Here is a 72,089-nt window from a genome sequence, read left to right on the forward strand (position 1 = left end):
AAACGTGAAACGAAATAAAACACGAGATCCTGAAACAACGCTTGCTATTTTTCAATGGGTATCCTTATGTTTACTTAACCGAGCCGATAGCGTGAGATTGATATTTGACGATATGTTTTCCCTATTTTTGTTATAGAAGATATTGCAAGGAATTCTCAGGTGAATGCACAGCAGTTTCGGGGACACCTGTGAAGATCATAATCATTATTATCATACTTATGCAAGTTTTACTATCAAGTTCAGTATTTTTAATCGACTAAATCTAATATTAAGGTGTTTGAAATCTTAAATATGATGGTTATAGCCTAGTGGTACCTGTAGCTGATTTGAGAGAGGTGCCGTCATTTTCAAAATCCATTTTGTCTTATTGAAAGCATGATGCGAATGAATCATCGGGATATTTTTATGGTCTTTTAAAATGATATTAAGTCTGTATTATATTGAGCTTTTTAAGAGATCGTGACACAAAAATAACGGTATGCAGATTTAGACACAGTAACCTTTATTCCATTTTCTGATTGATCCATACCCCGAAAATCAATATTCATGTTTCAAAATATGAGATTGGAAGAATGATTACTGATGTTTATGATTTATTTTTATATTTGCCCTAATTGCTTGATTTTAACTTCATTTTTTTTCTTTTTTTTTCAATTAATAACGTCTATATTTCGTTGATGCATTGTCTGTCACTGGTTTCGACTTATCAGAGAGACTCCACGGACAATATGTTAATAGCGTATAATATTATAAACAAAAACTGTCTGAAAATTTAGACTTCTATGTAAGATTATTTAATTTAATAAATTTACCTGAAAGAAAGAAATTCTAAGAAACAACATATGATTTCTTTTGATGAATTAAAGTTCATCTGCCAATGAAATAAAAGCAGAAAGCCTAATATTCGGGAATGTTTCACGTCTATATTTTCCTTATTATATTTAATTTTTTTAGATTGTCAAGCACGTTGACTGTTTTTATAAAATGAAAAAGTAAGTTTCATCAATGTGGGACATTATTAAATGAGTATTGTTGCAAACAATGTCAGACCTATAAATCTCATTTAACATGATTTGTAGATATTCCTTATTAAATTCTCGACATTATTGAGTGTATTAAGAATAGCTTTTTCGGCTACTTATTAAATCGATAGGCATACACATGATTTTAATGAATGAGAAAATGCGTAGTTTGAATAACCCCCATTGCTTGGAAGGTTTCCCATCTTGTGCTGATAGTATAGCTGATGTATTTCTAATAAAACAAGACAACGCGTACAATCAATACTAAACCATTTTAAATACAGAAAATTAATAATTATCCTTGTTAATTGAACAACGATAAACTGTATTTAGAAAAACTAGAATTACTAAATTGGCAATGTCTCTCTTCTCTTTATTCCAGACAAGAACATAAATCATAGCAATTAGATAATAATGTTCTGCCGAAGTTGAGATATTTAGTCTAACCTGATAAGTGTTTATGTTACTACACCCTGTACTTAGCAAAAACACAGGGTTTTTTTATTGCGATTAAGGTCAATTATCTGGATTTTAAGGTCGAATTGGCATAAAGTTTAAAGGTGTATGGCTACCGATAGATTCTTCTATGATATATAAAGTTTTTAACATTGTCTAAACAAATCTTTCACATAAAGTACATTTGAATTATTGCCAAAAGATACTTTTGCTTAAAGTATATAAACAATTAAACTGCTATAGTTCTGTCATTGACCTGTCCAATTTTGATTTTGGAACAATACATTCAAAGTTTAAGGGATTTCAAGTTCAAAGAACAGACAAATGGGCTCCAATTATTTGAAGCCTGGTCAGACTTGACTAATGTGCATTATCTTTTTATTACAAAAGAGATTAATGAGACTTCAATCCTGTAAAAGATTATGATAAAATTATAACAAATAATGTATTCTATGTTAATAAAAAAGAATTAAATTGAACTGACAAGAGTTATTCCGGACACCACTAATTGACATGTTTCTTGATTTTTTGATCCAGAGATTTGGTTTATTGCCATCATAAATTTTTACTTTTATAAAAAATAACAATGATATGTTATTATAGATGTAGAAATGTTGATAATGTACTCATACATATGTACATACATCAACTAGTGACGACATCTATTCATCCGCTTAGACTATGATAAATTGAATTGGTGTATAATGCGATGTTTGTAGTACAATAAATAAATACGTCGATAGTATTAAGTATCAGACATGAAAACAAACAGCGAAAGAATTATATATGGATGATATTGGCATGCGTAAGATACATGATAAAAATATATTACAGTTTGCTTTAAATCAGTATTTTTTTTATAATTGAATCAATGTAAACGCAATAATAGCGAGTCAATAATTGTGCATAAAAAGTATTTTTATTTTGATATGAAGATCGCACATTTTGTCAAGAAATTTGTATGTAGATATATACTGACGGTAATAAACTCATTGTTAGACTGAATAAATCCATAATTTTACATACTCGTTACGTAAATCAGATGTTGCCTTCTTTTGGTCTGTATAAGATGGGCCAATGAAAATAAGGAAAAACGGACAAAAGATAAGAACTCTTATCGGAAAATCTACATAGTCCTGTACTTTTACGAAAATACATCGTCCGCATTTTTTACGTGTTTACAATGGCTTAATGAATGATTTATAACATTATATGGAGGAAGCGTGCAAATTTAATTAAGATTTAGAAAATGGCTGCTTAATGAACGGTCAAGTTACCGGATCTATCTTTAACACGATTGTTGTTGTTAAGCTTTAGTAACATTTATAACAAGTTTTTATCTCGCAAAAAATCGAAGTTCCGAATTCCGAATCAACTTGCTATTTCGTATAAATATCAGCTACACTTTCCTTGAGAAGTAAAAACAGAAATTCCATCTCTATAAACACAATATTTCTTTGTGGTGTTTAAGATTTAATTCAGCATATTGGAAAGGGTAGTTCTGTTAAGTATTATCTTAAAGCAGAATATTTTTATCCAAGACATCTGTGTAAAAAGTAATTTTATTCGTTTCCCTTTTAAGTAATATGACGAGGCACCATGCGATGACATTTATGTTCTGGACAACAATAAACACTATTTCTTGTCCTTTTTACGAAAATATATCATCAATTATTCATATGATACGTTATATGCCCTGTATAAAATTCATCATTTATCGCCAATATTGTCAACTGTATTGGAAAGCTGTTACTTGTCAGCAAAAGTCTCATGATAAGGGAAACATACAGCATTGTGACATACAAGGCAAAGAACCTTGAACTCTTTGCATTTGCCATTATTTGATTATTTGATGTTAGCAATGACAATATTTTAAATGCAACATTAATGTAACAAGTTTACTCATATCACGTTTTCTTTGCAAGTAGACACTTTTTACCAACACTACTTGCTAATCAATTTTCTGGAGAAATCGTATTTGGTAACTTAAGTTACTATTATAGCAAATTAAAAATTTTGAAACTGTTTTATATATATTTGATTGTTTTGAATTGATGATTTTCATTTACAAAAAGGTAAGCATAAAATTTATTATATAATTATTTTTCCACAAAAAAATCAACTAAAACTAAATTTCAAATTGATACTTTTTGAAAGGAAATTCATGTCTCCGAAACAAACAAATTATTACTTCGTTAGAAAGGGCTAACAGATGAAAAAATTTAGGTAAATGGCAAATGAGTAATTTCTTGGATACTATAAAATTACACCGTGTTAAAAAAGCTTTTGGGTAATAAAATTGAAGCATTTCTTAGGCATTAAGTGAACACTACTTTTACTTCAAAGAAATAAATTTACCATTTCAATAAAGTATTAGAATGGGCTATTCATTTCAACTTTGTTAAATCAAAAGACTATTAAAGATGGAGTTTTTTTCTCATTTTAAACACTAGACTCATTTTTATTTTATTGCGATTACATTCATAAAGACCACACATAATTTCTGATTATAACAAAATAATTACTTTCTTATCAATATACTTGTATGAAGTTACATATTTTATATTTTATATTACCTTTATTTTAATTTACTAGGAAGAAATAAAACTAACACATGAAAGAAAAGATAAGAATATCAATATAATGTGATAGGAAAGAAAACATTTCAGCAAAGTCAAGATCTTATTGATCTAGCAACCAAACCATTTTTTCTTTGTTTATTGTTATTCATATTCAGCATGTTGGAAATCTCACCAGAAGATAGCAGGGGAAATTAAGGGAAAATCTGACTGCCGATTCCTATAAAAAAAACATTTTAAATTTTATAAATGTACACCAAAAATTACACGCGTGTTTCGGTACAAAAGAAAAAGCTTATTATTGGGTAAGAAGAAAAATATTCCGTCTAAGATACTTGTTAACTTCCTTCTTTACTGTAGGAAAAATACATTCGTAGTTGTTACGTTTTTAGCAGCTGAAAGACGTATTGTTTATCGAAAACATACGTTATCTCGTCACCCCCTCCCACCACACAAGCCAACACAAAGCAGAAAACATGAATGAATAAAAGGAAGTATCCCCCCCCCCAAAAAAAACAAAAAACATACCAGCCTGACGATGTCTTATTGTGTCTGTTAACAAAACATCTGAAATATGTTCACCAGAAAAGAAAATGATGCAATAGTATAAAATAGAATACTTACTGACACGTGTGCAAATAGTGTATTTGGTGGCTTGAAAGGAATGCATTTGTACATGGCATTTACATCAAACAACACGTAAAGCGTCTACTGTACAACCACAATTATAACAACCTATATATAAAAACAAATATTATGTTCTATTTTCTAAATCAGTGTTATAAAAGGAAGACAGTCGTGCTGTTTTTTGTTCCTGTTTTAACAATTTTTACTTTGTTGATTGCCTTTAAAACTGATAATTAAAACTTGAAATATTGCCTTAGATTGACAAAATTCAAACCAAATAGTTACACAAATTTAATAATTAGTTTTGGTACAGGAACGTGATAATGCTGATCATAAAATAAGCTGAAAAAGTGTAATTATTTGTCACCTACAACCAAATACATCAGTGAAGAAAATATAAGCTACGTTGTAGATTTTAGAAAAACTGATTCATAATTCTATCATTTTATAACAAACACATTTTTCTGCTTGTAAGATAAAAGTTATTACACAAAATGTAATGATTGAATATGATGTAAGGTATATTTTGCAACAAGCAGCTGAATGAAATGTTTGTAAAAATATTAAAAATCGGAAGAAAATCACTTTGTTATTACTTTTCTCAATTCTACCTCAAAGATTTGTACCGTATCTTGCTTTTTCTAGATTAAAAAGTATATTTCAATATTGGCCATGATGTAGGCATAAGCCAAAACATCGAGAAATCTAAACAGTTATATTCATGTGTTCTTGTTGTTTTTATTATTATTATATTTAGAATATAGACTTTTCAAGTCCGACGGCTTTTTCAAATGTAAATGCACGCACAATTTTCCCGTCTGATTCAATTTTAGGAAGTATTTACACATAATTTTACTTGTCATTAATTAAGGAAATCTAACAGACACGATAAGAATGATCTACTGTTTGAAAAGACCGTTACAGGCATGACTTAGAAAATAGAGATAATTGTATATTTATTATCTGAATAATAAATGAATTAAATTTTTTCAAACATGTAAACAATAAGTGTTCATCCGGAGAAATTGGACACTATCTTTTTATACAACTCTGTATTGATGAAATCAATATCCTTTTTAGTTGAGATTGAAATTGTGAGAAAGGAATGGTACAATTCTGAGGGAATAGACTTCGCAGCAGTTAGGTATTTTACATATTGACAGTATCTTTCTCATTGGAAAGCGCATTTAAACTGTACAAAGACAAAAGGAAATAGTACCATTAAACACTATTGTGTATAGTGCAAATCCATGTGGTTTGTACGTTCTTAAAACATATATGTATTTCTTAACACTTTGCTCTATTTATTCTATTCTTCAAGATAATGATTTAAAGATATACAGACCATTTAGCAAGAGAGCTTACAGGTGTGATGCACGTAACACAGTCATAAATGCCGCTCATAGTGCAAGCTGCGAAAAATTACTATCATAATCCATTTGAGTAGTTAAACATGCTTAATGTTATGTTATCTATTGTATAGTTGTAGCTGATTTGTGAGAGTTGCATGCCATTTATATAAATTAATCTGTCTCATAGAAAGCATGTTAACAAGAATGTATTTTCATGAGAATGCTATAGATCGTTTTATATCGATGTCTGCTAGCAAACGTAAAAATACGAGTACACTATTTTAGAGACCGCGTCGCGGACTTAATAAGAACAGAAAACATGTTTTACAACGGTGACTTATTAATGAGAATACAACTGTAATCCCATAGTCAATTTCTGTTCAAATAATAAGTGAAAAGAAATGAGTTATGATTGGAATATATTCTTATGTTTGTGCTTCACTTAATTGTTTGCCCATTTTATTCCTTAAAACATTTTACTTTTGTTTCTTTTCTTACTTACTTCTTAACTTCTTTTCGTACGTTCGTTTTACCTTAAAAGTCAGTGCATTAGAAGTATCCGTAGTGCAACATTCATTTTTTTTTAATTTTGCGATAAACTTATTTTTTTAATTATAAATTACGCAGAAATAAAGTATATTCCTTTCATGATAAATATGTTTGAATATTTAAATTTTTAATTTTCATACACTGTCAGTTTACTCGAAAGAAAATGCATAGAAACCAACGGACATTTGCTTTATATGCAGTGTTTACTTTGTAAATGCCATCGGGTCAGAAAAATTTTTCTTCGATTTCGTTTTCAGTCTAACTGTTCCTTACAATGATGAATACCAAGGGATTGTCAGGCAAGTAAATGTTTCCAGAAAATCTAAACGTAATTGTTATTAACGAGAGATATTGTCTACATAAATATTCCAGCTTAGACGATTCACATTTTTGTCTATATATCTCCGTAATATATCATGTTTAAATTCATCAATGTGTTGATGTCCCGCTTTTAATGCATTACATGATGAAAGTGTATTTATAAATCTGTTTGGAATCTTTTATTCACATGATAGACATGCAACTATATCAATGTATCGTAATGAGATAATGACGAAGTTTGGATTCCCTTCGAACTGTATTTTTCGCAGGATATGCGCTTATGATGTCATAGAAAATTTTTAATCATCCTAATGAAAATTTTACTGTCAAGCATTTTCTTCTTGAATGTCATGATTTTTCACAGGCCCGTAATAGATTTTATTCTGTAAATTCACTCAAAGAACTTTTTAATACAATTCCATCAAAAAACATAATTGATTATTTGAAAGAGATAAACTTGTATTCTAGGATCTAATTGGTTCATTTCTATTGTCAATTACAAAGTTTTACATAACATTTTAAGCCTATTATAGCATTCGGCACGATATGGCCAGTTATGTGTTGACGTGCCGTAAAAATCCAAACAAACAAACAAACAAAATCATCCTAAAGACATATAATAAAGCAGTATATGTGTTCTTTAATATCAATGAAGATCATCGTTAAGCCTGCTGTCCCCCCCCCGAGTCATATTGATATTAAATAACTACAGAAATAGATCTGTCTGTCTATTAAAATCATTAAGTTAACTTTATAAAAAAAATATTCTTATCTTTCATTATTAATACTTTGATGTAGAGAAGGACAGAATCTGCCTTTTGAAACTTGTTTCAAAACAATGCAAGTTAATTAGTTACAAAGAAGCTTTATAACATTGTTACTCAAACGTGGTCATAAAATATTATTTCATTGATGGTGTTCTTTGGAAATGTTCATGGATAGATAATGATTACTTTAAAATCAAAAATACTTTTAAGTGATTGTGAAATAATAATACAAATAATATTTTTTGAGCGAAAGTCATAATTAAATTCAAGCAAAATTTAAAGGAAACGTATACATTTTTTACTTAAATGAACAATAGCGATTATTCAAGTCATTGGATCATGTACACAATGCAAACAAAATTGCATTTGTTATGAATCGATTATAAGTAAACATAGCGAAATCAAGTAAGTGTTTCAATTATCATATCTGAATCAATAGCAATTCCCAGCAAACTACTCCACATATGAACAAACTATAACTGAACAGAATATATTATTTTTTTAGATGATTATTATAATGATAATAGGCTTACGAGGTTTCAACGATATCGTTTGATTGATGATTGTTTTCAAACTTAAATAACTCATTATCTTACTTTTTCAACATAAGTATTGAATTAAATTTCACATAAACAGTTATAAGATTGCTAACATCAACTGAACGATTTACTAATATATCTCCTTCTTGGTAACAATAAGTAAATGACACTTTCCTTATATATTAGAAAAATTATAGAAAATGTCTCAAGCCAGACAAAATAAGTAATAAAATAGCAAAGTATCATCATTATAGCTTGTAAAAAGGCCCCCCAAAAAAACAGCCCAAGATTAGCAAAGATTAAGAAGTTTTTCGGATATTTTTAGACATCATGTATATTACAATTAAACGATGTAAAACATTGGCCTTAGTCTGAATTTTAGATAAAAATATACTATAAATATGTTTATATAATCTCTGATTTCCCGAACTTGTTGATGTATTATGTGGTATTGTTCTATTTTATCTAACAACATTGATTGTTATTAATCGTTGAATATTTTTGTTAGTTTTTTGTGTGATTTATTATTATAAAAATTTATTCATTGATGACAAAATTAATTGCGGTATCATGGCCATAATTTGCTCGAAACAACAATGAAAATGTCAGAAAGCACATGTTTTAAAAAATCGTGTCATTGGGTCAAACCACCAGACATGTGTGTGTTTGTACCCATTATACAGATGTTTAGATAATAAACCTACAATTTGAAAGTCAGTAACATTCATACGTTAACATAATATGAGTGTTAAAACAAATGAAGTGTATGTAAATGACGTACAATTGCTGTGGTTTTTGAATTTATACCATGCTTGACTTGAATTACAGAACCAAAAGTTATATTCAACGACAAGCAGCAACAAACACTATCCTCTCCCACCCCTTGAAAAATATTCCTGGTAAGTTCATAAAAAGTACTTGTACTAATTTAAAAGAAATATAAATGAAGAAAGGACGGCATTCTAATTGTTTTGGTAAATTGTTTTTTGAACATACGCCGGCTGAAGGTATAAATGTACCATCTTTTTCCAGATTTAAAACTAATTATCCACTTAAGATTGATGTTTAAGTACTTACATTGATTGATTTTTTTTTAATTCAATGATGAAGTATGCTACGAGTCTCCTTTAAAGCATAAAAAGGTCATTAAGCAACAGTGCTAAGCCTTGTAAAATATCCGATAACCAAGAAATGCAACAATTTATCAAGATTGACTACACCAACAACATTGGTATTAAAGCTATATATCAATTTGATCTAATATGTTTTATCAATGAACGCGCAAGTGATTAAAATTATGCTCGTTAAAGTCTTGAAATGCGAATTTAAATCATTTGAATTAATTTAATTATTTGAATAATATGCTCTTGCTTCGTCTATAAGAAACGTCTTTTTATGTTATAAATCTTTTCCCGGAAGTAAAAATGTCATGTGAATATCACTAAACAGGAAGAATATTTTTGTCAATGTAATAATCGAGAAAGGTTTCATCAAAAAGGAAATGGCGATTTAAGCTTATCAACTTAAATTAGTTTAAAAACCATCTTTGGACAATTATTTAAATGATATATAAATGGTTTATGCCATTTAAGCAAATGATGTGAAGCAAAAAACGCTTGGAAAAGTTATCGAGGATTTTGTACAATTGCCTTTTAAGTTTCAAGATAAAAATGATATGCCTTCATAAGCGTTCCTATTTTATTGAATTAAGCAATACTTCTTTAATCAATTTTTGAAATATTTATGTATAATCTGCCCATTGAAGACAAATCCACTTCAACGAAACTACTTGTTTTTAACCTTATGTCGTGGTTCTTGTATACATTGCTCTAAACATAATTACTTTTATGTCCCCATATGTACTATTTATTGCTACAATAACCAAAAACAGAATGACAGCATTTCCCCTAACAAATGTCCAAATGTCCTTTGCAGTAATAGATTGTATTATCCAGTGATTGAAGTATCATTTATGTCAAACTTGAAGACTTTTCAGAAACTATTTTGCCGTATATATATCGACAGACATACTTCATAAAGCTTATGTCAGTGAGATAATTGAAACGGAACATTCAGTAATTATGATATTATCACTATGTTTCATAAGCTAGTTGATAGGTTCATAACATGAAATAATCCAAAGTTCCTATCGGGATTCGAACCGACAGCGGTGATATACAATTGGTTTGAAATCCATAAGGGTTTGTTGTAATAAATTATTAAAAAATCATTAACTGTATAGATATACAGATGACCCCTTTTCATAAAAGAAATATTGAACGAATCGTTTGAACAAAAACACGACAAAACATGTATATCCATTGTCGCTAGGTACCTTGCATTTAGGGACTAAAATATGTTATTAAGAAGCATAAATATATAGAAGTAACATGCGCATCTATGTTTCAAAACAAGAAATATTGAGTCAATATGTAATGTAATAAGGTCAATAAATGTAACAAAAGAGAAAACATTATACAATTTTCTATACTTGCATCAATATATTCCTGTTATACCTTTGAATGACCTGTAATATGTTTTTTTTTTCAGTCTATGAAAGACGAAAAGTCACAGTGTGCCAAGTCTGAGAATACGGTGGATGTTTAAGGACTTTTCCTGTTTCTCTCGAAAAAAATCAATTACAGTAGCTCCTTTGTGTGCAGAACCGTGGTCATGCAAAAAATATAGTTCTTTCATACGAGTTTTTATTAATTGATTTTAATTTGTTTTAATACAACATCCCTATAATACTTTGATGTGACAGAATAGGCAACTAGAAATGGGAATTTGGAGAACATTATTGACAAAATATATTCTCATTCTAACTTTGAGATGTATATCGTACTGATAAAATAATGTTTGTGTCTATCTTGTTAGTGAAAACTCCTTTTATAGCGACCTTGCTGAAATAAACTTACCATACGTTTACTTAATTAGTGACAAGTCTACCTAAAGAAACACACAATTAACACAATTATCTCCGATAGTTATGGAGTTGTCGTCAAATTACATCGGCTTCTTTAGTTATAAAAGCGCAATGTTATTTACAAATTCCGAGAAAAGCTTTCAATATAATCCAAATTTTTGGTCGTGTAACATCTAAAGACGTCATGTTTTATCACCGGAAACTGAAGAAAAAAATGTTGTTGCTTTTTCCCTGTGTGCTTCTTAAAAACAATACATTCCATCACAGTTGAACACTTATTCTTAACACTTTCCCCTTACCGCTGTAGGTTCGAATCAATATAGGGATTATGGTGAAGAAGTTATCCAGCTAGCTTACTCAGATGTGGAAGTTATCCAGCTGGCTTACGGAACGTCGGTTGTTCTTTTTAGGTGCTTGCTCTGGCCTGACATAATGCACGGAGGGTACTTAATGTCTTCCGCCACCAATAAATGTTGGAAAATCGACACATGACATTTCTATGCTGGTGCGTCGTTCAACCCAAGCAAAAGATTGAAATAGTATTTACAACCTAGATGTGATTAATGGAATCTGTTAAAATTGGTAGAATATACGAACGTCGTCTTCTTTTTTTTTTTGTTTGCTTAAAGTGACTGTTAGTGACAAAGATTCATGGATGACTGCACTGAATTATCTGATGTGCGAGTTGAACTCATTTGTAATCAAATTTACATTTAACCGTATAGGAGACCTGTATTGTTTCCATTTCATTATTGCTCAGACAGTCATAATGTTAATTTTAAAATAAGATAATCTTTGTATTAAGGAGTCATTTAATAATAAAATGTCAACTTTTTCAGCAGGTGTTAAGTGCTGTGTGGCAGCTGTAAAAAGTTGCCCCGTACTTCACTTCAGTGTTGTTATATTTATTTTTCTGGTCCTTCGGGATCATTGATGCCAGTACTATTAAGTGTTGAGAATTGAGTACCGCTCAAGCCGGTGCTAGGGGACGTGAGGGATGTTGCACTTATTCATTGTCCCTCATATACAGACTCAATCAAACCGAGTCTGCAATTCTTATGTAATTTTGTTGTGATTAATTTTTCCGAGGGATCACTTTGTTTCCAGATTTGTATGGTATGCATATTTAAGGAAACATGTCGTGTTGATGGGAAAATGAACTTTCTTTTTCATTTGTCACATGGTGGTTGTAAGAAATTTAAAAGAGGTGTTGATTCAGGAAAAGATTCGCCTTATGCACGACGTCCGAAAACTTCAACTTTGCCAAAATGGTTCAAAAAGTAAACGATTTGATTGCTACTGATGCAATATTAACAACTAGGTATATAGTAAATGCGTTGGTATCTCTATAGGAGCCGCTGATACAGTTCTCAGACTTGATTTCAAAATGAGAAAGATAAGTGCAAGGTGGATTTCCAATCTCCTTACAAAAGAGAAAAAACTTGCTCAAACAATTGTAGAAGCAGTTCCCTGAATACAAAAATCGATCGTTTGCAAATATCATCACTGGCGATGAGACGTGGGGGACTTTTATGAGCCCAAGCAAAAGATACATAACAAATTATAGGCAACCAAAGGAAGTCAAATACCTTGCATAGCAAAACGCACCATGAGCGTCAAAGAGGTCATGTATGTAATTTTATTTACCAAAGAGGGTACGTTTGTAAATGTCAAGTTTTAAAAAGGCAATTTTCTCCATTAATTAAAGAAATATGTAAAACCCGTTGTCCAGTAAATGGTCTCCGTGGTGTCAGGTTGTTGCATGACAATGCTTCGTCACAAAAAGGTACCATTGTACGAGAATATCTGAAACGAGCTTACTCACCCTCCTTATTCGCCAGATCTTGCCCCTTCTGACTAATTCCTGTTTCCGAGGCTCAAAAATACCTTACTGGAAGAAAATATCAAACGCGAAAAAATATCGGTTCGGTTATGTAATATTATTCCAGTGTCTGAACAGTTAACCTCGAAAATTTTATCAAAACGCATTTAAAATTGGATTAATTGGATTGGATTGTATATCACATGGTGGTGAGTTTTTTGAGGGATTAAGATACTTATTTTGGCACTGTTTGTTGAGCACTTCGGTAAATTGAACCATTTGCATTCATATTTGAACATCCCTCATTAATCAAAGAGGTATCTTTTAAAGGGCACTACGTCATGGTAAAACCTAAGTAAATTTGTAATGATATCTCTAGGTCAGTTAAAATTCTAAGTTATTAGTAAATACATGTACAAATATGTTTACAATCATTTATCATTTAAAGTCATTTTATATATATAAAGTATGTTGTTCTCTGTGTTTGTGTTAAAGAAGTTACAAAATATGAAAAGATAAGTTAAAATAGAATATAAAAAAAGAAAATGTGATTTTCAAGGTTTTGATTAATCATGAAAAGTTTTTTTAAATACTAATTAAAATTACTAAATAAAATACCGATTTGGTACCTTTTTAATATTAAAAATGCGTCATAATTTGGTATTTGCTTTAATATCATCACAGTAGAAAACAAATAAAAAAATTATGTAAAAATCGCTGCAACCGATTGCAATGGCAATGATCTTTTATTTATGTAGCTAAAACATGAAATAAAGCAGTCATTTGCTTATTTTGCAGACGATAACTTTAATAACCATCAGTCATCATGCAATGTTCTCATAGACATACATAAGATTAGTCCTTGGATCATTAAATCAAACTCATATGATGGTAACGGTAAGAGCTATATGGCATAAATTGAGAGAAATAAGAATCCCTAAAGAAAAAATAGAGGGAAATAAGAATCCCTAAAGAAAGCCAAACGCGACAAAATTGAAAATGTTTCAGGCTCGGTTTGATTGAGCCTGTTCATGGGCGATACTGTCAAGTGCAAACTACCGTCCAAGCCACCTAGCACCGGCTTAAGCAGAAAGCCTGTTCATGGACGGACTGTAAAGTGCAAACTATAAATTCATCTGGTAACAAATCTATTTTGTTATTTAAATACATACATAATTGATGTTCTATTGATCATATTTCTGTGCTGTCAAAACAGTCATTAGTGTCTGGCTGATATTTTGATATTTCGATAACAGCATGTCTGTCACTTTGAATTCTAAACTGCAAATATTGTTTTTTCCCAATTTTCCCCATTTAATCTTTTCTGATTTTTCCTCATGTAATTGAAGTACCATTAGAATGTTAGCTAAAATACTGTTGTGTTTTAGTTTGAAACGTCCATTATCAAATTAGACAATTTCATATGGAATAATATACTATATGTTAATAAATAAGTGATTTGATATTGGCCCTGTTATTTGTCCGAGGGCAGTCGTATTGGCCCAAGGCCGAAGGCCGAGGGCCAATACGACTGACCCGAGGACAAATAACAGGGCCAATATCAAATCATTTATTTATTGACAATTTTATTAAATAACTACATGTACTTATAATATTTCACATTTAATCCTCGGATATTTCTTCTTATTTTAAGTCTAACACATTTTAATTATAACAAAGAACAACTGTAAAAATAACTAAATTATATCAGTTTGTATGGAAAAACCTACATTTTGTAACTTATATTGTACATGTACAACAAAATGTCAGACTGTGAATGTTTAGAAACTGAGAATATTTTGTTTCATTTACGTCTACACATAGACCGAGTAAAAACAAAATGGCTGCCATTCCAGAAATCTATATCATATTTTGGCCCTGCTTTATTAGCCAATCAAATTACTTCAATTGCGGGCTTTATATCTATATCACTTTTCGGCCCGGGGCCGAAAAAGTGATATAATTATTGGCCCTGTTTTAAGGCAGGCCATCGTGTTATTGAACGTGTCAGGTGCTTTTTATAGGACTAAAAACGTAAAGTTATTTAATAATGGTGGTTAATTTTTATTATTCAACAGATCAACTGACTGCTTATGTCATCCTTTTAAGCCCGCTTACAGGAAAGACTTTATCCTTTATATTAAGTACACACATACATTTTTTCAGTTCATAAAAAAGACAAGTATATGTGTGGTTCCAGTATTCCCCATATAAATAATGTTTAATCACCCTTAGGATATTGTTGCCTGCTTTTTTAAATTTGTCTTTTGACAGCATATCTGTGACCTTCACAGCCCCTATTTAGTTCCTTCCTTGTTTTTTCGTTTAGGAAACACGCAATCTTTTACTTGGGGACCAGATGCCGCTTTTCAATGGCACTAACGTGTCACATTGAAGGTTTCGTGATCACATCTGTGGATGTTTCAAAATTCTAAATTTTACCTTTAAGCCGGTGCTAATGTGCGTAAACGATAACTTGCACTTACCATTATCGTTCATGAACAGACTCAATCAAACCGAGCCTGCAACATTTTCAATTTTGTAGTGTTGTTCGTTCTTTATGGATTCTTTATTTCTCTATATTTTGAACTGAAAAACAGTCGGTATGTTTTATAAAGATAGAATTATGTTAACAGTGATATTTCACAAATTAAGTCACAGAAACAAAATACGCTTTGTTCATGAGAAAGGACAAAAATGTGGAACAGAATAGTATTATAACAGATTATAGCATGCAAGATTCTTATCATCAAACAAAAGTAACTCTGATATCAAACTAATTAGTCATGAATATAGCAAAATGAGAACAAAGACGTTAATGGCTTCCAAACAAAATCACTTTAACGGTACTTACAAAGGTAAACGATGTACAATAACTTGGCTAAACAATCAACAATCAACAATCGACATTCAATGTCTAGCTAGACAATCAACATTCAGCTCAACATTCGATCTATAATAATAATCACACAATTCTCAAAGTGAATGTTGAGCTAGACAATCAACAATCAGCTAGACATTCGAAAATTTCTTATGTCGAGCTAGACAATCGACATTCAGCTCAACATTCGACGTGATATAATTATCAAAGTATCCTCAAAGTGAATGGTGAGCTAGACAATCGACAATCAGCTAGACATTCAGAAATTTCTTATGTCGAGCTAGACAATCGACATTCAGCTCAACATTCGATCAATAATAATGATCGAGGTTTTCTTAAAGTGAATGTTGAGCTAGACAATCAACAATCAGCTAGACATTCGATAATTTCTTATGTCGAGCTAGACAATCGACATTCAGCTCAACATTCGACTTGTAATAATAATCAAAGTATTCATAAAATGAATGTTTAGCTAGACAATCAACAATCAGCTAGACATTTGAAAATTTCTTATGTCGAGCTAGACAATCAACATTCAGCTCAACATTCGACCTGTAATAATTATCAAAGTATCCTTAAAGTGAATGTTGAGCTAAACAATCAACAATCAGCTAGACATTCGATAATTTCTTATGTCGAGCTAGACAATCGACATTCAGCTCAACATTCGATCTATAATAAAAATCAAAGAATTTTCAAAGTGAATGTTGAGCTAGACAATCAACAATCAGCTAGACATTCGATAATTTCTTATGTCGAGCTAGACAATCAACATTCAGCTCAACATTCGATCTATAATAATAATCAAACAATTCTCAAAGTGAATGTTGAGCTAGACAATCAACAATCAGCTAGACATTCGAAAATTTCTTATGTCGAGCTAGAAAATCAACATTCAGCTCAACATTCGACCTGTAATAATTATCAAAGTATCCTCAAAGTGAATGTTGAGCTAGACAATCAACAATCAGCTAGACATTCGAAAATTTCTTATGTCGAGCTAGACAATCAACATTCAGCTCAACATTCGATCTATAGTAAAAATCAAAGAATTTTTCAAAGTGAATGTCGAGCTAGACAATCGACATTCAGCTCAACATTCGATCAATAATAATGATCGAGGTTTTCTTAAAGTGAATGTTGAGCTAGACAATCAACAATCAGCTAGACATTCGATAATTTCTTATGTCGAGCTAGACAATCGACATTCAGCTCAACATTCGACTTGTAATAATAATCAAGTATTCTTAAAATGAATGTTTAGCTAGACAATCAACAATCAGCTAGACATTTGAAAATTTCTTATGTCGAGCTAGACAATCAATATTCAGCTCAACATTCGACATGTAATAATTATAAAGTATCCTTAAAGTGAATGTTGAGCTAGACAATCAACAATCAGCTAGACATTCGATAATTTCTTATGTCGAGCTAGACAATCGACATTCAGCTCAACATTCGATCTATAATAATAATCAAACAATTCTCAAAGTGAATGTTGAGCTAGACAATCAACAATCAGCTAGACATTCGAAAATTTCTTATGTCGAGCTAGACAATCAACATTCAGCTCAACATTCGACCTGTAATAATTATCAAAGTATCCTTAAAGTGAATGTTGAGCTAGACAATCAACAATCAGCTAGACATTCGATAATTTCTTATGTCGAGCTAGACAACCGACATTCAGCTCAACATTCGACTTGTAATAATAATCAAAGTATTCTTAAAATGAATGTTTAGCTAGACAATCAGCAATCAGCTAGACATTCGAAAATTTCTTATGTCGAGCTAGACAATCAACATTCAGCTCAACATTTCGACCTGTAATAATTATCAAAAGTATCCTTAAAGTGAATGTTGAGCTAGACAATCAACAATCAGCTAGACATTCGATAATTTCTTATGTCGAGCTAGACAATCGACATTCAGCTAAACATTCGATCTATAATAATGATCGAGGTTTTCTTAAAATGGATGTTGAGCTAGACAATCAACAATCAGCTAGACATTCGATAATTTCTTATGTCGAGCTAGACAATCAACATTCAGCTCAACATTCGATCTATAATAATAATCAAACAATTCTCAAAGTGAAATGTTGAGCTAGACAATCAACAATCAGCTAGACATTCGAAAATTTCTTATGTCGAGCTAGACAATCAACATTCAGCTCAACATTCGGCCTGTTATAATTATCAAAGTATCCTTAAAGTGAATGTTGAGCTAGACAATCAACAATCAGCTAGACATTCGATAATTTCTTATGTCGAGCTAGACAATCGACATTCAGCTCAACATTCGACTTGTAATAATAATCAAAGTATTCTTAAAATAAATGTTAAGCTAGACAATCAGCAATCAGCTAGACATTCGAAAATTTCTTATGTCGAGCTAGACAATCGACATTCAGCTCAACATCCGACCTGTAATAATTATCAAAGTATCCTTAAAGTGAATGTTGAGCTAGACAATCAACAATCAGCTAGACATTCGATAATTTCTTATGCTGAGCTAGACAATCGACATTCAGCTCAACATTCGATCTATAATAAAAATCAAAGAATTTTCAAAGTGAATGTTGAGCTAGACAATCGACAATCAGCTAGACATTCAGAAATTTCTTATGTCGAGCTAGACAATCGACATTCAGCTCAACATTCGATCAATAATAATGATCGAGGTTTTCTTAAAGTGAATGTTGACCTAGACAATCAACAATCAGCTAGACATTCGATAATGTCTTATGTCGAGCTAGACAATCAACATTCAGCTCAACATTCGATCTATAATAATAATAAAACTATTCTCAAAGTGAATGTTGAGCTAGACAATCAACAATCAGCTAGACATTCGAAAATTTCTTATGTCGAGCTAGACAATCAACATTCAGCTCAACATCAATTCTACAATGTAATAATATCAAAAGTATTTTCCTTAAAGTGAAATGTTGAGCCCAGAAAAAATCAAAAACACTAAACATCCGAAAAAATTTCTTTTTTTTCAGCTAGAAAAAATCGACCCCTTCAGCTTTTAACATTGGGTCTATAAAAAATATCGAGGTTTTTTAAAGTGGGGGAAAAGGTTTTTGGCCTTTAAAAACCCAAAATCCCGCTAGAAATTGATAAAAAATTTTTTAGTCAGCTAGGACCAATTTGACATTTAGCTCAAAAATTTGTTTTTATTTAATTTAAAAATCCCAAAAACCCTTTTTTAATTTAATGTTGAGCTATCAAACGGGCAATCAAACCCAAAACTTTAGAAATTTTTATTCGAAAAATATACAATCGACATTAGGCCCCAACAAATTTGAAACTATAATAATGATCGAGGGTTTCTTAAAGTGAATGTTGAGCTAGACAATCAACAATCAGCTAGACATTCGAAAATTTCTTATGTCGAGCTAGACAATCAACATTCAGCTTAACATTCGACCTGTAATAATTATCAAAGTATCCTTCAAGTGAATGTTGAGCTAGACAATCAACAATCAGCTAGACATTTGATAATTTCTTATGCCGAGCTAGACAATCAACATTCAGCTCAACATTCGATCTATAATAAAAATCAAAGAATTTTCAAAGTGAATGTTGAGCTAGACAATCGACAATCAGCTAGACATTCAAAAATTTCTTATGTCGAGCTAGACAATCGACATTCAGCTCAACATTCGATCAATAATAATGATCGAGGTTTTCTTAAAGTGAATGTTGAGCTAGACAATCAACAATCAGCTAGACATGCGATAATTTCTTATGTCGAGCTAGACAATCGACATTCAGCTCAACATTCGATCTATAATAAAAATCAAAGAATTTTCAAAGTGAATGTTGAGCTAGACAATCAACATTCAGCTCAACATTCGACCTGTAATAATTATCAAAGTATCCTTCAAGTGAATGTTGAGCTAAACAATCAACAATCAGCTAGACATTCGATAATTTCTTATGTCGAGCTAGACAATCGACATTCAGCTCAACATTCGACTTGTAATAATAATCAAAGTATTCTTAAAATGAATGTTTAGCTAGACAATTTGCAATCAGCTAGACATTCGAAAATTTCTTATGTCGAGCTAGACAATCAACATTCAGCTCAACATTCGACTTGTAATAATTATCAAAGTATCCTTAAAGTGAATGTTGAGCTAGACAATCAACAATCAGCTAGACATTCGATAATTTCTTATGTCGAGCTAGACAATCGACATTCAGCTCAACATTCGATCTATAATAATGATCGAGGTTTTTTCTTAAAGTGAATGTTGAGCTAGACAATCAACAATCAGCTAGACATTCGAAAATTTCTTATGTCGAGCTAGACAATCAACATTCAGCTCAACATTCGATCTATAATAATAATCAAACAATTCTCAAAGTGAATGTTGAGCTAGACAATCAACAATCAGCTAGACATTTTGGAAAATTTTTTAAAGTCCCCAGGGGTTAAAGAAAAAATCGACCTTTTTAAAACTCAACATTCGACCTTGTTAATTAAATTATTTAAAATTTTCCCTTTCAAAGTAATTTTTGGCTAAACCATCAATTAAATAGAGAAAAATTTTCCCCAAAATTTCCAAAAAGTCCGGGGCCTAGCAATAAACCAATTTAAGGGGTCAACTTTTCGGGAAAAACTTTTTTTATTAAATAAAAAATTAAAGAAATTTTACAAAAAAAATAAAAATTTTTGGGGAAACTAGACAAAACGACATTCACCTTTAAAATTTTGTAATAATAATGATCAGGTTTTTTAAAAATGAATGTTGAGGGTTTGACAATCAAAAAAATTCAGCTTTGACATTTCCCATTTAAATTTTTTATTTTCGAGCTAGAAAAATCAACATTCAGGCCCCAACATTTTGACCTGTAATAATTATCAAAAGTATCCTTAAAGTGAATGTTGAGCTAGACAATCAACAATCAGCTAGACATTCGATAATTTCTTATGTCGAGCTAGACAATCGACATTCAGCTCAACATTCGATCTATAATAATGATCGAGGTTTTCTTAAAGTGAATGTTGAGCTAGACAATCAACAATCAGCTAGACATTCGATAATTTCTTATGTCGAGCTAGACAATCAACATTCAGCTCAACATTCGATCTATAATAATAATCAAACAATTCTCAAAGTGAATGTTGAGCTAGACAATCAACAATCAGCTAGACATTCGATAATTTCTTATGTCGAGCTAGACAATCAACATTCAGCTCAACAGTCGGCCTGTAATAATTATCAAAGTATCCTTAAAGTGAATGTTGAGCTAGACAATCAACAATCAGCTAGACATTCGATAATTTCTTATGTCGAGCTAGACAATCGACATTCAGCTCAACATTCGACTTGTAATAATAATCAAAGTATTCTTAAAATGAATGTTAAGCTAGACAATCAGCAATCAGCTAGACATTCGAAAATTACTTATGTCGAGCTAGACAATCGACATTCAGCTCAACATCCGACCTGTAATAATTATCAAAGTATCCTTAAAGTGAATGTTGAGCTAGACAATCAACAATCAGCTAGACATTCGATAATTTCTTATGCTGAGCTAGACAATCGACATTCAGCTCAACATTCGATCTATAATAAAAATCAAAGAATTTTCAAAGTGAATGTTGAGCTAGACAATCGACAATCAGCTAGACATTCAGAAATTTCTTATGTCGAGCTAGACAATCGACATTCAGCTCAACATTCGATCAATAATAATGATCGAGGTTTTCTTAAAGTGAATGTTGACCTAGACAATCAACAATCAGCTAGACATTCGATAATGTCTTATGTCGAGCTAGACAATCATTATTCAGCTCAACATTCGATCTATAATAATAATAAAACTATTCTCAAAGTGAATGTTGAGCTAGACAATCAACAATCAGCTAGACATTCGAAAATTTCTTATGTCGAGCTAGACAATCAACATTCAGCTCAACATTCGACCTGTAATAATTATCAAAGTATCCTTAAAGTGAATGTTGAGCTAGACAATCAACAATCAGCTAGACATCCGATAATTTCTTATGTCGAGCTAGACAATCGACATTCAGCTCAACATTCGATCTATAATAATGATCGAGGTTTTCTTAAAGTGAATGTTGTGCTAGAAACTCAACAATCAGCTAGACATTCGATAATTTCTTATGTCGAGCTAGACAATCGACATTCAGCTCAACATTCGTTCTATAATAAAAATCAAAGACTTTTCAAAGTGAATGTTGAGCTAGACAATCGACAATCAGCTAGACATTCAGAAATTTCTTATGTCGAGCTATACAATCGACATTCAGCTCAACATTCGATCTATAATAATAATCAAACAATTCTCAAAGTGAATGTTGAGCTAGACAATCAACAATCAGCTAGACATTCGAAAATTTCTTATGTCGAGCTAGACAATCAACATTCAGCTCAACATTCGACCTGTAATAATTATCAAAGTATCCTCAAAGTGAATGTTGAGCTAGACAATCAACAATCAGCTAGACATTCGATAATTTCTTATGTCGAGCTAGACAATCGACATTCAGCTCAACATTCGATCTATAATAAAAAATCAAAGAATTTTCAAAGTGAATGTTGAGCTAGACAATCGACAATCAGCTAGACATTCAAAAATTTCTTATGTCGAGCTAGACAATCGACATTCAGCTCAACATTCGATCAATAATAATGATCGAGGTTTTCTTAAAGTGAATGTTGAGCTAGACAATCAACAATCAGCTAGACATTCGATAATTTCTTTTTTTGAGCTAGACAATCGACATTCAGCTCAACATATTCGACTTGTAATAATAATCAAAGTATTCTTAAAATGAATGTTTAGCTAGACAATCAACAATCATCTAGACATTTGAAAATTTCTTATGTCGAGCTAGACAATCAACATTCAGCTCAACATTCGACCTGTAATAATTATCAAAGTATCCTTAAAGTGAATTTTGAGCTAGACAATCAACAATCAGCTAGACATTCGATAATTTCTTATGTCGAGCTAGACAATCGACAATCAGCTCAACATTCGATCTATAATAAAAATCAAAGAATTTTCAAAGTGAATGTTGAGCTAGACAATCAACAATCAGCTAGACATTCGATAATTTCTTATGTCGAGCTAGACAATCAACATTCAGCTCAACATTCGATCTATAATAATAATCAAACAATTCTCAAAGTGAATGTTGAGCTAGACAATCAACAATCAGCTAGACATTCGAAAATTTCTTATGTCGAGCTAGACAATCAACATTCAGCTCAACATTCGACCTGTAATAATTATCAAAGTATGCTTAAAGTGAATGTTGAGCTAGACAATCAACAATCAGCTAGACATTCGATCTATAGTAATAATCAAACAATTCTCAAAGAAAATGTTGAGCTAGACAATCGACAATCAGCTAGACATTCAGAAATTTCTTATGTCGAGCTAGACAATCGACATTCAGCTCAAAATTCGATCTGTAATAATGATTGAGGTTTTATAAAAGTGAATGTTTAGCTAGACAATCAACAATCAGCTAGACATTCGAAAATTTCTTATGTCGAGCTAGACAATCGACATTCAGCTCAACATTCGATCTATAATAATGATCGAGGTTTTCTTAAAGTGAATGTTGAGCTAGACAATCAACAATCAGCTAGACATTCGATAATTTCTTATGTCGAGCTAGACAATCGACATTCAGCTGAACATTCGACCTGTTATAATTATCAAAGTATCCTTAAAGCGAATGTTGAGCTAGACAATCAACAATCAGCAAGACATTCGAAAATTTCTTTTGTCGAGCTAGAAAATCGTCCCTTTCAACCCCACATTGATTTTTAAAAAAAAAAGAACTTTTTTTAAAGCGAACGTTGAACCCCGGGCACCCAACCTGAGATTTTTAGATTTAGAAATTCCCCTTTTCGAGCTACTTCATTAACTAAAAAAAGAATTTTTAATGAACTTGGGTTTTCCCAAAAATTAGTGGTGAAAATTTTTGTTTGTTTATAATTTTAAGTCGCTTTTTTATGGTATTATTCAGATAAAACTTTATAGAAAAACCGCTTTGTCAAAACAGCAAAAAAATTTTTCCAACGTTTAAATGTTTTTAAAATCAAATTTTTGCTAATATTCAAAGGGAAAAAAATTTCCCCCCAAAAAGGGTAGATCAGAAAAAATAAATTTGATATTAAAAACAAACATCTGTAAATTTCTGGGCAAAAATCCTTTCAGTTTTATAATTTTGATTGAAAAAGTAGAACTCTTTTATTATCTTGCGTGCGTATTGAGGCAAATATAAACTTTATATTCAAATCAGTTATAGTAACATTACAAGGAATTGATTCAGTATACTCTTTTGTGCATTTAAGTATCAAAATAGTAATAAGAAATACATAGGTAAATCATAATTTTTATTTCTCATGCTGATTCAATGTTACAATCTAAGATATCGCTTATTCATATCAAATAAAACGTAAGAAGATATCCAAATAAACAAATGGCAATGACGGCTCTTAATTTCTAACCTGAAAAACTTTGTAAAAATACAGAGAGTAAGTAACACATACTGCAACTTGTCAAAAGTCACAAGTAAATATCTAATCTAATTCAGAAATTTTAATTAAACACCAAAGGACCAAAATGTATTTTCTGTGTCATCGTTTACTAATGATATATTGCCTAGCTTGCATCCAGTTTTGACACAACGGGCATGCTTGTAATCCTAACATACTTTTGTAGAGATGGTGCTTCATGCCAAATACCGATGTTAAAACAAAGGGTTTTGGCATAAAGCACCATCTAACATTGCCGTATTTCAAAAATAAGATTTTAAGTGTTAACGGTGATAGTTCGTATTGACTTGCTCTCTAGATATAACGTTTGTAGATTTCCACAAAGTAATTCTACATGTCAAATATCTATGTTCTGGCCAAAGATATTTTAAAGAAGACATTAATGTATTTTCCAACATATTAAAAGATAACCTCGGAGCGGCCCAGTTTTGTTAACAGGGCCAGTATGTGTTTGTTTATGTAAAGGACTATAACGTAATACTATATGCAAATAATGTTAGTTTATGATCTAAAATGTTTTTAAGTGTTCATTTAGCTTCGGTTACATATGTTTGCAACAAACTGGAATTATATTTCATTTTTGTAGTTGTCCGCTAGTTACTTAATCTTAAGTTCAAAAAATGTCGCTACTTACAAAATATTTGTACCTTATACAGTTTTGGGGAGATATTTATCAACATATTTTAAATGTTTTTTGAGCCCCTGTGATTGACCTATGTATCAGAATGGAACAATTTAGTAAAAATATGTAACGTTGGACCTACAGTTCATACTTAAGAAGCTTAATTACGTCGGAAAGCAAAACATATTTCCATCATCGTAAAAGGTGTTCAAGTTAGCTAAAATACAGAAAATGACCATTTATAATTTTGATACAATGTGCAAGAATGTATTTTCTGACAGTTTATAATTATTTTTCTTGTTCTTGTTAGCATTACTTTGTTCTTCTAATACACATATTTTCAAGTAAGATTCGAAATATTGCTGCTCTAAACATTATACAAGATTTTTTATTAAAATGCAAGATACTATGAAATATCTCACATACATATAACAGAAGACATATTAACAAAAATAAACCAAAAACAATTGTAATTTCAATGCATTAAAATATTTTTTCATGAATTTATTAATTTCAAGATTTATATTGAAAACCAAAACAAATCTCTTATACTTTTTCTAAATAGCTTAAAATATGTGGGCATTTTTGAAACAAAAATTCAGAATTGCTTTAAACTTGCTTTAAAATTGCTAACTAATCGAAAATATTTTTTTATAAAGACAGTTATAACGTGAGGAGTTCATATTCATGTAAGCAGGCGCTTAAATTGTTCCACATAAAATATTTCGAAAGTTCCTAGCTATATCACAGACGCAGTGTCATCTGTCATGCAGTGAGAAGTATCTACATTTAATGTTATAAGTGTCAAAACCATCAATCGGTATATGTTTAAAAAATTTAACTTCATAAAGCCCTGGTAATACATGATAAAGAATATGATTTAGGTTGTCAAACCAATAATAAAAATCAAAATTAACATGCCAATTCATACTGTTGAAAAGTTTTGTCATTTTAATCTTATTTTCAACCCTAATGCTGGAGAAAGCCATATCATTTATCAGATTGTAATGACTTAAACAATTTTAGGGAAGTGCAACCAAATTATAATTCGTGTCGAATAACATAATGATTTGTCTACCTGAAAATGAAACAATTGCTTTTTGATTTTTTGAATTCATAGCGATTGTGGCCCTTTTTAGCACAACTATTTTAACAACGTTTTCTAATTATCAATTACGTAAACCCCTATCAGAATACATGTATATAAAAAGTATTTCTAGCTATGGCAACCATCTTGAACATCTAGCCATAATTTAAAATATTATATAAAAAGGACCATTAAGGGATCATCATTCGCTAGTGTGAATACTATTGGCCTGGATGTTCATGAAATTCTCTTTTGCTCCAAATTAAAACAATGACCACCAAACGCCTGTGTAGGGTAACAATACAAACAAATGAATGATAGAAAAATCGTATTATGTAATTGCTATCTGTCAGTCTGCATTAGTGATTGTTAATGCTTGGATAAAATAATCAATGAATACATTTCCTGCACGCTCCAAAAATAGTATTTAACTTTTAAGAAATACCCCTTATTTTCTTAAATTTAAGGAGCGTCCAGCTATTCGTCTTGAACATAACAATAGAACAAAGATAATTAGACATTTTCATACACTTAAAAGCGGTGCCACTGAGGTAAAAAAAAACAGTACAAAAATATACTCAGAAGAGAAGTGATATACCATGGTGTTGCCAATTTGAGTTAAAAGCTTTGTTCCCGCTTTTCAAATTTGAGTAACTTTGCGTTATACAAAGGACTATCCTTTAAACATGGATGGACCAAATTATCTGAAATATGGCACTCGAGTTACTGACCTACATTCGATTGTACAAAAATCTTTAAAAAAAAATGTTCCCTTCATACCAAAAAAACAAAACAAAACAAAAACAACAAATCCTAAATGGCGTTCTTTAAACATGTTTTATACATGAAATGGTTTTGTAACATGTTTAATGCCTAAATTTGTTTTCAGTCTGAACATGCACCATTATAGCAAAACACTAAATAACTAGGAAACCACTTTTCCAAGTCTTTAACTATTGGTCCTAACTTTGCCCTTAAACCATCATACCAGAAAAAGGAATCTTTGTAACAGACGATAGAACAATAATGTTCTTCCTTATGCATGGTTATTCCAGCAAGTTTGTAAATGCAACCCATAAGTTCTATGGTTGTACACTGCATCAGAGTTTTCACACTCAATTTACCGTTCAGGAAGAGTTCATATATTCTGACCGGCAGTACTGGAAAAGTTTTCATTATCTCTCGCTTATGTGTTCGTAAACCGGTACAGGAGGCTTCGCTTCTGGAAAAAAAAGAGTCGTAAAACAAATATTTTCGGAAACTGTTTAGTAAAGTTACTTGTAATATCTTTTGTGGGAATATATATTTTTTTTGAGAAGTTCGAAAACTTACATGTACAGTAAATTCGGACAGATAAATGTGTGCTACTAAGAACTAATTCAACTTGTTAAAGACACCCTGTACTCATTTATGCATATCTATATCTATTTATTGTATAGCATTCTAGTCAAACTCAATTTATTGGTAAATCTAAATAGAATCCAAGTGTCTTCAACCTAAAGAAAGAAATGTTTTGGTTCAAATCTTGCTCGCAACGTATATATTAGAATAAGTACGACGAAAATGAACTTTATAATTTCTTTTAATATCACAAGTGCTCACTTTTTTAATATTCAACAACTTTAATGATATTGTATATATATTATATATATTTCTTACGTGTGTTCATAGTTTTCAACGTCAACTTGCACACATGGAGAGTTATTATTCATCCACCAGTCGATAATGTTTTGTATGTTTTCAATTCCTGTTGGGTATCTGTAAAAACAAAATGAAACTATTCAACACAAGAATCAATCCATCGTTATAAAGACAACGAGGATGGTCACTTGAACATAAATGCCAAAAACATGAATAAATAAATTGATAAAGGAAACAAGTAAAAAGAAAATTTTGTTTCACATCAAATGATATTTGAAGACTGACATATCTTTAAATGGCACTGTTTAAATAAACTTGAATTTTGCTTCCCTATAATAAATAATATAATATATATAATTGATTTATTATAGGGAAGCAAAATTCAAGTTTATTTTAAATTACTAAATGGTATAACAGGAAAAATTAAATGCAGTCATACGTAAATTTTGATTCTTTAGGAGAGGAAGTCGATGTCATCATACATCATGTTAAAAATGTAACAAAATTAGAGAAATTGAACAGAACTATATTTCAAAATTGATAATGTGACGTCATGATATGATGACGTCATAAAGGAGAATGCGCGACGTTACGCGGCAAAATCAGTAAAAAATACTTAATATCTCTTTTAAAGCATGAAATAAAAAGTAAATTTATTTGTTTTACATATAAGATTGAAATATATTTCATTCGTGAACACCAGCTATTATAGTTTCACTCGTGGCTTCGCCACTCGTGAAAATATTGCATCTGGTGTTCACGCAGTGAAATATATTTCACTCTTAATAGCAAAACAAACAAATCTCCTCTATAGCTTCAATAGATCCATTTATGACTTTACTATTTATGAAGGATACTGATTGACTATTTTATTATGGCTATTTTCAGAATTAACGTTACGAAACTACTTTTACATAGATAAAGTTAAATAAATGCCACTTAAATACTAAATCTATTAATTCGCTAATTAATCTATAAAATTAGCTAGCGAATAAATTCAGTTTTTAAGCGACAGGTAAGCGAAACTTCTTTTCATTGCATATCGAAATGAAAACTTCATTTATTCGTTAAAAGTGCACTATTAAGTTAGCATTAACATCAAGTGTAATGTTGTACTATATGTGTATGATTTCATTTTAAAATTTTAAGAGAGCAGAAAGCGGCACATTTACGCCATAACAAGTTTTTCCTTCTTTCTTTATTAAGAGGTGTTTATGAAATATCTATAATATCTGTGTGACTATTAATAGTTATGATTCATTCATCACATAAATTCTAAAAATTGTTGTTAATTGAAAGTTACATTAAACATCTAAATGAAAATATTTAAAATAATAAAGAAAAAGCAAATAAAATATATTTTAAAGGATGCAAAATACAATTAAAAGCGTGAACAAAATCACTTAAGACTACGTTTTTGGAAATTGTAAAATGACACTTGAACGTTAATGAAATAATGTTTTAAGCTTTTAGCTGGCCTAAAAGTATGTGACATCAAAACAAAGCAAACATACCCTAAACAAATACAACCATGTTCCGGACGTCCGTCACTAATGGTATTGGTACAGTTGTTGTTGTCGCAAACCGATTTCACAGTAGTTAACCACTCCTCGTCTAGATGCTTGAACATAAAGTCATACTCGTCTCCAAACAGACTTTTTCTTAATGACATTAGATCTTCTTTGGTTTCGGTGAGATCAGCCCAGATGGCCTTTGCGGCTGCAAATTCAGACTTCGACATTAACATCATTACAGACTTTAATGTGTTTCCGACCTTTGACAGTTCGTTTTCCAAAGCATATCTAAACTGTTGGTTATCTTTATGAAATAAATTTATAATTGTTAACCCATTGTCAATTGTGCATGTATTTGTTATGTAAATGTCTTCTACTTTTCCACCCCAACCCATAACCTTTGGTAGATTCTCCATCGTTCTTTGTATATTATGATACTTTGGTTTCTTTTTAGTTTTATTTTCTTTCCAAATTTCTTCTTTAATTTCGAGGAACGCATCTGTCGTGAGTGTCTTTTCCTTCTTAGTTCGTTTCTTGGCTGTCGTTTTTACCTTTAACGAGTTTTGTGAATCTATCGTTTCATTTTGAATTTTGGTTCTTGTGTTTTTTCCTTTATTAGCTTCTGGACAATTCTGTTCTGTCAATGTCTTACTTTTTCTTTTATCTGCTCCTTGAAATTCGTATTGTATTAGTCTGCTCACTACAGCATCTTTTAACTTATTGACAAACTTTGCAGGTCTTAATCTCTTCAGTTTTAAGTCACATTTTAGGTATTTGAACCAAATTTCAGCTGCTGTATTTGTATCTCTTGTTAGATATTTGTTGTCTTGCCCAATCAAAAACCTTAGCATTATCCCAGACCATAGAGGGAATATAGGAAAGAATCTTTCTAGGCACTCGATAAATGCTGGAAAAAACAAGGCATTTGGTCTTTCTCCTTCAATTTGATTTATTTCTTTCCTTGCCCTATTTTTAACTTTAGTAAATTCAGCAGTGAATGGCGAGGCTTCTTTAATTGTCATTTCTTGTAATTCGTTTTCATTTGGTAGTTGCGTCTCATCCTCATTTTCTTCGCTTTCTTCATTAAGATCATGATCAGGGTCAATGTTCTTCAAGTGTCTTTTAAGTTCCCTTAACGATTCTGTTGTTTGCAATGACTCTTTTTCAGAGAGAAAAGTAATACATATGAATCTATATATTTCTTTTGCACATTCCATGGAAGTTGTGTTTTGAAGAATAGCAAATAACCGTACCATTAGATGTTTTGTGGTTTTCTCAACTTTGTACTGTTTTAAGCATCGAATAAAGTCCTTGATCATGTGGGCTGAACATAAATGTATAACTGTAAAAGGAATAGAATGGATAGATTCATTTGTCGGGTCGAGGTTGAGGTGGTCAAAACATTGTAAAATATATCTTTTTAAGGTTGTTGTATTAAAAGATTTCAAAACTGCTTGTATTAACGCGTAACTGTAGTCAGTTTCTATCTTTCTAATATTCAATTTTCGTCTGCCACTCAGTGTTGCTCTTATGAATGTTCCAAAAAATAACTCAATTCGTGGAATTGTGTGTTGCGTTGTTAACATATCAGCTATTGACACAGGCGGTAAACTTTTATTAGGTTTTATGACTATACTGTAAAGATATGGCTTCTTTTGTCCTTTAATTGTGTGAATTATTGATCCGGTAGCGTCAATGAAGAGGTTCAACTCATCAGTTTTCGAAAGTTGTTTAACTAATTTGATTTGGTCCTCAGAAAACAAAATAAGTGTAAACGGGTCCATACCTATGTCCTGTATATAATGTTGTTTTCCTTGACTTTCTTTAAGAACGTCTAGTTCAGCCAATATATTTTGATGAAGCTGCTCTTCTTCTAATATTTCTGAAACGATCTTTCTTAGAACTGCTTTATTTGGTGTATCTGAGTAGTTGCCTTGTTTAAGCATATTCTTGTCTGCATTTAAAAGGTTTTTGGAGAAGTATGACGCCACCGTAGTTGATGAAAGTTCTTGTGCTGTAAGATGCCTTTCATCGCCAGCTATGTTCCGTCTATTTACCTCGCTTTCGTCATGAATAACAAATCCTTCTGCTTTAATATTTACCAGAACGTCGGTATCACATAAAGGTTCTTGATGAATTGTGAATGTAAAGCTTCTGCAACAAGTGGAACCTTTGCACACTGCTTTCGCAACAATAAATGGTCCTGACGATTTTCTAGTTTTGTTTTGTTTAACACGGTGTGACCGAAATGCCAACACACAACCTGGGTGGGTTTCTAAGATTCCTTTAGCAAATATACGCGTCCAATCTCCCTGCAATCGCCTTACTTTTCGTTTGCATTTACCTTCATATATTATTTCTTTTGGCTTAATCCTTAGCCAGACATCCGTTTTAATTTGAAATGATGTGGTTTCATTGTCTTGAATGTTTTCTTCAAATACAGTCATTTCATCATCATTTATCTTTTCCATATGTTTCTTTTTTTTCTTTTTCATTTTCGCCATTTTGTCAATTGTATCCGATCTTGTAGAATCATCGAGAAACACTTTAGTCTCTTGATCATTCACACTTTTTATTTTTTCTCTGTGCTTCTTTTTCTTTTTCTCCCTTTTCCTTGATTTTGTATCTTCGAATTCGTCTGTTTTTATCATTTGTGATTTATTTTGAAGTATGCTTATTCCGTCATCATTTGTTATCTTTGTATTTTCTTCATGCTGGTGTGTTTCGATTTTCTCCTCATGTGCATCAGCATTCGACAAATTGGATATATGTTGAAAACTGCTTATTTCGGAGTCATTCAAGCTTTCCATATTGTCTCTATACTTTTTTGAGTTTTCTTTTTCTTCATTTACAAACGTGGAAGTAAAATGGGATTTATCTTTATGAGTATTGATCATGTTTTCTTCAAATACAGTCAATTCATCATCATTTATCTTTTCAATATGTTTCTTTTTTTTCTTTTTAATTTTCGCCATTTTGTCAATTGTATCCGATCTTGTAGAATCATCGAGAAACACTTTAGTCTCTTGATCATTCACACTTTTTATTTTTTCTCTGTGCTTCTTTTTCTTTTTCTCCCTTTTCCTTGATTTTGTATCTTCGAATTCGTCTGTTTTTATCATTTTTGATTTATTTTGAAGTATGCTTATTCCGTCATCATTTGTTATCTTTGTATTTTCTTCAAGCTGGTGTGTTTCGATTTTCTCCTCATGTGCATCAGCATTCGACAAATTGGATATATGTTGAAAACTGCTTATTTCGGAGTCATTCAAGCTTTCCATATTGTCTCTATACTTTTTTGAGTTTTCTTTTTCTTCATATAAAAACGTGGAAGTAAAGTTGGATTTATCTCTATGAGTGTTGATCATGTTTTCTTCAAATACAGTAAATTCATCATCATTTATCTTTTCCGTATGTTTCTTCTTTTTCTTTTTCATTTTCGCCATTTTGTCAATTGTATCCGTTCTTGTAGAATCATCGAGAAACACTTTAGTCTCTTCAACATTTACACTTTTTATTTTTTCACTGTGCTTCTTTTTCTTTCTCTCCCCTTTCCTTGATTCTGTATCTTCGAATTCGTCTGTTTTTATCATTTTTGATTTATTTTGAAGTATGCTTATTCCGTCATCATTTGTTATTTTTGTATTTTTTTCAAGCTGGTGTGTTTCGATTTTCTCCTCATGTGCATCAGCATTCGACAAATTGGATATATGTTGAAAACTGCTTATTTCGGAGTCATTCAAGCTTTCCATATTGTCTCTATACTTTTTTGAGTTTTCTTTTTCTTCATATTCAAACGTGGAAGTAAAGTGGGATTTATCTATATGAGTATTGATCATGTTTTCTTCAAATACAGTAAATTCATCATCATTTATCTTTTCCATATGTTTCTTTTTAATTTTCGCCATTTTGTCAATTGTATCCGTTCTTGTAGAATCAGCGAGAAACACTTTAGTCTCTTCAACATTTACACTTTTTATTTTTTCACTGTGCTTCTTTTTCTTTCTCTCCCCTTTCCTTGATTCTGTATCTTCGAATTCGTCTGTTTTTATCATTTGTGATTTATTTTGAAGTATGCTTATTCCGTCATCATTTGTTATCTTTGTATTTTCTTCATGCTGGTGTGTTTCGATTTTCTCCTCATGTGCATCAGCATTCGACAAATTGGATATATGTTGAAAATTGCTTATTTCGGAGTCATTTAAGCTTTCCATATTGTCTCTATACTGTTTTGAGTTTTCTTTTTCTTCATATACAAACGTGGAAGTAAAGTGAGTTTTATCTATATGAGTATTGATTCCATCAACACAAATGTCTTCCGTTTTATCTTTGTATTTTTTCTTCTTTTCCGTTGATCGTTCATTATTATTATTTGAATTCAGTACATTTTGCTTATTTTCTAGTTTTTCACTTTCAGCAATGATTGTGCCTTCTTGAAATTGTTTCAACTTTGTGTTTATATTTTGAGTTTGTTCTTCCTTATAGATTTCATCTGGAATAGTTTGTATTTTCTTTATTTTCGATCCTTTTTGAAGCGTAATCACATTATCATTGTTAATTTCGGTCTTTCTTTTCTTTTCTGGTTTATTTTCTGCTGTACTTGATTCTAATTAAAATATATATAATTCATTATGATTTGATATGCTTATCAAACAATTTTGTTATAAAATTGGCTTTAGTTTCAAATATATTAACGTTATATATTAAGTAAATATAAATGATAATTGCCTAGTTTACTTGAATGTCAAGTTGTTTAATTAAAAAACATCACCCAACGATAAATTTGATAGAGGAATAAAAGAGCTAGAATGCTACATTTCTAAATATCTGAATTACCTTTGGGACCCTTAAAAATAACAAATATTGTCCAGATTATTATTTGTGAGCCTTTTCTTTTACACTAAGCATACTAATTTTATAGAGACCATTGTAAAAAGTTTTTTGCCAAATACATAAACCGGTGTTACTTAGTCTTTTAAATTACCTCCTTATAATATTCAAAAATGCTTGTCTGGAGAATATTAAAATAAATTTAACACTTTTGTTTAATACAGATGATACTGATTGACTGATCTCTTTTACATTTGGTATGTAGATATGTGTTTGATCTTTATTTTCTTTTCGGAGTTAAGGTTAACTGGATTCAAAAGTTACGGCCACTAGTGCTAAAATATATTGTTCCCTTGCTGATTCAACCTTTGTTTATTAACTGATGTTTTGCATAATGGGTAGGGAGATACCAAATACCAATGCTAGTTTTCATAATTTAGGAAAAATGTCACTTTGTGACTTACGTTAATGCCAACGATAATAAAATAGAGGTTTGCTCTTTTTGTTAATACAACATGATATTATATTTATTGACAAATATTGACGCATAATATATGGTATGCGTAGACACTTGGCAATTCAAAGAGACCAATCCAAAATTAATCCTTTTTCATTGTAGTGACACATTGTCAAATAGGCCATCACAATACCTTACCATGAGCACGTTGTAGTTAGGTGAGCTAAAACAGACTGGCTAGATACAAGGCAATATTGGTAAAATATAAAACTGCTTGGCCACACCAAAATTAAAATGTACGCTTGTTTGAATTATTTGAAACACTTAAAAGTCTTAAACAAGTTATGGGGCGGTCACAAAATGTTTTTTTTTTTAAATATGACATTGACTTTGCGGCGGGAAGTAACCTGGTTGTTGCATAATGACCATGGTCTCATAAAAAAGACTTTTGTATTTTGGGAAACGTTCAACAAGTTACAAAGTCATTGTGCTGAACGGAGCTGATTTACTGGTACTGCAGTACGTATTGTAGCCATTTGCCAAGTTCTTCATTACTCAATCTTCATTTGGCTACTTCTGGTATTTGTAGTGCATTATCCTCTCAAAAGTGGCACAGGTACTGCAGAACCTGGCAGTATTATTTCTCTAACCGAGATCATTTACTATTTTACTGGTTTTAACACCATAAAAAACGACTGTCTGATCAATGACTTTAAGCAAATATTTCATGGATATGAATGATTTGCCATGAATGACTTATTTGAAATGTATAATTATGTACATTTTTTGTAATATAACAAAAAAATAACCAAAAAAGTATCCACGGGATTGTTTTTGATGAATTAGCTGGATTGATTTAAGCATTGATATATGTTCCTGGCAATGGGCACCATCTGAGCAATCTTGGTAGAGGTCTACTACATAATTATTCATGCCAAATATCTAACCTCTAGCCTTTGTAAATTCAGAGAAGAAGATTTTTTAAATGTTTAATATATACATATAAGAAAAAACCTATGATCCCCGGGGCGGGCCAATTTTGACCTGTAGATGAAATTATTTACCAAATATCTAAGCTCTAAGCCTTGCTCCTTCAGACAAAAGGATTTTGTTAAAGCTTTTACTATATACGTATAAGGAAAACCAGTGACCCCAGGGCGGGGCCAATTTTGACACCAGGACTATAATTTGAGCAACTATGGTAGAGGACCTATAGATGATATCATATAAATCAATAAGGTGATATCATATTAGTCAATAAGTTGTATAAATGGCACTTTTACAGGCTGGTGAAGTAGGGGCACCTTTGTACTATAGCACATGTCTAGTCAATAAGGGAAATTTCCCGTCGAAACATAAAGTATAGCAAATTTCATACACCAAGTTTATTTAAAGACCATGGTCAGATTCAGTATGAACTCATTGGAGGTGTTGTCCCATTACTGTTACATATGGTTTCTGTTCTTGGTATTGATGTATTGATGTTTCTCATAAATTTTAGTAGAAACCCAGTTATCATTTACCAAAACAGGTGGACAACGCCAGAACAATTTAACCACTCCCGCTAATATCGACGGGAGTTAAAAGAATTAATTGTTAAGTCACTTTGATATCTATTCATATTTTCGACTTTCTTTAGCTATGATTATGTGCATTTTTGGAATTGTAGAGTATGACAGTATAACATGAAACAAAGAATGCGATTAATAATTTATGAAAGTCGTTGCTCATCAAGGACAGAATTTGTACATGTATACTCTTACTTGGATACATATTCATTAAACTTAGCTTAAAACGTTTATTGACAAATATGATCGTAGTTCTACGTATATTATCGCAGATAAACATAATTGCAAGTTCAGATGACGAAGAAAGTGACGTTAATTTTTGTGTGTAGATAAATGGAATTCAACGATAATTGTGATCTTCACAAACGGAGCTCAAATCAATGGACATAGATGAATGGAGTTCAACGTTTGTTTACACAGATGAAATGAGCTCAACGTTTTTAATGCAGTTATACAGAGTTAAACGTTTAAGGAACATATTTTATCTTTAAACGTTAATTGAATTACGGTTGATGAAATTCAACATTAATTGATGGAGAATATAAAAATATAACTCCAAAATTACACAATTCATAAAATGTGCATGAAAATAGCATTATTAAAAACATAATGCTTGTTTTACATTTGGTATAAGGCATGTTCTTCTAGCACCGGTGAAAATCTAGACTGACAAGCAATAAGTTCTTATTATTGACGTTGATGAATGATCTTCAACGTTGTTTTTTTTTTACCAGGAAAAAAACGCAGTTAACATTTTTTTACGTACATAAATGTGTTAAACGTTTATGGACGGTTTTAACTGTATTAGATGTCAGTCAAATTTTGTTTTATATTCAAATAAATAGCAAGGTTTGCTTTATGTTTTAAGCATATAATCTTTTACAATTTTGAATGCCTCTTGACTGTTTATTGAAACGAATTGATTATGTTTTTTATCTAGTTTGGTGATCTGCTATCTCGTATATAATGTATAAGAACTTCATTTACCTTTACCTCTTCTTCTCTTCAAAGTAGAAAGGCAAGCCAACTTGACTTTTTCCTCCATTACTTTATGCTTTGCTATAAAGTAGAATAAATAAGTTTTTATGTGAATAAATAAGTATTTCTTGTCACAAATATACACAGTGAATTGCAATTCCTTAATTAAATTTTCAGGAAAGATTAATTTTATTCAGAAAATCATACAATCTGATTTGCTTAATAAATAAAGAGAATTATTCATGACAACTATCACAGTCAAGTATAATTTGACTGACGAATAACTTTAAACATGCAGAAAATAGTTATTTTTTCTGTTGTAGTTTTTTTCTGTTGTGTAGATAAATCACTTACATAAACAGCATTGTAACAGTGCTGCTTTGTCGTACCGTATTTGTCACTCTTCAGCCGAAAATGGAACATAAAATGTGCCTTATTCTGTTGGATTGATTTTTTTTCACTTACCAAAAATGCGCATAAAAATGAAAATACGAACGTATACGTCACATATAGATTTTTTTTACTTAAGGTAGAACGCGACACTTTGCGAACTTTCGAGTAGCGTCTTGAAAATTGGCATGCAAAAAAATGACCATATTTCTGATCGGATTTCGTTGATTTTATTTCAATAGTTTTAGCCAATTTTTGTACACATGACGTCAAAGTTGACCATCAAAGCCCGTTTTTGACCATGACGTCGTTGCGTAACTTTGGCAACTGTTACGGGTATTTCAACGCCATTGGCGAACAACATATCTTAAATCCTACAGCATTCGACGGAAATTATTTTTTCCTTTAAGCAGATATAAAATTTATTGTTTTACGCCGAAAATTGTTTGAGTAATGGAAAGAAAATTGTCAATTTTGTGTAAAATTTGACGTTCAGTTTAGCCGCAATTTTCAGCTTTAAAGCGGCTTATTAAAAAATTCCTGAAATAAATTTTTGATTTTTTTCTTTGAAAGTCCTTTAAAATGTATACTTAGTCAAAATGACTAAAATAATTAGGGGGTCACCGACTTAATTTTTTCGGTACACGTGACTTTATTTCCCCCACCCCTTTGGATAAAAGTCACGCTATCACGGGGCGTTTGGTTATTTGATGTTATTTAAACGATCGCCCTGTGTCAAAATCCCGCTTTTTACGGCGTTTTACGCTATTATGACCACTGCGGAAAATATATGGAAACAATAAAGGGTACGGAATTCTGTATATTATAGATAGACAGGTAAAAATAAGTGAAATTTGATGTACGGGACCGTATATCTTGCAATACGTATATGACTAATATACCGTGATCCGTACACTCGTAATATGCGGGAACTTTGAATGAAGTTCGTATTTACTAAAATACGTTTTTTTTTTAAATTACACGATCAGATATTACCAAAATATGTTTTTTTATTCTTGTAAATACAGATTTTGTATATAAAACAGTGAATAAAGATGTACTTCAGAATTAACCACTTTCTACAAGAGGAAAGAAATAATAGTCTGATCTGACATTTGTCAGAATAACATTAAATAGTAAAACTTTGAGTAAAATGTAATATTTCTCGGTTTTATTAACATGTCAGTTGCATACTGATTAAATAGTTAGTGAAACATCGACAGATCCTCTACAGTGCCCGTAGCATGTACAGACAAAAAAATGACAATATATATTGAAATATCTTTATTTTGTATAAAGATTTACAACGCAGCACTCCTTTGTGCAGTATCTAGCTCAGGGCCGCCGGTTCGCTAAAATCCGCAGACGTGTATTTACAGCGTTTCATTATAATTCATGTTTAAAGTACTGTTTTTCTAAATTTTCCTGTTCAAAATAAATTCTACCATAAATTTGGCTATAAAGTGAATAATGAATATTTGTAAAGGCCGATTTGATAGTAATGTTTTTAATACAGCGTTTACGGTGAATCCTCAATTAATCGGTATTTTTAACATTGTGATATTCTAAAATGATAAACAAAACGAGAGAATATGTATTACAGATACATGTAGAATCGAACGTGCTACATCTGAAATCCAACACCCACTGAGCTAACGTTTCAAGCATGACTGTTTGCTTCACGCTAATATAATTGACTTTGACTAAGTTTCATTTATGAACCATATATTTAAATTTGTCAATATTTCGCCAATTCTGTCAAATTGTTGCAATATTTTTTTAATTACAAGTGAAATTCAAATTCTGGTTTTTAATAGGTGAAATTAAATACATATCACTCACAGTATATCACTCATAGTGTGGGTAATGATTTGTAGAATTTCTTGTAGACTACGTATTAATTTATGATTGAATTTCCGTAAATTTCTAAATTTACATAAAAATATATAGTTGCTTTTTGTTCCTTAAGGCATATTTCTCGATTCAAGTTTATTAATCTTATTGTATTACAATATCAAAAACGAACACCGCAAATGTTTACTCTCAGCTGTATTCAAACGTATCTGCATACGTCGAATTTCGTTACAAAATTACTCACGGGGTGGGGGGAATAAAATCACGTGTACCGAAAGAAGTATACATTTTAAAGGACGTTTAAAGAAAAAAGTCAAAAATTTATTTCAGGAATTTTTTAATAAGCCGCTTTAAAGCCGAAAATTGCGGCTAAACTGAACGTCAAATTTTACACAAAATTGACAATTTTCTTTCCATTTCTCAAACAGTTTTCGGTGTAAAACAATAAATTTTATATCTGCTTAAAGGAAAAAATAATTTCCGTCGAATGCTGTAGGATTTAATATATTTTTTCCGCCAATGGCGTTGAAATATCCGTTACAGTTGCCAAGGATACGCAACGACGTCATGTTAAAAACGGGCTTTGATGGTCAACTTTGACGTCATGTGTACACAAATTGGCTAAAATTATTGAAGTAAAATCAACGAAATCCAATCAGAAATATGGGCAATTTTTTGCATGCCAATTTTCAAGACGCTACTCGAAAGTTCGCAAAGTGTCGCGTTCTACCTTTAATAAATACGTTTTGCAATATGATATCCGTTTATTAAAAAAAATAACCTAATGACGGAATCGTAAAACCACAACCGCGATGTTCTTCACCATCATCATACGCAGCAATAGCATCATCATTATCATCATCTCAAGTGTATAATAAACAAATATTTTACCGAATTGTTGAAAAGTGTATAATAAACAAATATTTCAGCGAATTGTTTAAAAGAGTATAACAAACAAATATTTCACCGAATTGTTTAAAAGTGTATTGCATGGTTGCATCGTATGTGCAATTAAAGCTCTAGCAAGATGTGATTTTTTCCTGATGAATCACAAAGTATGGATGGTACAATGATGAGGGGAAGTGATGACCTAATGGCTAAGATGTTTGCGTATCAATCCTAGGATTTTGGGTTCGAGTCAAACTTGTCAAACAGTTTGTTTGAAACAACTTCAACGCGTTAAATCGATGTGTTAAATCGTCATTTCGAAAATGACCTTGGTGGTTTTAGGAATAACTTAACGTTTAAGAGGCAAGTTATAAATGTGGAGTGAACAGAACGCCATTCATATCATCTCCTCTCGTGCGCACATACATCTGGTTTGAAGCGTGAAGAAAATGATTTATGAAATGTTCAAAAAATCATTTTTTCGTGATTAAAAAGTTTTGATTTTGCTTATATTTAAGTCACGGCGTAAAATAATTAATTTTATTTAGTGGCATAACGTCATTTGTTATGTCAAAATCACGCTTTGTGCGCGTAAGATAAACTTAAAAGTTTCATGAACATGCCTCTTGTTAAAATACTGTTGATGCTACACGCAACACAAGTTGTCAAGGGCAATAACTCTGGCATGACTGCCCGAATCGACAAGCAAAATCCCAGGTGCACAATAACATAATAAGCGGTGGGTCCCTCACAGCGGTGGTGGGGTATTCGTCGCAGAAGCGGTGGATAAAATATGGCGGTTTGCTGTTGTCTGTAAGTATATGACTGCATTTTGTTGTATGTTTTAATGTTTTACTGGAAATATTTCGTGAGACTTGAGCCCACATATGTACTCTTTCAACTTATTACACGCACATGTTGCAATTCATTGCCGTATATGCAAACACTTCTGTACAGTTTGACGAGAGGACGCCACTTTTGCCTAATTTTGGTAAAGACACGTACAAATGTGTGCAAAACGACCCCATAATACAACGGCATCACATCGTATGAATAATACCTTTACAAAATTACCATATTTTGGAAATTTGGGAAATTATTATTGCCTGTTTATAAAATAAATGACAAAAAATGATTTCAACGTAGACTGCGGAGGAATCGATTGGGCCCGATACCATTTATGTATATTTTAAGCGTTTAACTTGATGTTACGCACTTTTAAATTGAGTACAACCCTTTTCTTACTTTGATATCCGAGAAACGTGTTTATTTTATATTTATTTATTTATTTATATTAATTATTATATATACATTTTTGTCATTTATTTTATAAACAGGCAATAATAATTTCCAAAATTTCCCAAAAATTGTATTTTGTAATAGTATAATTCATACGATGTGATGCCGTTGTATTATGGGGTCGTTTTGCACACATTTGTACGTGTCTTTACCAAAATTAGGCAAAAGTGGCGTCCTCTCGTCTTACTGTGTAAAATGTGTGACATATACGGTCAAGTATTTACTACCAAATTGCAGAAACGTATATGGCATATAAACACAGCTGTGATTAATTCAGCGAATTATGTCCCACAGGCACATACGTTCCGTGACATATACGGTCTGACAGTGCTTCAATCTCTATTATCTAGTTCCATTTGTTCACTACATCAATTTAAGTCATCATAAAGATAATTATAAAACTGACTAGTCCTTTAATTTCTAGCATTTAATTTCGCGATACCGGACCTATTACATTATTTATATAAACAAAAAAATATAAAGTATAAATGATATACTGACTGATGAATTGATTTCATTTTTATTTACTCTTTTACCTGTTTTTAGTCTTTTTCTTGGTGTCCGATTTACTGATAACCGTGAATTTGGTAGGATTATTCCGTCATCTGGATAAATAAATGAGATCCATTTTAGCGCAAAATTAACAGATTATATGAAATAATTACCAGTTATAACAATAATGATAAGCATAGAATTTTAATTTTAATTCTTTTTCGTATTTCTTCAATTTATAATTCTTCTAGATTGGAAACATATTGTTTATTTAAACACTCTTTTGAATTTGAAAATGAGTTGGATCTTATGGTTGAACCGATATTTTACGGTGGCATCAGAAATATTTTATCTATCACGTGCGCATACGATGTGGGACATCAGAAATATTTTATATATCACGTGCGCACGCGATGGGGGATATCAGAAATATTTTATCTATCACGTGCTTATGCGATGGGGACATCAAAAATATTTATCTATCACGTGCGCACGCGATAACTACTACGTGCGCACGCTATAGCTAACACGTGCGCACGCTACTACTAATACGTGCGCACGCGACAGTTACTACGTGTGCACGCGACAGCTTCTACGTGCGCACGCGATGGGGACATCAAAAATATTTATCTATCACGTGCGTACGCGATAGCTACTACGTGCGCACGCTATAGCTACCACGTACGCACGCTACTACTAATACGTGCGCACGCGACAGTTACTACGTGTGCACGCGACAGCTTCTACGTGCGCACGCGATAACTACTACGTGCGCACGTAATACCTTCCATTTCTAAAATGGTCAGGGAAGTGCTTATTCATGACTTGTTTGAAATTAAAAGCTATCGCGTGCTTACGTAATAAATTGTACGTGCGCACGTTGTAGCTGTCGCGTGCGCACGTAGTAGTCATAGCGTGCGCACGTGGTAGCTATCGCGTGCGCACGTGGTATTTAAATATTTTCCGATGTCCCCCATCGCGTGCGCACGTGTCAGATAAAATATTTCTGATTTCCTCCATCGCGTGCGCACGTGATAGATAAAATATTTCTGATGTCCCCCATCACGTGCGCACGTGATAGATAAAATATTTATGATGTCCCCTCTATGCCACCGTAAAATTTAGTGTAGATTGTCTAAATTTGGTTTATCTTCTCATGATCTGGCTATTGACGTGGACGACATAGAAATATACCAAGAAATAAAAGATTGTGTAGAAATTGTAATGCCTGTCTAAAAGAAAATGAATATAATTTTGTTGAAATGCTCTAAATTCCAGGACTTAAGATCAAAAACCATCAAAAAGATTATAAAGACATATTATAATTTATTATACGTGAACAACTTAACAAAAATTTGTAAACCTAATGTTTGCAAAATCAAAATCAATCGAAATATATATATATAAAACATGTTGTTTTAATATATATATATAAAACATGTTGTTTTAATGCAATGAATATTTGTAGTTGTTGTTGTATAACTGATATTTTGTTGATTTGCTATTTTTTTATTTGTTGAACGCGCGCTCGAGATGAGACTTTGAATTGTAGCTCCAAAACAAACTTTCTCGACATTTTCTCGTTTATCACTTCTTAAAAGGAAGTCTTGATAATTCAATATTAAAGATATGAGGTCACTTTCATTCTGAGTACTAGTCATTTGTCTTGAAAACAACCTTCTTACCACAAATCAAATGTCTTAAAGTTAAATATTTTTAACATTACTGTTGTTCTGCAGCCACATTTAATTTCATGAAGATAATGAACTTTAAATCTATTATTCATATTCATTGTTTTACTTATATAATTTTGTGATTATTATATAATTATAACTTCGTTATAACTATTTTTAAACTTAAAGTATTTATTTATATTTAAAAACTATAGTCCATAGGATATTTTCTGTTTTAACTACACATAATCTGTTTAATACCAACATTATTTTTTGTCCAATTACATTGTAGTATTTTTCAAATTTCTGTTAAGTCTTATTTTGGTTAATATGTACTAACTAAATAAAATTTACTTAATAGTCGTCTAACCAGTCTAACAAATGTCAACAATGCATTATATTAGGGAGAAGTTAGAGGTGTGGTTTGCACTCTGAATTGTAAAATAGTTAGGTTAGCAAAACAATGTAAAAAAATTAGGTGAGGTCAGGTGTTCCTAAGTGTGAGAATACAATCAAATTTATTACACAGATAATACATGTGGGGCACGCACAGATAAATGATTACATAGTTACATTTCTATATCCTTTTAACTCTTAGAAAAATGTCTGTTATAAAATGCTGACTGTTTTAAACTTTCTATTTTCTAGAAAAAGTATGAACTGCATTAACAATCCTTAATATTAAGAATACAATGATTACATTTTTTGGCTGGAAACGCGTTGTAAATGGACCCCCTCCACTTGTTAACCTAAACTGACACACAGAGAAAAAAAGTGATGATCGTTTTTTTTTTAATGAGCAAATCAATAGGGATTTTAAGTGTTATTGAATAACTTGAAGCTAATAACGAATTTGTATCAATTAATAATCTCTTATGTATTTTTGATTTACATATTTCATTAACTCCGTTGTTTTTACCTAATTGCATCATTTTCCTCGCTAATTTTTTTTCTACATATTTTATAGAAACACGATAGTCTAATTGTAGATAAAGGTATATATTCTGTGACATTTCAGCAAAACATGTGCCTGATTATATGTTGAAAGGGCCATTTATTTAGCTTATCTTAATGTGACATTAGAAACTTGACAAGGTGTAGACATCTTGTAGAGCGAAAGGGCGGAGCTATCGGTGATTTAGAAAAAATGCCTTGTTTTTTGTTGAAAAAAATAATGCTGGTCATTAAATAGGTTAATTTTTAATAATACGCATTAAAAAAATAATTGGCAGGAGGCAGGCTTGACCAATTATTTTTGTTGATACGTATTATTAAACACTAACCTATACATAATGGATGAAGTTTCAATAAGCAATTGTTTCTATAGTCAATCACCAAAAATATGTTAATTTGTTACTGAATTGAAAATAATCAGGTAACACTGTTGTCAAACGCTAAGATTTGTATATTCTAGATATTAATTTGATATAAATAACATAAACAGGTAACTTACCGTCTCGTACTTATTCTTGAGCATCGCTGGTCGCAAAATAGTCTTCCGGAAAGAACCGAGTACTTGCGTAATGGCGGCAATTTGTAAAGGGGAACAATCGAGTAATTTTTGATAATAGGATAATTTAAGAAGCATGGATCTGAGTGTCTCTCTATTTTAAATGTGGTATAAAATTGAAACAATCAGATTGATGTGCCATATTTTAATCTAGATATCGTCTTTCAATCTGTTTTAGTGATTCTCAAGTTAATCAAGTTTGCTGATATTTTTTTTTATATCAATGTGAAATGTTTTTACATATCGCATGTAAGATTATTGATAATGTACTTGTCAACTTTCATATTGCTATCGCGCTTGCAAAACTTTTATCTTCACGTTAAAAAAAAGAAGCAGACAATTTAATCGCTTTATAGTATATGTAGTATTTTTCTCAGACATAAACTGTATAGTTATTTTTTATTTACCTGCTCCGTTTTTTTTTTTTTCGTTTTTTTTTTGTGTGTGTTTTTTATTTTTTTTAATAATTAAGATCATTGATTTATTTAGGAATAATGCTAATGATATCCGTCTATTGATAGTCATTTATAAAGCATGAACACAAAGACTGTACCTTCACTTTCTCTTATTTTTTCGTTTTTTGATTAAGAATCAGTTATTGGTACGGGACTTAGTAACTTTGTTTATTTTTGTCACCTAGGATGAATATAGCAATGTTCATGTTTAAAATGTATGATTTAAAACATAGTCTTAACTTTCGCTTTAGTTTAAGACTACAATATACACACATAAGTCATAAGTTTACAATTGTAAAAGAATTTCATGTCATTGTATCTTTTATATATCAATGTTATGCATTTGTATATAATTCTCTTCTGTTGTATGTACATTATATATACTTTGTAAATATGTTACGCTCTCCAATTTTGGGGGATAATAAAATATAATAATAATAATATATTAAACTGTTGAAATAATGCTAAACAAATAAAAGTAAGTATGAACCTCTTTATGTTCTTTGTTGTATGTAACGAAAAGATCAATTGTAGATGATAAGACTCTGAAACAAAACCTAGGAAATCGATGTTGCACAATATAATGACGATAAAATGTAACATTTGAAAGACAATGCAGAAGAAAAAATAGACTTCTATGTTCTTAAAAAATCAAACTTGAAGTGTGATAACTTTGCCAATATCTAGTACATGACAGCCCCATTCCCAATTTGCTAAGGATAAACCTGGCATGATATGATTATTAAAACCCAATGAGCCTCTTTGCAAAGGATGCTGAAATATTCTTTACAGAAAACAATTTATGTTATAGAAGGAAATGATGGTATTAAGTGACTCCTAAGTCAATTTCAATATTTCATAGCTTAAATATCCGAAATTAAGATTAAGACCTTTTGTCTATTTAAGGATCTAAAGTATCTATTAAATGGCTGATATGAGGTCATTAATGGTCGTTCATGTGCCATCTAGGTGACATTTGCTTACTTTCATTCATGCTTTCATTCATACATTAATTAATTAATACATTTATTGTTAATCATATTTAAATTTCATTTATTTATTCGTTTTATTTTTTATTTATTTATTTTTTTACTGGGGCATTTTATCAATTTTCTCAGCTCTAAACATAAAAAAATTAACAAAAACAAGGTAAGAGTCCTCATGCAACTTTAATGATACGTTTTGCCTTTTGTAATTGGTCCTTTGTAGTCATTAGTTTGGAGTATCTCCCCTGCATGAGATAACTGCTTGGTGACAGTAAGTATATACAACATGTGATTTGAGAGTACTTCAAATCGAAGGATTGGCTTATAACCCAAGCGACAGGGCGACATCGCAACAACGCGCCGCACGACAACCCGTTGTTTGGCGTGCTTCGCTAGAAACAACACGACAAGGCGACAGCGCTTTGTCGTTTTGTCGCTGGCAACAAGACGAAAAGGCGATAACGATATAATTTGCTCGACAACGCAACGCGCAATGTACCAAATCAGCTACCATACTTTGCAATGATATAAATAATTTAGCAGGGGACATATCTCTGAAAAAGAAATGTGGTGGCACAATAGCTCAGTTGGTTAGACCAGTGACTTTCACTCCTGAGAACGTGGTTTCGATCCTGGGAATTTCAGACACTTTCAGTGTTTATCACCTACCAAGAGGTGTACTGGTAAGAATTCAGGTAATCCTCGTATGTATCAGTGCTATACACTGGGAATGTAAAAGAACCAAGGGGTCTATTCAACCAGGATTCCTTGTATCTCATAGCTTTCTCTGAAGTCTAGTTAAAATAAAAGTAGATCCAATTATATAGGGTTATAAAAGAAGTATATGCTCGCCCATATGGTTTCTTTCCGGTGGCGAGGGTAAACAAACCCAAACACACACTATCTCTGAAAAATAGGAACAATTAGTTGGCTTGCATGGGGTATACACAAATCATTATGCAGCTTTGGCCAAAGCATTGAGGGTGCCATGTGTATAGTTATATGACTCTAAGCTGATCTGCTGCTTTAATATATAAATTGGAGTTTCAAAGATCTAGAAGCAGCCAGAATACAAGACATATGACTTAGATTTAACCAAAATAACATACTTAATCCCCATACAAAACATACAAAATGAATATATATCATAAAATTAGAATAGTAAGATCAAATGTAAGATCAAATGTAAATAAATGAAAGTCCTAGCTACCGAAGCTGTTTCAACATTCTTGTATTCAGTTATAAAAGACTTTAGGAATCTGATATTTAATATAAAGCAATACTTTTATTAGTGTCAAAGAATGAGCAGGTGTCTTTAGCATTCGTACTGGACTTAACAGAGGCTCATGCTAGCCCAACTTCTAAAAAACTCACAACTATTTTAGTTCTTGATGTAAGATACTTTACCTAATACTATTTAAAAAGAATAATAATACATGTAAATCTTTGTACTTGTGAACAATAGATTAAATCAAATCTTACACTTTAACTCATACTACTGATTTATACACAGTATTGTTTTTAACAACAGAAGATAATAAAAGTAATTGCTGATATACCTTATCAAATACTCCAAAAAAATGAAAATGCAATAATGTTATCTTTATCAATCACTACAAACATAATCAAAATTAAATTCATTGACATTAATATTGACTTAAATCTTGACTAATATCTTGATTACACTTGCAATTAGCAATTAGTAATTAGTCGCATCAGCATTTCCTGTAAGGTTATTTACCAGTTACATATATGTTAAATCCATACATATGCATGATTTTTTCATTTTATTTTTATAGATGTCTAGTGTTAATTCAGTATTTTTTATTTAATTTAACACCTGGTATAGCTTTTTAATCAGTGCTGGAGCAATGCATTCAACATTTTCCTAATTAACAGATATTTGACAATAACTGTATATTGAATATAAGCATAACCTATGAAAATATGAACATACCTACTGATTGCTGTTATACACTGAATCTTAAGTTGAATATTGATATAGCCAATGAAATTATATATTTTACATTTAACCCTTATGATTATGTTATTCAAACAGTAAAATGAATTTAAGAGGTATGAGTGGTTAGTATGCTGCAGATAGAACAAACATAGCATCACATACCTCATGCCTAGCTCAGGTATCTAAATTCCATAAAGATTTCTATTGAATCTCGAAAAAAATGACGAGTATTTTTGGGAAGGGCCTATACACTAAATTCATGATATTAATAAATTTAATGCAGGGTGTTACACAGTTTTTATATTCCTATTGACAACATCCTTATTAAAGCTCAACCTTAAGTGAATCCAACAATAAATGTCAATTTTCAAATACAGATAACTTTATGTATTTCTGAATGTATAGCTGATTGTTGATTGTCTAGCTCAACATTCACTTTGAGAATTGTTTGATTATTATTATAGATCGAAAGTTGAGCTGAATGTTGATTGTCTAGCTTGACATAAGAAATTATCGATTGTCTAGCTGATTGTTGATTGTCTAGCTCAACATTCACTTTAAGGATACTTTAAAAATTATTACAGATCGAATGTTGAGCTGAATGTCGATTGTCTAGCTCGACATAAGTAATTATCGAATGTTTAGCTGTTTGTTGATTGTCTAGCTAATCATTCATTTTAAGAATACTTTGATAATTATTACAAGTCGAATGTTGAGATGAATGTCGATTGTCTAGCTCGACATAAGAAATTATCGAATGTCTAGCTGATTGTTGATTGTCTAACTCAACATTCACTTTAAGAAAACCTCGATCATTATTAAAGATTGAATGTTGAGCTGAATGTCGATTGTCTAGCTCGACATAAGAAATTTCTGAATGTCTAGCTGATTGTCGATTGTCTAGCTCAATATTCCCTTTGAAAATTCTTTGACTTTTATTATAGATCGAATGTTGAGCTGAATGTCGATTGTCTAGCTCGGCATAAGAAATTATCGAATGTCTAGCTGATTGTTGATTGTCTAGCTCAACATTCATTTTAAGGATACTTTGATAATTATTACAGGTCGAATGTTGAGCTGAATGTTGATTGTCTAGCTCGACATAAGAAATTTTCAAAGGTCTAGCTGATTGTTGATTGTCTAGCTAAACATTGATTTTAAGAATACTTTGATTATAATTACAAGTCGAATGTTGAGCTGAATGTCGATTGTCTAGCTCGACATAAGAAATTATCGAATGTCTAGCTGATTGTTGATTGTCTAGCTCAACATTCACTTTAAGGATACTTTGATAATTATAACAGGTCGAATGTTGAGCTGAATGTTGATTGTCTAGCTCGACATAAGAAATTTTCGAATGTGTAGCTGATTGTTGATTGTCTAGCTCAACATTTACTTTGAGAAAAATTTGTTGATTATTATGGATCGAATGTCTAGCTGATTGTTGATTGTCTAGCTCAACATTCACTTTAAGGATATTTTGATAATTATTACAGGTCGAATGTTGAGCTGAATGTTGATTGTCTAGCTCGACATAAGAAATTTTCAAAGGTCTAGCTGATTGTTGATTGTCTAGCTAAACATTGATTTTAAGAATACTTTGATTATAATTACAAGTCGAATGTTGAGCTGAATGTCGATTGTCTAGCTCGACATAAGAAATTATCGAATGTCTAGCTGATTGTTGATTGTCTAGCTCAACATTCACTTTAAGGATACTTTGATAATTATAACAGGTCGAATGTTGAGCTGAATGTTGATTGTCTAGCTCGACATAAGAAATTTTCGAATGTCTAGCTGATTGTTGATTGTCTAGCTCAACATTTACTTTGAGAAAAATTTGTTGATTATTATGGATCGAATGTTGAGCTGAATGTTGATTGTCTAGCTCGACATAAGAAATTTTCGAATGTCTAGCTGATTGTTGATTGTCTAGCTAAACATTCATTTTAAGAATACTTTGATAATTATTACAAATCGAATGTTGAGCTGAATGTCGATTGTCTAGCTCGACATAAGAAATTATCGAATGTCTAGCTGATTGTTGATTGTCTAGCTCAACATTCACTTTAAGGATACTTTGATAATTATTACAGGTCGAATGTTGAGCTGAATGTTGATTGTCTAGCTCGACATAAGAAATTTTCAAATGTCTAGCTGATTGTTGATTGTCTAGCTCAACATTCACTTTAAGGATACTTTGATAATTATTACAGGTCGAATGTTGAGCTGAATGTTGATTGTCTAGCTCGACATAAGAAATTTCTGAATGTCTAGCTGATTGTCGATTGTCTAGCTCAACATTCACTTTAAGAAAACCTCGATCATTATTATTGATCGAATGTTGAGCTGAATGTCGATTGTCTAGCTCGACATAAGAAATTTCTGAATGTCTAGCTGATTGTCGATTGTCTAGCTCAACATTCACTTTAAGAAAACCTCGATCATTATTATTGATCGAATGTTGAGCTGAATGTCGATTGTCTAGCTCGACATAAGAAATTTCTGAATGTCTAGCTGATTGTCGATTGTCTAGCTCAACATTCACTTTGAAAATTCTTTGATTTTTATTATAGATCGAATGTTGAGCTGAATGGCGATTGTCTAGCTCGACATAAGAAATTATCGAATGTCTAGCTGATTGTTGATTGTCTAGCTCAACATTCACTTTGAGAATAGTTTGATTATTATTATAGATCGAATGTTGAGCTGAATGTTGATTGTCTAGCTCGACATAAGACATTATCGCATGTCTAGCTGATTGTTGATTGTCTAGCTCAACATTCACTTTAAGAAAACCTCGATCATTATTATTGATCGAATGTTGAGCTGAATGTCGATTGTCTAGCTCGACATAAGAAATTTTTGAATGTCTAGCTGATTGTCGATTGTCTAGCTCAACATTCACTTTGAAAATTCTTTGATTTTTATTATAGATCGAATGTTGAGCTGAATGTCGATTGTCTAGCTCGGCATAAGAAATTATCAAATGTCTAGCTGATTGTTGATTGTCTAGCTCAACATTCACTTTAAGGATACTTTGATAAGTATTGCAGGTCGAATGTTGAGCTGAATGTCGATTGTCTAGCTCGACATAAGAAATTATCAAATGTCTAGCTGATTGTTGATTGTCTAGCTAAACATTCATTTTAAGAATACTTTGATTATTATTACAAGTCGAATGTTGAGCTGAATGTCGATTGTCTAGCTCGACATAAGAAATTATCGAATGTCTAGCTGATTGTTGATTGTCTAGCTCAACATTCACTTTAAGAAAACCTCGATCATTATTATTGATCGAATGTTGAGCTGAATGTCGATTGTCTAGCTCGACATAAGAAATTTCTGAATGTCTAGCTGATTGTCGATTGTCTAGCTCAACATTCACTTTGAAAATTCTTTGATTTTTATTATAGATCGAATGTTGAGCTGAATGTTGATTGTCTAGCTCGACATAAGAAATTATCGAATGTCTAGCTGATTGTTGATTGTCTAGCTCAACATTCACTTTGAAAATTCTTTGATTTTTATTATAGATCGAATGTTAAGCTGAATGTCGATTGTCTAGCTCGACATAAGAAAATATCGAATGTCTAGCTGATTGTTGATTGTCTAGCTCAACATTCACTTTAAGGATACTTTGATAATTATTACAGGTCGAATGTTGAGCTGAATGTTGATTGTCTAGCTCGACATAAGAAATTATCGAATGTCTAGCTGATTGTTGATTGTCTAGCTCAACATTCACTTTGAGAATTGTTTGATTATTATTATAGATCGAATGTTAAGCTGAATGTTGATTGTCTAGCTCGACATAAGAAATTATCGAATGTCTAGCTGATTGTTGATTGTCTAGCTCAACATTCACTTTAAGGATACTTTGATAATTATTACAGGTCGAATGTTGAGCTGAATGTTGATTGTCTAGCTCGACATAGGCATTTTTCGAATGTCTAGCTGCTTGTTGATTGTCTAGCTCAACATTCACTTTGAGAATTCTTTGATTATTATTATAAATCGAATGTTGAGCTGAATGTCGATTGTCTAGCTCGACATAAGAAATTATCGAATGTCTAGCTGATTGTTGATTGTCTAGCTCAACATTCACTTTGAAAATTCTTTGATTTTTATTATAGATCGAATGTTGAGCTGAATGTTGATTGTCTAGCTCGACATAAGAAATTATCGAATGTCTAGCTGATTGTTGATTGTCTAGCTCAACATTCACTTTAAGGATACTTTGATGATTATTACAGGTCGAATGTTGAGTAGAATTTTGATTGTCTAGCTCGACATAAGAAATTTTCGAATGTCTAGCTGATTGTTGATTGTCTAGCTCAACATTCACTTTAAGGATACTTTGATAATTATTTCAGGTCGAATGTTGAGCTGAATGTTGATTGTCTAGCTCGACATAAGAAATTTTCGAATGTCTAGCTGATTGTTGATTGTCTAGCTCAACATTCTCTTTGAGAATTGTTTGATTATTATTATAGATCGAATGTTGAGCTGAATGTTGATTGTCTAGCTCGACATAAGAAATTATCGAATGTCTAGCTGATTGTTGATTGTCTAGCTCAACATTCACTTTGAAAATTCTTTGATTTTTATTATAGATCGAATGTTGAGCTGAATGTCGATTGTCTAGCTCGACATAAGAAATTGTCGAATGTCTAGCTGATTGTTGATTGTCTAGCTCAACATTCACTTTAAGGATACTTTGATAATTATTACAGGTCGAATGTTGAGCTGAATGTTGATTGTCTAGCTCGACATAAGAAATTTTCAAAGGTCTAGCTGATTGTTGATTGTCTAGCTAAACATTCATTTTAAGAATACTTTGATTATTATTACAAGTCAAATGTTGAGCTGAATGTCGATTGTCTAGCTCGACATAAGAAATTATCGAATGTCTAGCTGATTGTTGATTGTCTAGCTCAACATTCACTTTAAGAAAACCTCGATCATTATTATTGATCGAATGTTGAGCTGAATGTCGATTGTCTAGCTCGACATAAGAAATTTCTGAATGTCTAACTGATTGTCGATTGTCTAGCTCAACATTCACTTTGAAAATTCTTTGATTTTTATTATAGATCGAATGTTGAGCTGAATGTCGATTGTCTAGCTCGGCATAAGAAATTATCAAATGTCTAGCTGATTGTTGATTGTCTAGCTCAACATTCACTTTAAGGATACTTTGATAAGTATTGCAGGTCGAATGTTGAGCTGAATGTTGATTGTCTAGCTCGACATAAGAAATTTTTAAATGTCTAGCTGATTGTTGATTGTCTAGCTCAACATTCACTTTGAGGATACTTTGATAATTATTACAGGTCGAATGTTGAGCTGAATGTTGATTGTCTAGCTCGACATAAGAAATTTTCGAATGTCTAGCTGATTGTTGATTGTCTAGCTCAACATTCACTTTGAGAATTGTTTGATTATTATTATAGATCGAATGTTGAGCTGAATGTTGATTGTCTAGCTCGACATAAGAAATTATCGAATGTCTAGCTGATTGTTGATTGTCTAGCTCAACATTCACTTTAAGAAAACCTCGATCATTATTATTGATCGAATGTTGAGCTGAATGTCGATTGTCTAGCTCGACATAAGAAATTTCTGAATGTCTAGCTGATTGTCGATTGTCTAGCTCAACATTCACTTTGAAAATTCTTTGATTTTTATTATAGATCGAATGTTGAGCTGAATGTCGATTGTCTAGCTCGACATAAGAAATTATCGAATGTCTAGCTGATTGTTGATTGTCTAGCTCAACATTCACTTTGAGGATACTTTGATAATTATTACAGGTGGAATGTTGAGCTGAATGTTGATTGTCTAGCTCGACATAAGAAATTTTCGAATGTCTAGCTGATTGTTGATTGTCTAGCTCAACATTCACTTTGAGAATTGTTTGATTATTATTATAGATCGAATGTTGAGCTGAATGTTGATTGTCTAGCTCGACATAAGAAATTATCGAATGTCTAGCTGATTGTTGATTGTCTAGCTCAACATTCACTTTAAGAAAACCTCGATCATTATTATTGATCGAATGTTGAGCTGAATGTCGATTGTCTAGCTCGACATAAGAAATTTCTGAATGTCTAGCTGATTGTCGATTGTCTAGCTCAACATTCACTTTGAAAATTCTTTGATTTTTATTATAGATCGCATGTTGAGCTGAATGTCGATTGTCTAGCTCGACATAAGAAATTATCGAATGTCTAGCTGATTGTTGATTGTCTAGCTCAACATTCACTTTGAGGATACTTTGATAATTATTACAGGTCGAATGTTGAGCTGAATGTTGATTGTCTAGCTCGACATAAGAAATTTTCGAATGTCTAGCTGATTGTTGATTGTCTAGCTCAACATTCACTTTGAGAATTGTTTGATTATTATTATAGATCGAATGTTGAGCTGAATGTTGATTGTCTAGCTAGACATTGAATGTCGATTGTTGATTGTTGATTGTTTAGCCAAGTTATTGTACATATATATTTTCTGAATGTTTATCTATGCGGAGAGAATCGCTACATGTATAGAATAACTTTAGTGATGCCGACAAGTCAGCTTTAGATTATAAACTTTACATCATGCATAAATGGCTACAGTTTCTAAATCGAAAAACCATAAGGCATTATTGAAGCATCTTAATGTCATGAGGAATAACTAAGCTTATTATTCTATCATTTCATCATAAGAATAAAGTGCAAATCAGAAATAAAATTACGTTAACAGTTATGTTGCATATTAAATTAACTTGCCAGGTTCATCCTTTCCCCAAAATGTGTTGAATAATAAACATGATAGTGACATCGTGATTACAGATATGCACATTTTTATTAGTAAGAAATAATTAATTTTCCAATTCTGTAATTTTTTAGCAGATTGTGAATATTTACTTGATAAAATCAAAATTTTGCAACCGCTGGCACTTCGCTGATTGTCAATAAAACAGGGAAAAATGGGAGTCAAAGATAATTGAAGTTGAAATCTTTCTGCCAGTGTCAGTATCTTATCAATGCTAGATAAAAACTGTTGTGTTTTCGTTCTATCTTCATAATAAAATGACTTTGTTTTGACAATGTTAACTTAAAGCATTAAATATATTTCAGACAGGTTTAACAAATTCATGAGATTACTGTTATCCGCCAAAGAGAAATACAACGCTTGTTCATTTGATGATTTTTATCTCTTATGTCATGGTCAACAATATAACTAAATTCCCAATCGTCAAATTCATTCAAAAAACAATAATTCGCATCTCTGCTCCCACCCTGGTTACATCCTTGGTCACGGAGTCAGATTCTTTAGTTAAGAGGGGTTTCAAGGAATTGACTACAACAAAAATGTATTCTTAAAAAGAGTAATTGTATAACTAAGTAGTATCAGTTAAAACTGAAACGAATGAATATGAACATTTAAGTACTAAATTTATGTGTAGGAGCAAACTTGCTGTATATTACTCAATCAGTCAGTTAGTGTCTAATGCTCACGCTTCCTACTAAAAGCACTTTACTGCTTTGTTACATTTTTTTTAACTTAAACAGATTTCTTGTAAAAGGGTGAAAACTTTTTTTTAGTTTAATACGAAATTGTTTTTCCAACTACCGGATCGACAAGATAGAAACAAATATTTGAACGAATCCCTAATGAAAAACTTGTACTTATCTATGCAGTTGTATGTTTGAAACAATCATCTGTTGTGATGACAAATGGACGTTTTTGTTGATAAATCTGGGATAAGCAGCAAACAACTGACGGCTAGACAAATGAAAATGATAGTTATTTTTTGTAGAATTGAATGTAATCTTTGCCACGTATATGTGTATGGTACACAAGATAAACTATCGCAAATATTGTACCTATGCACTGTAAGAGTTTTACTTTTTTCAAACCAATGCTATCAACGCACAGTTTTTTGTTGTTGTCGTGATATGTATGTTGATAATAATGCAAATTAGAAAAGAATATATTAGTTGTTCAGAATGACTGTAACAAATTCAGAAATATAACTGATGCGTTTACTACAGTTTTATAACAAATAGAGAAAAACAGAATTCCCCAAAGAACGGCAAAACGACAAAATTGAAAAATTTACATGCTTGGTTTGATTGAGTCTGTCTACGGACGGTACGGGAATGTGCAAAATTACCGTGCATCAGCGGCTTGAGCATAATTCAACATTAAAACATCCGAAGGTCAGTTCATACGACGGTTACCAAGGAACCACCAATGTGACACGAAAATGACATTTCATGATAACGGCTAATTGTTATGCTTGTATTAACACATTAAAACAAGACGAGAAAACGTAGTGATTTTTGTTCTTGTAAATTACAAAGTCGATCAAGTAGTTTATCCATGTTAAAGTATCGAGAGCACTGTTATCTTATTAAAATATCTAAATGTTACATTATTTTTACGGATTTTATAAATTGGCATGTTGTAGTTTCAACATTGTAAGCACATAGCAGCGTATACTATGTATATTTAATTCTTTTATCAGCAATATCTTTTGTATCTATATTCAATAAAATTATAATAGTTTTCTTTTTTATTGATTATTTATGTGTATTAATGCAATACGCGTGCATATTTTCAACTCTGAACGTACTCATACTATCATTGTAATAGCGTGTCGTTGTAATATGGTAGGATATACATGTATGAAAAATAACACCGAACACTGCTACAATACACCAATACAACCACCACGAATCATCTGCCTACTCCACCAAAAGAGTCTTCAATGTAATATGGTGACCCCTGATTATCACATTTTTAGATATCATAAAAAGTGGCTAATACTGTTTATATTTCTTATAACAGCAAAAGCTCATTATCCGGATAATTCATACGTGGTAGACGCAATACTGGAAAACGATGACCATAACAAACACTGTATGTCTCACATGTGAATAAAATGGCAGACAGTGCGCAAAACAGGCGCCTCAGTTTATTCACGTGTTTGAGCTGTTGCTGAATTATAGATACTATACAAATATATTTGGTTGAATGTAGCTTAATTTTGCTTAACTTTAATATGTTTGCATGAGTTGTAATGTAGATTTAATCATACAATCAATTTAAAAAAAAGACACTGGAATTTTATGAATATCTTATTTAAAGAAAAGTTGTAGGTCATATTCACGATGTAATCTTTTATTCCAAAGATAAAAACAAATGTATTATATATTTTATGTTTTTGCTTTAACTTAATATAGTTAATAGAAGCCGAGGTGTCACAGATTACCCAGTATAAATTTCATGTTATTTGTATTGGCTTTCAAGTGGCGTTTTTCCTATATTGGGAGACCTGTAACATTCAACGTGTGAAAGCAAGGGAAATTACCCGAATGTTTCCTTTTATATCTACTAAAAATAGTTTATGGTTTTTGTGGATTCTTTATTTAAAATTTTTCATTCGGAAAAAGTGTTTGGCATAAAAATTGTTTTCGGCCCAGCTATAATTCGAATTTTAAACTTTCTTGTTCCAATGAATACTATATTTGCTGAATTGAAAGTTTATAAATTGATTGGAAGTAAAAATGCATATCATTTAAATTGTTTGATGGGCAAGGTAAAGTGTTCTCTAATTATATTTCTATATAATATGCTAATATGTGTGATTAAACAAAAATATTTTAAAGGTAAAATATGATCACGAAAATGAACGAACCCCCCCCCCCCTCCACACGACAAAATGCTTTCATGATTCATCATTATTAAAAAAAATTAAAAAAAGATCATATAAATGTTGCAAACAATATAAGCAAAATGACTTTTTTGTAATCCTTATTTCCTCCTATTTATGAAAGATTTAACACACTAAATCAGGAAAGTGGTACATTGTATATTTATAACTCATACATTTCATTGTAAACACTATAGTATTACAGGCAGTCGAAATACAAGTGTGATTTTAAAAAATTAAACAGCTTGCGTTTTGATTAATTATACATCTTGTAAATGGAAAATCTATCAATTTTATATTCTAACTTTTTTCTCAGTGACTTTTACAGATGACACCATAGTGAATTTAAAAATCATATGAGCATAAGCATGTTTGCATTAAAACTAATATAACGTTATGCATAATTGGAAAAAATAGTAAAATAAATAAATAATACTTGTGATTGAAACACTGACTATTCGCCTTCAGAGATGATTTATCTGTGGGACTTGTCTATCAAGTGATAATTGATTGTCTGGTTATTTTATATCATTTTATACGATAAAGACACGTGATCGATCCACAGATTAACTATCGTGATTTGCTTAGTTTATTTTGCAAGGTTGATATTCTAGCCTGTTTACATTGTAATCATGAACAAAGTGTTTAATATGTTATATATCTGATCTCCCAGATTCATGCTAATATTAGATGAAATAACATTTTATTCCTTTTCCTAATTCCAATGAAAACAATATGCTAAAGTGTTCATTGTAAATTCAAGTATTTATTATATTCAGTTATAAATTAACTATTTACTGACTTTGCTTAATAGCAGAAATACATCTACTCAACACGAGCTGCACGTGCAACTGTCAAATTTGATTTACATTTTACAAATCATAATCAAGAAACGAAGGACACCTTGATAAAAAAGATTGCATTAATTTTACTCAAGAAAACAACAATAACAACAACATCTGAATTATTTGTCTTGTATTTCATGAAATTAATAGGAAAATATGTATAAACTTTAATATAATTACATATTTACAATTTAACAACAAACAAGAACCTTTACATTACTAGTATATTTTTCACATTTTGTTGCATCATGCTTTGTTTTTCTTGCCAATTAAATAGGTTAGCAGCATGTTAACCCACTTTTACATGAACATGATAACAATATGAATGCCAAAATGATATTTTTGAGTTATTAATTGCGTTTGCATTAATATTATTTACAAATAATATACATTTTTAAATTTACAGACTGATAAATTTAAAATATGTTGAAAGTTTTCACATATAATTTTGAATTATGTAATCATACCAGTTGTTTTTAAAAACTCCTGCTGATAAATACTGACATCACATGTCATTCAGTTCAAGAACACATACATGTCTCAATTATTTTTATGTATTTTTTCAGGCATGTTTTGCATCGAAAATCAATAACATGTCAATTCTTTTAAAAGGTCAAACATAATGTTTTAATACCCGAATGTAACATGCTACAGACAAAAGCGATTAATAGCATTTATTTGTCCAACAGGTAGCAACATGAAAAATAAAGTAGTATTTTGTCTATATACAAAATACAAAATTAATATAGTTATACCGTTTTCCAAAAGGCAAAATAGAAAAAGAAAACTTCATTCCATAGCAAGTAATCTTTAGGAAACTTTAAGAAAAATAAAAATGGAAAAAAAATATTTGGGGGAATAAAACGGTTAGTCTTATGTGTACTATATCTGTTACAAGGGTACCGTTGAAAGTTACAATCTAATCTATAAATATCTTTTACAATTTTGTGCTGACCTGCAAATTATTATTATTATAAGACCCTTTTTTGGACAGATTATTGTTCACACCACTTTCTTAAATTCTAAATTGTAATGTTTCTTTAGGTAAAGAGCGGTTATTTTAAAAAGATATTAGCTGGCTTAATGGACACGCATGTGATAAGATTTTTTTAACACTCATTTGAATTATTTAAAAGATCAATGTCAATCATTTCAAATGTGGGGTTTGCTCATCAATTCAATAGAAAGTCAATAATCAGTAAAGTGAAAAGTGAAGCCTTTATTTTTTGCATAAAACAAAACAGTAGATTATAAATAAATTTAAGATCATAAAGGCAACGGAACATATATCGTTAATGACTATGTGATTGACACGCATTACACTGGTACGTTTTCAAAGAACTTTAATGCTTAGTAATTGATATTGGGACAAAGTCGAAATCGTTTTGTATAATTAACGAAGATCAACGAATTAGAGCTGTTATCATTGTCTATTTGGACTTGGTTTAGATTTACAACATCATTACGAATTACGTTTTATGTAAACCAGCATTATTGCTTAATAATCATTATTATCTAGATGTAAATCTGACTTGAACAACACCTGGAGGATTTTTTTCTGATTGAAATGTATATCAAGACTTGTTTCCATTTCAATTTATTTATAAGTTGCTGAATGTTGCTCTCAGATGCTAAAATGTTATTGTGGTTTATTTGGTGATTTATAATTACCCTTTTTAATATTTATCTTTTATATGTTAAAATCTCTTTACAATTCTGGTCTAGAACTGGAAAAAGGTTTTATAGTAATATTTTATGATTAATACACAACACTGTCTAATATTCTGATATAAAAAACATTGTTTATATTTGTAACAAAATCAACTTGAAGAAGTATATATATCAAAAGATGGCTAAGCTTGATTCAACACGCCTTTAAACGTCCCGTATAATAGGTAATATATATATATTTAAAAAGTCATGCAACATGTCTTAAGAAGCGAGTATATTCGAAACTTATGGACAATACTAACTAGTACTGTAATTTACATGAGTTATTAATTGACATCATACAAACAAATAAGCTAAAAAATATCACAAGGTTTCTGTTGATATCAATTTAATCGGTTGTGTTGAGTGAGGACCTTCATAGACTTCCTTAGAGTTGTTGCTGGTTGAAGATATTTTACACGCGTTTATTTGTAGTGAAAACTTCAAGTGGGCCTAAACTGCGAAATATATCATATCTGTCAAGAACATAAGCCATTTATATACAACAATTTATTTAGTGTCGGTTCTTAGAACATTCTAGTCTCAGAAAATATCTGGTACACCTGTTTAACAATTAGAAAGTAATTCAATCTTAGCTCATCAAAGTATGTATTGAGAATTCAAAGTTAGTGAATATAAATATTAATGAGTTGTATTAGAATGAATTAGCATAAGAATAAGTCACATTTGTAGTCGTAGAAACTTCGAATAATTATTTAGATGAGATGCGATCTTAAAGTAGGATAAATGTACACTTTGTAAAACATACCAAAGATCTCTCAGACAAAATGAACATTTCTGCTCGTATTAACACTTCGATGCTCTTTTAAAGAAATGAAAAGAAGGATGAGTTATTCAATCGTTTCTAATTGACATATCAAGGATTGAAGCAACTCTTGGAATAAGTTAGGTATTGTTGAAATAAAGTGTATCTTATCGATTTGAAAACTTAAAAGCCAAAACAAAAGATTGAGTGTCTATTCTTTGTCAATTGATTTCAGGCTGTATTTTCACAAACATCTAAAAAAAAAGGGGGAAAATTCCATTTCTTTTATAATAATTACCATGTTTTAGCGTGATATTGCGTTAAACATCCCTACAGAAACTTGATCAATATTTTGAAAATAAAATATAATGGCATTACATTAAATGCTACAACTATGTCCGTGTCCGTTACTCCTTTTATTACAGAAAAAACAAGTCGTAACCTTTCTAAAATAGAAATAAATGATAAATGATGATATCTGATAAAATAACAACAAACTAATTAAATATTAAATTTCTATTCGCCATTTTAACCAGATACACTTTACGACAACCTCATATGATTGAATTAATCACAGATAATTTTATCTTACAGTTGTTGTATTATCTGATACAGAGACCGGGATTCTTTTTAGTTATCTTGACTTTAGATTATTGATGATAGCAATCCCTGATTAACTATAAAAATTCAAGAGAATTAAAAAAAAATTATTTAATATTATCAGAAGTACCAGAGTTTGGCATGATACAATAACATATTTTGCTTATCATTCTGAGGGTTCAAAATGAAATAAGAGGTAAATTTTATTTTCGTTTTTATCAATTCAGTTAAACATAAGTTACTTTTCCTTAATTTTCTCAATTGAGTACATAATGTATAAGGAATCAGAAAAATTTCAATTCTTCGGAAAGAGAAAAAAATTCAGTTATTTAGTATCTCTAATAATGTTTTAATTAGGAATTCTAACACTATCGGAATTTTTTCTATATAGACAAAGAAGGCCGGAAGCGTGCATTATTCTACAACAATGCACTCGCCGTTCTTATTATCTCCCTGTGTATTTTTACATTGAAGGCGCCATTTTGTTTAAAAAATCTGATAAATTAAAACAATTTTTTTCGAATTTTGTTGTGAAAAACGGCCTTCGTGATTATATTACTACGCATTTGAACTCAAACCGTGCATTATTCTACAACAATGCACTCAGAATTGATATCTATTTAGGAAATAATGCACGAATAATTAATATCTATTTCCATTCTAACACGTCAAGAAAAAAATATAATTATCATTATAAAGTTGGACTTTATGTTTGGCGGTTAAATTTGTTTTCGCCTCAGAGTTTCCAATAGAAACGTTCTTTAAAGGCCGTTACAGTGGGTTGAAAAAAACTGTCGTTAAATCTACCGTGTGTAGAAACATTTTGAGAATAACGAATTTTGAAAACGTTGATAAAACTTTGTTTGTTTATTTTATTTCAGTCTATAATTTTCCAAGCGAAATACAAATTATTAAAAGTGAAATAAATGTAAAACTTAACTCGTCTGCGACGTTAAAATAGCGTACTTGATTTTGATTGTTTTGCACGTGCTGTTTGGCGCTACATTGTGACGTCACGTAAACAACACTTTAAACGTCTGTACAACGTTAACGACTGAATTAAAGATATTGGTGTTCGGATTTATTTTCTTAGTTAGACCATTTTCTATCATTCTAAATAGTTTTCACAACAAAATTCGACAAAAAATTGTTTTTATTTATCAGATTTTTCAAACAAAATGGCGCCCTCAATGTGAAAATACACAGGGAGATAATAAGAACGGCGAGTGCATTGTTGCAGAATAATGCACGCTTCGGGCCTTCTTTGTTTATATAGAAAAATTTCCGATAGTGTTAGAATAATGGATTAAAAAGAAATTAGATGTTAAACAACTGAAGAAAGTAGCCCTGAACGTGCACAAAATGTGTCTCAAAGGCTGCACAATGTAAACAAAGTGATAGTTTGACCTCTATACAAAATATTGATTATAAACAAAAAATAATTTTTAAAAAATCTTTTGAGAAATAAAGTTGATAAAATTTCGGGTGCATAATGGGTCTTTAAAATGTGTTTCAAATTAATCCACTTTTATCAATATCACACATATCTTAAGTTTTTACAAAATGTTATGAAAACTTTGGCATGTTGTTATGTTTGTTTGTTGGGATCGTGATTGTATTATACATATATCGATGTAAACAATTTGATATGTATAATTAATTCTTATATGATTTTATGTTAAAAAAATGTAGAGCAATAGTATTATACAATTTACAGAAAGTTAATGATTTTTAATTACTTATACGTTAATGCAAATTATTTTATGTTGCTTGCCAACATATATACTTTGTAGTTTAGTGATTAACATTGTCATATCTTATACATATTCATAGTATCTAAGATAACAAACACTAGATACTAACATCTTTGTTCATTGTGTATAAGTACCATACAGTAGAACGTGACCAGGTAGATATTCAAATGAATGTCAAACATAAAAATATATGAGCTAGATGAGATAGAAGTTTATTGGTAGAATCCATGTTTTTGTTAGAAAACAGGGTTAACTCCTAGATGAAAAAAAGATAAACAGCAATTAACAAAAAACAACACTTGCGAATTAACAATCGGTACTTTACAAGAAGTTATCAACAAAGGCGGACACATATTTTAGGTTTAAGTCATAAAACAAGAAACAGTAATTATGACGATTGCTTAGAATTCCATTTTATCAGCATGAGAGCAAAACGTTTTTGTAAATTTGTATAAGTAAAGTATTTCACTAAAACAAATAATTATGTACAATAAATAAATAATGATAATAAAAAAGCCAATAGTTCAATGACACAATATCTCAAAACGAATCAGTTGCAATACATAGCGAAACAACCTTTTAAATAGATATATTTGCATACAGTTACATTGGTACAGATTATATAGTAATACGTTTTATATTTTTTATTATCAGCAATATATACATGTCGATAATAAATATCCTTTAGATATTCGACTATATAGCCATCATGTTTTATAATCCTATTTACAAATGTGATAACGCTCATATTATAAAACACGTATTAAAACTGTACTTCAAAATCTAAAATTATAGTTTTTAAGAAAATTATGCAAGAATTGATGAAAAAGTACATTCATCTTATCAACCTTATCGCCAGGTTAATCTTTCTGGTGAAAGATGAATGTCTAATTTCCGTCGAGATATCGGTTCATATAGGTACATTATATGATCATAAACTCTTCATAAGCCGTTATCTCGTCATTCTAAAGATAATAATTTAGTCCAATCAGTTGTCGGAAAAGAAAGTGCTTACGTTAGTAAGATAGCGTTGATAACATGTAATAACAAAACTAGTCCACGAATATTGTTTGTAAAAATAGCACGCTGCCTCAATTTAATAACTTCCGAACATTTAACAAGTATATCTTTTATACTTCATTCGTAGTGATTTATTGTAAATTCCGATTTTGTGTTTTAAGCATCAGACCGCTTTACAGATTTTGTCAATACAGTTATTAACATAATTATACGGGTGTTAGATATCCTGTTACTTAATATTTTGTATGGTTTTATTTCATAAATATGATGCTCAAATGAAGTTTTATCAATGTTGTAAGTTCTATAAGCATTATTTGTAAAGATATTACCGAATTTACATTTAATTTAAATAAAGGAAGGAAATTTAAAAAAAATATTTTTGATAAAGTCATAGCCAAATTTTTCACAAAGAAATGATTGCATATTTTTAACGATTACTTATAATGCAGTACATTTTTAGCATATTATTGGATGTTTGGGAATTGTTTAAGAAGAATACTTATATTCATTTATGAACTTTCACTTAAGTATTGTTTCATCCTTAATTACATCATACAGAATCTTTAATTCAAATGTTCACCATTGTGATGTGTAAATGTAGACTATTGAATATGCCGTTGCTAGGGGTCATGTACGTTTGTTTGCATGTATCACTTCATTTTATGAACAGGCTCAATTAAATAGAGACAAATAGAAACCCTAACAAAGAGCCAAAACGACAAAATTGAAAATGCTGCAGACTCGGTTTGTTAAGGATGTTCATGGACGATACTGGAAAGTGCAAATTACCGTCATCATAAATTTACCGTCATCGTAAAGTTACCGTCACCATAAAGTTACCGTCATCATAAAGTTACCGTCATCTTAAAGTTACCGTCATCATAAAGTTACCGTCATCGTAAAGTTACCGTCATCATAAAGTTACCATCATCATAAAGTTACCGTCATCATAAAGTTACCGTCAGAAAGTTACCGTCATCATATAGTTACGTCATCATAAAGTTACCGTCATCATAAAGTTACCGTCATCATAAAGTTACCGTCATCATAAACCTGTATTATATTTTTTTTTGAGGGAATATACTTTCGTATTATTTTAGTGTGGTTATATATGTGAATTAATTTCATTTTTCTCACCGCATCGGATAGAATATTGAGATGTTTCCTTAATTGTTATCATCTATCTATTAAAGAATTTTGAAACTTATTTAATAAGTGGATAAAACGTTCAATACATGTAATTTACAAATGTGTTTTACGAACATTTTATTAATGATAAAGCCAATTATATGTGATAAAAATTGAATAATGCTTTCAAACTGCTTCATGTTCTTTCTTTTGAATTTTTTTTTCTTTGTTACAGTGTTGTTTTTTAACATTCTATTTCAGTTATTTAGTATCTCTAATTAGCTTCCTTGCATAATGATACCCGAAAGAAAAACAATGCAATAGAATCAGAAATGAAACGTGAAATGGTAGCATATGTACTCTATCAAAGGTAACATTGTTAACTTTTGAAGAGCTGTTTGATAAGAAGGATAATATAACTTATATATTATCCTCAAAAAACAGATTTATCTTGATAAAATACCTTTAGATGAATTATAACGCATCTGATTACCGATTACAACTACAAGATGGTGCATGCTCGTAGACATTCTTAAACAGAAGCGGGTTGTGTATCATCAGTTATTCTATAAAAATAATCATATGACAAGTATATTTACATAATAGTATTATTTGTTTGTCTGAAAACCTTATAATAAAAATGGTGATCCGAAAAAGGTATCATTATAATATGTACTATTGCATGCAAACAAATAGAGGAAGAGGGTGGTATTTTATAAAATCTTTGCGTTGGTAAAGATGTGAATATACAACTTATTTTGTCTAGACATGTCTGATTGCAATCATTAAATAACACTTATCATTTGATGTTACATTACATGACAGACCGATACCTGGTAATATATGTTAAAAGTATAACACAACACAAGAAACTTCTAGTATATAGGTTAGCCAGGTATATAAAATAGTTTATTTCACAAAAGACTGTAATTTCTATTGTTTATACTAGTACTAGAATAACAATATTATACTCTCGATGTAAAACATGTCGCGTGTTTATAATGACGTAATTCCAGCGCACTGTTTTGGAATTAATCGTGTGTTTATAATGACATCATTTCGTCGTTGTGAGTTTAGCTGTAAATTAAAACTTATTAAAAAGTGCAGACTAGAAATATATTTTTTTTTAGAATTTATTTTACGGAGATTGATATGTAAAATACCTGTACAAAAAAAAAGAAAAAAACAAAACAGCGGCTGTTGTCACAGAATAAAATATCTTACTCAGGGATAACTATTTGGCTAAAACAAGGCATGGTCTCATTACGGCAACGCAAATTGACCTTCGAGCTAGAAATTTCAGTCTGTACTGGCAGCTGTTTTTGGAACTGTTTCGTTTTGTTTTTTCAACTGTTAAAATCTAAAACTATTTCTTACTTTTTTATATTATGATTTATTTCATGATCTGCTTAACTGGTGTGTAACAGTATTATTTATAATGTCCACAACTATTAAAAAACGATAACAACAAAAATAACACAAAAAAAAACAACAAAAAAAACAACAAAAAACAAAAAAAAAAACATGAAACTTGTTCGTTTTTTGAAAACTCATTTTTTCTTGGGGCTTGTTATAAAATGCCAATAAGATTGCCATTTTTTAAAATTCTTTTGCAATTAAATGACACGTGAAGATAAAAACGGATTCAAACGGTCGAACAGAAAAACAACGAAATAAAAAAGCAATAATAAACAGGCCTAAATAAATATTTTTCAATTTTGCATAATTTGTACATGTCATGTTTTAAAATGTCTTTTTTTAATAAAATTATTCATCTTACATATTACATAGAGTTGCAACTTCACTATTTAATAGAATAAGTTTAAAATTACATGTATATGCAATGATCCCCTGTCTTTTGTTACACAATTCAATGTCACCTATTAGCTATATCTGTTAATGCTGTTCCATATAAACGGGTATTTTCTTTGTTTTATGTACAAGACAAAGCACGTGAACAATCGTGCAATTGATTTAATGCACATTTATTCTCATCATTTTCATGGTGGTGTATTGTATAAAATAAAGTACTTTTGAAACCATTCAATCATTGTTACTAAAAATGGATAGTTCTGTTGATAAATAAGACGTTCAGGATGTATCATTTATACCAGTGTATGCATGATACTGTATCACAGTTTAACATATGAACAATCTTACATTTGTTAAAAACATTGCAATTGAGTTTTCGCTATCCAGGTGCTAACCAATTTGTATACTGAACATCTCAACACATGCATTGTGCCATATTTATGTGATTTATTTTCTAATTGCCCTCTGAACTTCATGTAGTATCGTTCTTTAGTACTCTGCAAGAGTATTTATGACGATTTATGACGTTTCTTATCAGCACAATGCCATCCATCGATACACATTAGTTCAATAAAACAAAACCTTTCAATATCAGTACATTTTCCACTATCAGAGATGACATGATCGTTATTTTTTACCTTTATATTTTCATTTTTTAAAAGCGACTCAATTGTATAATCTTAATATTTTTTGTTACGAAGTATGTCTTGTTAATTTCAATCTGTATACTACGTTAAATGTTCATGTATATCATGTATAAGAATTTTGATGTGTCATTGTGCCAATGTAGATTATATGTTCACAACGTGTATGTATTTTAATTAGTTTGATTAAAACTAACAGAAGTAAAGGAAAATATAATATTGATTTAATTATATTTTATCTCTATTTAAACTATTAACAGCAAGACATTTTTTTAAAAAGGAGCAACTTTAAACTTTTAAACTTTTGAATGGGAACATCCCCTGTTTATTGTATAATCAATTGCGTAAATTATGCAAAAAAAATTAAGACAACCGTATTCGTGTTGATATAGTTCAAAAGGTGTAAATGTAAATTGTGAGATAAACTGAAACCCGAATTATATTGCGTAATATTTAAGATGCAAACAGAATGTTGTTCATGGCTGTATAATCAACATAAAAAAGGATTGTAAGGCTATGAACAAAAATTGTTCATCGGTGATAGTAAACTTTAACACGTCATCTATTATATGAGTGAGTTTAATACTGAATTTATTGAATGAGTTGAACAAAATTATATTATAATATTATAAGTATAATATTATGTAATTCGAAGAGTTCAATAAGTTCAGTAATGAATGTAAACGAATTTAATATTCTATTTATCGCATACCAAAAATAACGACCGTTTGAAGTGACAAAGACCATTTTTCATTGACAAGCCTATTATATAACCCTAACATTAAGCGTGTGTTAACGCTATGTTTGTATAACGCAAATGACGTCAGGTAAAAAATATATGCACGCCGGTGCAATACCATTTTAAAGAGTCGTAAAATCGGCACGGATATGTGATAATGCTTAAGTTATAGAAAATTCATCACTTAATAATTGTAATCATTCACATTATGCACTAAAGAACGTGCTTGTTTGACCTCTGTTATATTTATCATTGAAGCCGACGTAATTAATATTTCTTAACGATTTAGCTCTTCTGTAAGTCATTTCAATATCATCAAAACAGAAAAGATGTCGTTCAAACTGCAAACGTGTACTTTTTCTCTTCTCGTGATATTAAAACGACAAACAGAGGAGCAAAATCGTTGTGAAAAATCACTTGTGACATGTATCTCATTTATTCAGAAGATCTGACTATGTCCGCTGTAATGATAATTATAACATATCAAGCACGTTCCCTAGTACGCTTTTGTTTAAATAGTAACTTATATGATACTGGCTCTGCCTTTAGATATGCGCAACGACACAATATATTACATTTGTATAATAAAAATTGTTCTAATGCTTATTTAGAACAGAACTATGTTCAGCCTGTTTGCATGTTATTTCAATTTTTTTTCTATCTAAATGTAAAACAAACACGTAGCCAAAGTTTTGATTTTGATTGGTTAAAGAACGGGATTCTCATTTATTTACACACATCAATGAAAATAGATAGCAATCAATTCTTCTAACAAATCGTCACACTAATATTAAATTGTGAAATATCCTCGTTTATCTAGTGTAGCTTTTTTATCTGTCACGTTTGTCATCATAACCGGCAGTTCTTCTTTGAAGTTTCACGTTGTGATAAGCTTACCACATTTTAGAAATGGAACTACGACTTGTATATATCTATTGAAAGCTTTTGGCAAATATTATTTTGTAGTCAGTTTCTATTATTTGTCATGAATTGTAATAAGAAATTCTTGTTATTTGTCATTTAAAGTATGAATCTTTTTGTCTACTCTATAGACAATGATTGTTGCATTATTTGACTTTCTATTTGCAGTAGATAGTATATGTCGTTAACAGTAAAATTCATATGTTAATAGTGTATGTATATGTGAAATGCATGCACTTTATACGACATAAATTGAATATTTTATATAATTGTATCTAAAAATTAACTGATCATACCAAATCCAAAATTTTATAGTTTTGTCTCTAAAAATGAAAATAGTGGACGAAAAAAAAAGATAATAATGAAAATCTTTGTTTCATTCAGTCTGTACATGTAAGAGATAAAGTAAATGCAATAATAGGTTTCATGCGTTGAAACAAAATTAAGTAATTGCAACAACGCAATTATCTTTGAAAAAACATCACGTCAGTTGTCAGTGATATTGACTGAAAAATTACACTTATTGATATATATTAGTTGGTTAATAAGATGTTCCAGTACCCTCACGCAACAGCAATCGATTGTTGAAATATTAACATTAATGGTGAATTAATAAAAACAGTATTTTTAAAATCACAGCGGTATATAACTATATTAAACGCACAATTATTTTCGAATCCCTTTGGACTATACACATATTATAGATGAGAACTTTATTATTGATTGATTAACTTATTGTGTGTTTAAGAACATCGACTTAGAAGAGGTAAAAAAAACACCGATGAATTGGCTTATTTGCGAAATGGAGACTTTTTACTGTAACAGTTATAATATTGTTCATTGTACACAATTTATTTATATTATTAAATCGACTTTATGTAGGGCACCAACATTCCCAACAACTGTAAAATATAAATATACCCATACGTTCAAATAATAAAAAAAATGTTATGTAAGTTTTTTTCAAGAAGTAATATTTTTTCCACTCTTTATATAAGAACATGGTGCATATATTAAGCATCTATTTCATGCACAATGCCATTTCACACAACACAATTATTACAATACTATAGCAATAATGTTACTGTTTATTATTTAGTAAACAAAATTGTTAAACTCTTCCTATTGGCATAAGAATCTTGTTTAAGATACACTCGTTAAATATACTTACCATTGTACATATGTTTATGTGAACAATCAACTATATGTTCGGCAATACGATAGAAATGTTTAAAACAAATAATTAAAGAAATACATGTTTTTTTGTTACTGAAAAGTTTCTCATTATGCACAGCTATGAAATGAGACCTTAATAAATCAAGGTATTCTGCTAAATAATTGGTACAATAAATAGACGAGTGAAAGTCCTCATATAGTTAGTATGGTTTTTCATCATTGCCGACAGATTTTCATTGAAGTAATTCGCTGTTGTATGATAAAACAAATGGTTCTTATTCAGGCACAAAGGAATGCCTTGGTAAAACCACCGACGTTCCGTAAACAAGCTGGAAAGCATTCTAATATGAAATAAAACAAGAGGTGGTTGGAAGTCAACGGTCTTAACCTGTCGGCCCATAGCTCTTTAAGTCTAGTTTAAAACAATAATATAGAATAATTCAGTATCGTTCTGTGTATTATTCAAACATCTTCATAATTTTGTTTTGCAGATCAAGAATGGAATATAAAATTGACAAAGCTGCTCAAACAAGAGCGAATCTTAGTTGTTTAGAAAGAATAGCAAACTATAAGCCACGACAAGGTGAGTTCCTTAAATGTTAACAAAAAATGGTCTTTCTCTCGTTCAGAGTTACTCGAAATGATCATGTAGCATAAAGA

At 30.8% G+C, this 72,089-nt stretch overlaps 2 protein-coding genes across 2 annotated transcripts in view; one reads left to right on the top strand and one right to left on the bottom strand.

The window, feature by feature from the left end:
- Positions 1-26,000: 26,000 nt before the first annotated feature.
- LOC132723247 (uncharacterized) lies at positions 26,001-44,659 on the bottom strand. Its single transcript, XM_060707927.1, has 5 exons — positions 42,063-44,659; positions 37,105-37,176; positions 29,263-33,868; positions 27,767-27,865; positions 26,001-27,329 (listed from the first exon to the last, which is right to left on the bottom strand). The coding sequence occupies exons 2-5, from the start codon at positions 37,160-37,162 to the stop codon at positions 26,993-26,995; spliced, it is 5,100 nt and encodes a 1,699-aa protein (XP_060563910.1). The 5' UTR covers positions 37,163-37,176; positions 42,063-44,659; the 3' UTR covers positions 26,001-26,992.
- Positions 44,660-71,866: 27,207 nt separating this feature from the next.
- The window catches only part of LOC132723248 (secretin receptor-like), a 6,234-nt gene continuing 6,011 nt past the window's right edge, over positions 71,867-72,089 (top strand). The window contains exon 1 of the mRNA XM_060707928.1: positions 71,867-72,012. Coding sequence (XP_060563911.1) covers positions 71,928-72,012 — 85 coding nt within the window. The 5' untranslated portion in view covers positions 71,867-71,927. The remainder of the gene's footprint in view (positions 72,013-72,089) is intronic.

This window comes from Ruditapes philippinarum, unplaced genomic scaffold, assembly GCF_026571515.1.
Source record: "Ruditapes philippinarum isolate M1 unplaced genomic scaffold, ASM2657151v2 ctg6091_1_1_1_1, whole genome shotgun sequence".
NCBI lineage: Eukaryota > Metazoa > Mollusca > Bivalvia > Venerida > Veneridae > Ruditapes > Ruditapes philippinarum.

Coding starts and splice junctions, on each gene's coding strand:
- LOC132723247 (XM_060707927.1), bottom strand. CDS start 37,162: ATGGAGGAAAAAGTCAAGTTGGCTTGCCTTTCTACTTTGAAGAGAAGA. Junction 33,869..37,104: donor GAAGAGAAGAAGAGGTAAAG/GTAAATGAAGTT, acceptor TATTTTAATTAG/AATCAAGTACAGCAGAAAAT. Junction 27,330..27,766: donor GTTGAAAACTATGAACACAC/GTAAGAAATATA, acceptor TTTTTTTTCCAG/AAGCGAAGCCTCCTGTACCG.